We start from the raw sequence: 71,939 nt of genomic DNA, 5'->3' as shown, positions 1-71,939 counted from the left end.
TTTTGAATATTTTGGTTAATTTGGCTAGGCTGGGTTTTCGGTATTTGGAATTTTCAAATTAACTAAATTGGCTGAATTATATATATACATACTGCTTTGTTGCATGGAAACAGAAACAGAAACAGACCAATATAGATACAGATACCGCAAAACGGCTTTTTTCAAAATATAGAAAACAAAAACAAAAACGTGTAAATATAGAAATATATTTACAAATATGAAAAAATAAAAAAAATAATATATATCGAAATTTATTTATAAATTAATTATTCTTACATAAATAAATTACGATTGGAATTTATAAAATAAGTTATTTAGATATAAGCCTAATTAGTTTTTTTTTTGTGTTTGGGAAGAGAAAAGAGTTTTTGTTTTTGTTTGTGTATTGTATTGTGAATAATGTGAAGAACAAACTTTATCATTCACATTATCAGAATAAAGTTTGTGGTTAACTATTAGTTAGTATGTAATTACAAATTAACACCATTTTTTATTAATACATAATATTAAAGAGTGTGTTGTGTTTTCTTTTTGGTTCGGTTATATAATATTTGGTTACGGTTATGATCAATTTGAGAAATTCGGTTACGGTTAATCTGATTTGATTCGGGCACCTCGATGCACCCTCCTAGGTATACCTGCATCTGCATACATTGCCTTATCAGTCATATGAATGGAACTTAACCTTGGTGCTCATTTGATGATGCAGGTCAATGCAATTCAGATGAAAGAAACGGTGGAAGAGAACACAAGCACTACCGAGAGAGTTTTTCAGGATCGTCAATACCAGGTTTTCTTTCCGAAAATATATATTGCGTCTTCAGGTTTTTCGAGATACTAGAAATCAGCCTGGTAACTCTTATGTAATTTTGCTTAACACCGCAGGTCGATGCTGCTATTGTTCGAATAATGAAGACGAGGAAAGTCCTAAGCCACACACTTTTGATTACCGAACTCTTCCAACAGGCAAGTGTTTTTTCCACTTTATTTGTCTCAAATCTAAAGTGTCTGAACAGGATCTATATGATATGCAAATTACATAGATTCCTAGGTTTACAGGACAAACTACCATTTGTTTAGAAATGGTTGGATCATGTTTAATCCATTCCCCTTTAGTCAAATATCAAATAATTTAGTTCGAGTCAAATACACAAATCCAAGGATATTAAATCCCTCATGCAATTTCACTTTATTTATATTCCGACATCTACTGTAATTTTTTTTTTTGAGAAGACATCTACTGTAATTTGGGAACATGCTAATGTATTAGAAAACAATGCTTTACTAGATTGAACTAGGGGTGTAATCGAGTTGAGTCGAAACACTTCCAAGCTCGAGCTTATCTAGCCGAGCATTTTGATAAAGGATAAAAAATTAAATTAACTATTACAAGCTTATCTAGCCGAGCATTTTGATACTCTCAAATCGGTAATTAACTCGGGTAGCTCAAGCTCGAACTTGACTCAATACTAATCAAGTTAATTTCAAGTTCAAGCCCGAGTAGCTCGATTTGGTTTCTGAACTAACGTTGATGAAACATGTTTCTGATGATAAACAGCTCAAGTTTCCGATCAAGCCAGCAGATTTGAAGAAAAGAATAGAGAGCCTAATCGACCGGGAGTACTTAGAGCGGGACAAGAGTAACCCTCAGATATACAATTACCTGGCATAATCCAACAGGGGAAAAAAGGTCTTGTTGTAAATGGGAAACATGTTACCTCTTTAAGAGGCAGTTCCGAGTTCCGATTCGATCGATATGTACAGTAAAGAGTTGTAGTTTTATTTTTGCTGCAGTTCACACTGTAATTGTAAAGCACACTTGGTCTCTCTCTCTCTTACTTCTTCCTCTTTCTGCTGTAGACAGGTAGTTGCTTCAATATGTGACTATTTTATGCGAAATGTTGACAAAGAAAAGATGGAGGGAAGTGAGAAAAGTTAGGGTTTGACATGTTTACTTCAAGAGAAATGGGCAAATTCACAGAACTGATTTATGTCCTTTTCCCATGAACGGTGTGGTTAATGCTGAAATGTGTTCATTTATATCATACCTTTTTTTAGCATTGATGACTATCCTTTGCAGCATTGGCTTGGATGTGTTTTTTTTAATGGATTGCTAAACACCGCCCCTTTTTACTTAGCACCGCACAGCCACACTACATTTTTGCCCTTTTCACTTTTTGAATAGAAAACAAACTCATAAACAAAAAACATAAATCCTCTCAACTCATTCAACTCTATTCAAATTCATATTTTACGAAAATGTCGGATTCCGAACGAGATGAAAATCGCCATAATCTTCTAAATGAACCTGCAAAACATAAATACTTACGTTTAACAAATCGTAATAATATGTAATACAAAGTCGTAATAATATGCAATAAAAAATCACTGTAATTATTAAAAAAATCATTTTAATGTTTTTTTTTTTTAAAAAAAATTAATTTCCGGCCGCGACCGGGGGACGCCGGCGTCCTCTCCAGAAGAGTGGACGCCGGCGTTCTAGAGGGGACGCCAATTTTCGGCGTCCCCTCTTCTAGAGAGGACGCCGAACGTCCTCTCTAGAAGAGGGGGCGTCCTCTCTAGAAGAGGGGACGCCGAAAATTGGCGTCCCCTCCTCTAGAGGGGACGTTGGTTTTCGGCGTCCCCTCTTCTAGAGAGGACGCCGAACATCCTCTCGAGAAGAGGGGACGCCGAAAATTGGCGTCCCCTCCTCTGGAGGGGACGTTGGTTTTCATGTCCTCTCCTCCGGAGAGGACGCCGAACTCCGGCGTCCCCTCCTCTGGAGAGGACGTGAAAACCAATCGTCCCCCTTCAAAAATTTTAAATAAAAATTTAAAAAAACTATTGTTTACCTCGGAAAAGCCGGAAAAACTTGTTTCCGAACGTCGATATTCGTTTCCTGACGAATTATACTCGTTATCTGCCATTTTACTCGACTTTTTACGTAGTTGTTCGAATGAGTTGAGAGAATTTTTTTTTTGAAATTTTGCTAGAAGGGCAGAAATGTCTTTCGTCTGTGCGGTGTTAAGTAAAAGCGGGCGGCGAATAGCAACACCCTTTTTTATTGCTTTTTCTGCTCCATTTTGAATTTATACTTTTTGATAATTGAGGAATGTGAATGTATGAAAAAAAATTGAATCCACATTTTTTATAAATTACTGATCGGCTAATAATCCGCCACGGTCCCTGACTTTTTGGGTACTGTATAATAAACTCCCAGATGTTTAAAAAACGATCAGTAAACTCCTTAATTTTTGTGGCGGCGCTCGCTAAACCCTTCTGAGGACAAAAATACTCCCGGCGCCGTCTTTTTTGGTCAACTGACATTCTTAAAAAATATTAAAGGCCCCACATCAGCTGACATGTCATCAAAATACATTTAAAAATTAAAATCCAAAATAACCCCAAACTAATATTTGATAAAAAAAACTCTAACCCAACTCAAACCATTTGTTCAAACCCGGCCCCACCATTCTGCATGCTCTGCGTAACCGGCATTAATAACTTTTTATTTCATTTTATTTGAAATTAACAAGGAATATTAAAATTAAAATTGATAAAAAATATTTTTTATTAATAATATTTTAAAACTAAATATTACAGTAATTAATTGAATATTTCTTATTAATATATTTCTAATTAACTTTTTAGTTTTAATATGTTTTTAATTAATTTTTTTTAATCTTACCCAATGATAATGATTGGTTGCCCAATCGTTGGGTAAGATCCCCAGCCATCATATGACAGAGAATAAATGCTCATTTAATGAGCATTTATTCCCTGCCATATGATGGCATTGGCAGGGAATGACAAGGGCATTCCGCAATAGGGCATTAAGGCGTTCTGCAAACAATATCCTATTGCGGGACGCCTGCATTCAGCAATAGGGTATTGCGGGACGCCTGCATTCAGCAATAGGGTATTGCGGAACGCCTCCTAATTTTATGGGTCCAGGTATAAAATTGGGATTAATATTTTTAGGGGCAAAATTTGGATTTTTTAAATCCTTAGAGGCACACGTGTCAAAAAATTTAGTTTTTGTTATGCAAAATTACATCATCAATATAATGCCCAAGGGCAGCAAACAGGAATGTAAACCTCCAACACACATAAAGTAGCATTAAACCTAATGCATTGTCTCAAGTTACAACAGGTTACATAAAGATTAAAAAAAGCAAATATGAAAATCTCGCACAAATGAAATAAAATAATAACAATCAAGGAACAACATTAAAAGGATATTTAAGCAGAATAGTGAGTACACATTAAACCCAACAATTGCAAATAGACTGAACTAATCCGATTTGTGATGTTTCAATTGAAAAAGGCAAAGAAATAAAGCAGAACAACAAGTACACCCCGTTTTATATCAACAGTAAAGCGTAATTACATATTGAAAATTGCATAGTATCTACCGCAACACTAATAAGCAGCTAATGAGGTTTTTACAAGAAAAATTGGGGTTTACATAAAAAAATAGTGGTTTTGAGTGGTAATTTGAATCAAGGGTAAAACTAATCTTCGGTAAAATATGCCATAAGGCTTAGTACTTTAGCCACCTGGTCGACCAACTTCCCTGTTCCACCTACGATCTCTCCGATCTTTCTAAGCTTGTTAGCAAAGGCCTCCATATCCATTTCATTTGTCAGCGGTTTTGATGGCACAACAACTTGCAGTTCATTCAAATCCCCGGTGTTAGTGCTGGAGGTGTCGGAACCTAAACAACAATCACATTTGCACCTCCAGTTGCACGATAGTTCTCGACTAAAGTTTCAAGCTCTTTAAGTTTGCGTTGATGATCCTTAAGTTGGGCATTCACTGTGAACGTTTGAGTAACCATTGATAATGGGAGAGCAATTGAGATTGATGATTGGGAGAGCGGTTGTGATTAATGACTAGGAGAGAGAGAGCTTGTTCGGTATCTGAAGAGCTTTGACTAAAAGTGTGACAAACCAATTAAAAATTGGTATGACTTAATTAACGTGGGTCCGTTTCTTTTATATTGGATTCATTTTCAAGACCAACATTATTATTTATCGAGTAATGTCATATAACCCAACATTTTTAACCCACCTTTTTGTACCGCCTGACGTGGCAATTAAAGAGTGGATCGATTAAATTTTATTTTTTGTGATATACACTTTTGGATGAGAATAAGACGAATGAAAACTTGCCACGTAAGGTGGATTAAAAGAGTTGGATTAAAAGAGTTGGGTTAAAAAGGTGGGTTATAAAGCATTTTCCTTATTTATTTCTCTTTTTAGATTTGTAGATTGAGGAATAATTTTAGCTTAATATATAATTTGTGTGTGTGATAAAAGTTATATTTAAAAAATATATTGACTATTGTGAGCGGAGCGGGGTTCGGGGGCCGCTCGCCCAAGGCTTATGGCTGACTTCTCGATTTGGAAATAGTTTGAAAAATGGAGTCGCCATCGTGCATCGGACAAAGATTAGGGTTCGAGGACCTCCCCGAGACTCTTGTTCTTGGCTTATCTGTTACCGGCTTTATTTAATGGACATATTCGTTTTATATCTCATCTCTACAGTATATGCAGTTCACATGATATGAAAGCTGTAAATAAATAAGGATGAAAGCGTGTAAACAGGTTTGACCCGCATATGACTCGATCTAAACTCGCATTTGAGGCAAATAACAAGTACTCCTAAACATACATCTAACCTTAGAAGATTCTAGAAAATAGCATAAGTCTGGCTGGCCTGAATTGATTACATGCACAAAACCTAAAACCAAATGTATAAGAGTGATTTGATTGATTTTATTAGATGATCTTGAAAAACCTATACAACCGTTACTACATTTTTGTATTAGTCCTACGATGTCTAAGTGATGAGCTGAAATTGCATTAATGGGTCAATTGTAGGTGATTAGTCCTTTAACCGGTTATTATTTGATTTGGAATGCTTTTGGAAAGTAATAAATAGTGCTGGCATGCTCAGGGGCAGTTTGATATACATATAAGATTAGAAATACTTTTAAACCTCATTGACTTTGATTGCCTGGCACTCACGCGGGTTTTGACCATCAGTCTGGTTAGAATGGGCTCTCGGTCAGATCACGAGAGTTGTGATCCGGTCTGGTGATTCAATTCGGAGTCGATTCCGAGTTGGAATTAGCCTGAAATCCGCTCTAGAAGATGCTGGTTTGCTGGGCATCGGGCTCGCGGGTCCGATTTATACACTATATTACATATTTAGACTTCTGGGTCCGTTTTACATCGTGTTTGGCCCGTTATAATACAGAATATTAAAGTATATCGGATTAGCTACGTATGAATTCAAACTGGGCTTGACTCGGAGTCCGGATGGCCCAGAAACGCGTTGTGAAGATCAGATCGAAGTCAGGAAGATCTGGGAGCGAATCCTGGAAGCTGATGAAAGAAGAACACGGCGCCAGCTTAAGCTTTCGGCGTCGGCAGGATGATGTGGCGGTGCCGGGGAATTTTTGACAATAGTTCTGCGATTTTGTTTTGCTTCGTTCTCACTCGTTTCAAGTCCATTTGTCATGCAAATATAGTCAAAACCACATAATATCGAACAAGAAATCTAAAAATAGCAATTTCAGCGTGTTTAGAGCTCATTTAAACAAAAAAATTTCAGGGCAACAACTATTTTTAAGGCTTTTCCATGGCAAAAAAGTTAAAAACACCTAGAAACATGTATTTTAAGGACTTTAAATCGATTAGTTTTATGGATTTGAGAATAATCACAATTAATTACAGATAATTAATATGTGTATCATCGAGTTTCATGGCAATTTGACAATCAAAAAATTAAGTCTGGCATGGCAATTTTTATGGCATAAATTAACAAACAAGCTAAACATACATCCTAATTGAATCATGGCATAAGCAAATCAAAGAAACAGATATAGAGGGTCCTCAGAATTACCGGTCTAAGTCCTTGACTCGTTTACTGGTAAAATTGATGCGGAATACAGCTTCGAGTCTGTGCAGGCTTGCGTTATTGGAGAATCAAAGCGATCTTTGGTGTTTTTCTAGAGTGGATTCAAGTGCGATTGTGTGTGGTGTGTGTTGAAAAATTCGGCCTAGGGTTTCTAAGGGGGAATTCAAATTTTACTATCTGGGTTTTACCTTTCTGGTCCGACCTCTGACTCAGCCGACTAACATTAGTATTTATAGAGGAATGGAAATGACCTAGCTAGGATTTTCTAGAATCTTCTAGAATATTCTAGAATCTTTTAGGGTGAAACTGTGTGAAGTGATAGGCCTTTAGGTATTAGAATTAGCTAGAAACACTATTAAATTAATTAGGATTTGGACTTGCTAGCTAAAGTAAAAGAGTTCTAAAAGTGTATTTTGGTGCCCGAAAATGTTAAAAAGGTTCTTTGGGCCCTACAAGTTTGGTTATGGTCAATTTCAGTCCGTCAAACTTGTAAATTTGTCGATAAACTTCTAAAATATTGAATTAGTCAAATTTCTAGACTTAGATTATAATTTCTTTGATTTACATGGGCTATTTACGCCTAACTGTGTTTTAACCCTCCAAGTTCGCAATTATGCACAAACTACGCCTGCTTAAATTCCAGCAAGCAAATCGAAAGCTCATCACCCGGACAGATTTCTCTGGAAATCATAATGGGACGCTTCAGTTCCTTATCACTTTTTATTTGTCCGAAAAATAGGTATCTACAACTATTCTATTATTTTAATTTACATTAAATTGTAATATTTGCTCTACTCATAAATATATTTACAATAAAAGTTTTTTTTAGTTCAATAGGTATCAACTTACCAATTTTAAAATGGTCGATTTAAAATTTATTTAGATTATATTTATATTTAAAATTATATATGCTGCAAATTTATAATCAATTTGAAGTCCCTCTATTAAAATTGATTATATTATGAGATTTATTTATTTTGACCTAAAATAAATTTTAAGTAAACCAAAAGTTAACTATAAAGTTTCACTTTTGGTATATAATTAGTAAAGAAAGATAGATTGTTGTTTATACTTTAATTCCTTTAGATCCTTATTTGATTTTAATTCCTTTAAATGTATCTCATGTGTTTTGTAGGTGTATCTTAAGTGTATTTTAAATATATTAAAAGTGTATCTTAGGTGCGTTTCAAAAAATTATCAATTTATGTTGATTAATGAAAATAAAGGCAAAAATTTAATTCATCTCTGGAAATTGTTTTTGCTTGTTTCTCCAAATAGATTTTAAACTAATTTTCAATGCTAAAAACTCACGGGTTCAGTTTTAAGAAACCATCGCTGCAGATAATCAAATAACAAAAAAATGAAATAATTGGATATTAAGATCCAATTAGCACTCACATTTTGGAAAGCTTTAAGAGACTTTGAATACAAATAGCAGTTCAATAAAAATTAAATTTTCTAGATAATCAAATCAAGACAGCAAAAAAGACTTTCATGATCATAAAACTTGATTTATATATGTCGTAATAAATGTGAATGGAGGTTAAATATTTTAGTCGATAGTATTAAAAAGGGAAAGTGAAAAAACAAATAGAAAAAACAAGAAAAGTCAGTAAAATTAAAATAAAATAAATTTAGAGTCTATTGGATAGGATTTAAATTTTTACGCTCTATAATTAAAAATACTTTTTTATTTATTTAAAATGCTCTTTATAATAGAGATCATTATTGGAAATGCTCTAATTTAATTACCAAAATGAGATTGAAAAATGACGGTTTTATAACCTCCTATCAAGAGAAAAATAAAAATGATTAAAATAATAAATTCATAGTTTAATTTAATATATTTTTAAAAAAGTTAAAACACTTGGAAAATAAAAATAAAAATAATAAATTCATAAAATGTAATACTGTAAGAGCTATTAAAGAATTATCGTACAAATGATACAAGAGCTCAACATTATTTTGTTAAACTGTAAATTCAATTCCTCCCAAGCGCTCTTCGCTCTCCAAAAATAATAATAATAATAAAAAAAAGGCTAGCACACGAAATTCAGCGTGTTTTGCAAATTTAACACGAAATTTTAATTTTGACAAATTAATACAGGAACTATAAGTTTTTTACAGACACCGAGCAATATTCTATTAGAAAAATATGGATGCTAAAATATGGTTATTCTAGTGTGCGCATCGACATTTCTTTAACGGAAAATTGTTCTGCGCTAAAATTAATATCTAAATTCGTCAAAATTACAAGTTCATGCTAAATTTGTAAAACTAGCTATGCTATTAAGCCTAAAAGAAAAACTAGTAAGAGCTTATTGTGAGTCGATGTTCATGACATAATAATTGCAGGTGTGTTCATTTTGAGGATTGAATTGGGGCACTATTTATTGTTTTAGTTATACCAATGTGCTTAATTTATCACAAAAAAAATATGAAATTGAAGGTGATAATCTTATTATTAATCCACAATGTAAACTGAAAATCAATTATCAGTTCATCAAATTACAATATTTTCATTCATCAACATTCAAACATACAACATTGTAACTGAAACAATCTCAATCAAAAAAAAAAACAATCGGCGATAAATACCAATCAGACGGCCTTGATTGGAGCTGAAGCAGAGGAATCTTGAGCATCTGGATTAGGGTTAGGATTGAGAGGAGCACGAATATCAGACGAAACGACGTCGTCGTCGGGATCATAATCAGGGTTAAGCGATTGGTCAATGGCTTGACGGCCTTGTTCGAGACAAGGTTTGCAAGCGATTTCAATTGTAATCCATCCGAGGATAACTCCGGCGACTGCTATCAATGCTGTTGTAATCGCTCCCATCGGAGGATTTTTTTGGCCGGTTTCAGATCCGGGAATTGTTCTCCTGCCTCGCCGGAATTGGAGAGGGGATGTTTGGTTGGTTGATGCGTTTTAATTTGATTCAATTGAAAGAGAGATGACAACTCATATGGGCTTAGGCCCAATGCATATCTAGGTCCACTCCTATGTCAAATTTAAGAAAATTCTAGAACCGTTTCTAATGGTCTAAAATGGAGCACACGTATTACGCTAATACGAGTTTTTATCTTATGCAACGGTTGTGTCACGTTAATTTTATAATAAGTCAATGAGCATTTGCAATAGAAAATCTTTAATAATTATTTATTTTTTTATCATTAAATTTTAACACATGGCTAACGCCTTATTGGTTTGTTAAACGAATGACGTGGTACGACTGTTGTGTTGTGTTAAAATCCCGCTAATACATGCCCCCATCCAATTTGCAAAAACGAAAAATAAAAGATAAACGAATAAGTTACTTTGCAAAAACAACACTATCTTCAAACAGCATATCATCCTTACTAGAAGTCGGTGTCCATCGCATCTAACTCAATTATTACATTTGCACAATCTTTATCCCAGCGGAGAGTTTCTCTAATACCCATAATTTCAGCATGAGATCTCTATGCTTAAAAAACATTATTTGGGTGTAAAACATTAGTGTAAGGAAGAGTGTGCAAACGGTCGATTCAGTTAAAAAATTATTAATTTAATAGAAACCAAATTAATCAAATAATTTTATTTTTTCGATCAGACTAACTAAATTTAGAAACTATAAAATCGAACGGGCCGAATTAGTCAAGTTAATTTAATTAAATTCATAAAAATATAAAGAATAAAATTAAAACTAAATAAACATAGAAAAGATGTATTGGTTAATTTGGTCAATCGATTGTTTAAACTCCTCAATCATAATCAGACCAATTTATTTTATTAATCAATTTGAACAAACTAACCGAAATATGTTATCTAAATTTTTGCCCATCCTTAAGTATATGCACCGTGTTAAAATGAAGGGTGCATCCTTATACTTGCCTAAAATTAGGTTACAAGTCAATTTTTGTTTGTATAAAACATTAAATTTTAGGACCATTTGATAATAAATTTATAAAAAAATCTACGGCATTTAATTGTAGAACTGTTTGACTACCCAAGTTGTAAAAATTCTTATGCATATTGAAAATACATGAGCTGCTCAACATGTTTGATGATTGATACATGTGTTGAGTACTTTATTATTATTATTGTAAAAAAAAAAGAGTACTTTATTATTGGTCCATAATAATTTAAAATATCTATAAATTATATACTTTTCTTATCCTATCATTATTGAAGGGGAAAAAAATTAGCATTTGTGAGAGACATTGGTTTCAGGAACTAAGCTCAGCACATCCCATTCCAACTAAATTTAAAGGGTTTAAAGAGTCTAAAATCTACAAACCAAGGACCTCTTGGCTCCAACAATGAGTTTCAAGATCTCAAGATGTCTTGATTTTATGACATTTTTCATATAGCAAAGGCAAATTCATCCATTAACAAGAAAAATAGAAAATGATTAAAAAGTGTGAGCTATATTTGAAAAATAAAACCTACAAACATTATTTGTACCATTGTTCTGCTGTAATAATAATTTTTTTTTTTCATGATGTAGAAGTTATAAACGATGTAAACGAATTACAAAATTTATAAGTAAATTTAAATTTTGTAATTCCTCTATTTTTGAATTTCTTTTATATATTTCCGATTTAAAATAAAATTCCAACTTATTTAAATTTTTATTATAATATAAAATGACGGAATCTCGTTTTGTGCTACTAGAAATATAATGAACACTTGAAACTCACAAAAATATATGGATATTATCAGAACTGGTAATCAAACCTATGATCGAACCGGTAGGCCACCTGTTTTCAGTTCAACCGGTTGAGTAAATTACATAAAATAAAGGTTTAATCAATAAAAAACACCACACTTTTTTGACTATTTTTATTTATGGCAAAACTTTCAAAATCATTAATTTTAACCTTTTTTTTTTAGTTTTAATTGTTGTTATTTGTTCAAATTAGAGTTCAAATAAGTCCTCCATATTACTTCTTCATAGTGTTTCAATTTATAATTATTTTACCATCAATAATTCCAAATATTAAAAACATATTTGATCCCTTTTACATTCTAATTTAAACAAAAAGCCACAATCAAAACTGAAGATTAAAAAATTGGTTAAAATCAGCGATTTTAAAATTTCAAACCATAAAGAAAAAAGTAAAAAATGTGGACTATCTTTCACTGGTTAAGCTTAAAATAAATAACTCCTTTACATGGTTTATGGTCAATTTGGTTGAACCATCCGTTCAACCGGGTCAATCACCGATCCGGTTACCGATTCAACCCGGGCCAACCAGTTCAATTCATGTCAGCTGGTTTCAATTCAATTTTCATGACCAGTTAGACCAGACAGATAGCAAGTTTCCAGTTCAACCAGCCGGTCCAATCAAGTTTTTTAACCACCGATCCAGACAACAAGTTCGCCATAAATGTATTACATTTTACCCGCTTTTTGCAAAGTAATAAATAATTATTGCTACAGATTTGTTTTAATAAGAGATAGAACTACTCTAGGTTAGTTGTTAGCGGAAATTAGTAGGGATTAGTTTTTAAATTATTTTTTAATTTACCCAAACAACAGGCTGCAAAGAGTCGGGATTTCGAACCCAGACCTCATACACATAAGGACTTAGCCATCACAGCTAAGTGCCCAAGTGCGTTACAGTTCAAAGACAACAAATAAAGCTGTTATGAATTATACACATTATTGAATATTGCACATGCAGTTTGTACGGCCATTTGGATCAGATTTGATAGTTTTCCTTCATCAGCACAGCTGCTTAGAAGCTACAATATGAACACATGCTTGGCACACAAAACAAACCAGAAAAAACAATGTAATGATACACACTTTCACTTTTTTTTTACAGATCATAATGTTGCTGTATCTGATAAATTTCTAAGGAAAGTAGGATAAATGTGCAAATTTATACTTCTTCTCAGCACATATTATAAAGAAAAAACTCGGTTCGACCTCAGGCTCCCACTCATTTTGACACTATCGCAGTTCGACTTTCTCAACATAATCATGTAGTTACTGGAAAAATTCCAAATTTCAAGTCCTTTATAGTGAAAAAGACGAATTATAGCAAAAACCGATATATCGGTAATAGATCCGTAACAAAAGATGATAAACAAAGATACGTAGACTTCTATAGGCAATATTTTCAAGCAACATTTACGATATGAGGTAATTGTTTGGACAGCGCAATTACGACAATTATAAAGAAAACAGCCATATAATTAATCATTATGTTCTAAACACAGCAATTACCACACATACAATTACAATTTTATTTCTTAGCATGCAAAATGAGATACAATTATCACATAACAGTTAAGCAAACAGAATCTGGGAGCTCGAGGGTGTCAAGTCAGATAATCTATCAGGTGGATCTACTAAGTACCATTTAACACTGAAGGTCCATTTATTTTCAGAACTGCATTTCTGCTTCAGCTTAGAGATGTGACCCACCGCAACATGAAGATTCCGACCCACAATGTAGATTTTGTAATCACATGCGTTAACAGCAAATGGTTTGCAAATTTGCTCGGGTAATGGTGGCCCTTCTATTGCTTCCCAGGTATCATAGTCCGCGTCATAAACCTTAAGCTTCATCCTCTCAAGCTCTGAAACCACAAATAACCGCCCATAAACCACCACACTCGAACCAGTCCATCCTTCTCGTAGTCCAACGGCCATATTCTCCCATGTATCTGTTCTTGGATCATAAACTTGACCTCTCGGAGAAACATAGAATGGCCACAACCAGCCTTCTGTCACAAGAAGCTTCCCATCGAGAACCGCAGCATCATAAGACGCCATATTTGTTCCCATGCTTGAAACACGGCGCCAAATTCCCTTCATGGGATCCAAAACCTCTGCTGAGTCCAGCTCAAAAAGTTCCGTACTATTTCCTCCGGCCACATATACCATCCCGTCAATTACCCCACTTGCAAAAAATGACCTAGCTGCAATCATTTGATTCATCACAGTCCAGCGATTCTTTTGCATCTCATACTTCAAAACCAAGTCAAGTGGGCAATCCACGTCAGAGACCATACCACCGCAAACAAAGAGAGTCCCATCACGAGGTATTGAAGCACACCTGAATCCATGAGGACAGACCTTGTCCTTACACGGCATTGCCGGGATAGAATGCCACGAGAAGTGAGTAAGATCGAGAACCTGCCATTGGATTTTTCCGGTGCATTTATGGAAAGCGAAGACATAGAGCCAAGGGTCCTTAAAACCTAGTTCTTTTCTACGAGTGAAGAACCGCTCCTTATTACCAAGTAATAAATGCCACCGCTTGCAAACAACTCTACATGCTGAATGGCTCTCAATCGGAAGCCGTAGAAGACAGTTAAAGGCAACATCATCAGGTAGCCCCGGTATTAGGGGTTCACCATGAAGAGATAACTCATAATCTAATGAAGGACTTAACAATGAAGGTTGACTAACAGCTAATCTAAATTTAGGAGACAATGTAATCTGTGAATCTCCTAGTTTATGTACCGGTGTCTGTTGAGATGACAAACGTACTCGCTGCATCTTGGATATTCAACAAAAAAACTATACATATAAAACAAAACAAAACAGCCCTTCCAAATACACTAACAAAGCCCTTGCCGAATCCGTAATATTTCCTCAAATTGTTATACTGAAGCAAGTCAATGGATTGGAAAACTCAATCACACAGCAAGAAATCAATCTCGGATTCTCGATTACAAATCCATCTCCACAAATTCTAAGAACAATCATAATCAAGCCACATAAAACTCTCCAATCTTAACCAAATTCTGCAATCATACACATCCAAAACACCTCTCTTTAAAGTCTACAAAACCCTCAACTTTTTTCATTACCAATTTTTCCTAATCAAGATACAAACTTGAAACTCTATATATATTAACAGAACTATATATATAAAAAGAACTCAGTCACAAAGATAGCCACCTAACTGTAACAACAATAATAATTGATCACCCACCAAAAATTCCCAACACCCACAAAATCAGCAAGACATGAGAATTAAAAAGGAAATTAAACTAAACCCTTGAGCTAAATATGTAAATTAAAGATTAAATTACAGCTAAAATGTTCTTAAAATGAGTAAAAAACAAGTGTTTGAACTTACAAAGAGGAATTTTTCTTGAACAATTGTTATAAAGACTGAAACTTTGATATGAATTATCTATTTTTCTTTGAATTGAGAGGTGACCCAGAAAATTAAAATCACTCTTGAAGACAAATTTAGGGAGTTTATATAAAAAAGTTTTAATGTTGTGGCAAAAATGGGTTGATTAAGCAAGGATTCTGGAGAGTGGAGACAGCGAGTTCCACGCGCCAATGGACAGTGACGACAACGTGTCAAGGGACCAGAGTTTGGTTGTGACTTAGCTTCGTTGGAGCGTGTTTTACAGACGAGTTCAACTGCGGTTGATTGGCGTTGAGTGTTACTGTTGAAAAGTGAAGCCGAAGATCTTAAGTTCTGATAGTTATGAGCTTTTCTTTTTTGGTTTTACTGTAGAGTTTGAAGAGATAATGACAATTTTAGTGTTGGAACTTGTTGGAAAATTACATTTTGGTGCCTTGTCTTTTTTTAGTACAATTTATCGATTAGCTAATCGGCTTAATCATCCAAAAATTATCTCATATTTCTGAATTTTTTTGTTCATAGCTCAAACTTTAATATCGTCTATTTAGAAGTAATTAATTCTGAGAGTCACCAAATTTTTATTTTTTTCATTTCAGTCATTAAATTTTTATTTTTTTTGGTTCACTGAATAATCTTTTTTTATTTTTGTTTCTCCAGCTAAAAATGTATAGGTGGTAGCTGAAATTTGACACATGTCAGCTGGATTTGCTAGTTTTACTTTAAAAATTTATCAACCATGCATAATTTTATCTTGAAAATGAATTTTTATTTCAAGTTATATATATATATATATATATATATATATATATATATATATATATATATATATATATATATATATATATATATATATATGAGACAAGTTATCAGGTCAAAAGAAATAAATTCCGGCTGTCTACTAAGTAATTTTGGCTGGAAAAAAACTAAAATGAAAAAATATAGTTTTGTGACCAAAAGCAAAAAATTAAATAAAAATGCAAGTTCACTGACCTTCAAAATTAAATATCCCAATTTTAGCTTATATTATAATTGTAGTTATTTGTTCAAATTAGAATAAAAAGTTTACCTTTGTATTGTTTAAGTTTGCATTTTTATTATTAAAAATTCCAAATATGAAGAATATATTTGATTTTTTTTTCATTCTAACAAAAATAGATTATTACAATCGAAATTGAAAATTAAAAAATAAACTAAAATTGATAATTTTAAAAACTTAGACCATAAAAAAGACGAAAACATAAGATATTTTTTAATAATTAAGCTTCACTGATCCATGTATTTAGCATGTTACCTTGTTGCAACTTTGCTGATGGATACAAAGTCAGGTTAGTTGGGACTGTACTTAAAACTTAGAGTATTTGCTAATAGCCTTTAGTAGAAGATCATTTACAAATAAAAGATTAATTTTCATCTCTTTTCAATTTAAACACGATTTTAAAATTTAGCATTCACAGTTTGACTTTCTATTTTTCGCAAATTTGATATGAATTTTTTTTCCCAGCAAACGATGTCATTCTGACAGTTCTTTATAGACAAATTGATATCAAATTATGGCGCTTAATTGAAAATTCCAAGAAATAATAGATGAGATTGTTAGTTACCAAATTCTAAATATATTTTTAAATCACTAAAAAATATTGGATTTTTGTCTACAAAAAACCCAATAGTAAATTGATGTTTATTAAACGTTTTCTCTATGTTTTTAATTTTCTGCCACATCATTATTAGTGGTTGTAGGATTTAGTGTTTGTCCATGTTATCAATTTTCGGGATAACCTACTAAATTAACGAGCTTGTTATTTTTCTAGCCGGTTTAAGTACTAAATTGTAATAAAAAAAGATACGACACTTAAGTGTCCTTTTCTGAAAAGTGTACACGCCAAACTTATTATTATCCCTAGTTCAAAGCTTTGAAGTGTTAATTAAAGAGTAGTATTTCTGTTTTAAGGACTATAGTTTGATAACATAAAAGGTAATTAAGTGGATAATTAGTTGCTTACCTAAGTTCTTTAAGAAATGTTATCTAATAGAAAAAGAAAAAGTTGTATGAATGTATTTGAGTGTGAACAAAGATATATATATGCATGCGGCAAGTAGGTGGGATGAGATGAGAAATTTGTGATTGACGATTATTTTATTTTAATTTATAAGTAATATGGTTTACCTACAAGCTGTAGTTCGAATGGTATAAGCGCTAGGTAACAAACTGCTAAATCGTGGGTTCGATTTCTCTCACAAATGTTAATTTTGGAGTGTTTAGTTATTTATAGATCGTCAAGTTGAGTACAAAAAAAGATTAAAATTTACACATTTATTTTTAAGTCGAGTTTTAAGTTTATATATCAAGCATTTCTTGAATTCAAAAACTCATGAATTTAACCGGGTTTTAATTTAATTGAATAGATTTAAATCAAACTAAATTATTAAATAATTTAATAAAAACTATACTACTATATATATACATAAATTTAATAGACCCATAATATATCTATTTGTTTGACAAAAAGTATACAGATTAAATATTTAAAATTAAAACGGTACTATATTAAATCTACCATATAAATATGTGAATGAATTTTCTTGCAAGCTTTCGAGTCAAGTATCACTAAAATTGTGATTGACTCATTTACTAAACAAGCTTTAAAAATTCAAACTCGAGTTAATATTATTAAGTCAAATTTCGAGTAACTCGATAGCGAGATTGACTTGCTTATGTTCCTAATTCTACGAGTATGATCATCCATCTCTTACTTTCCTAATTCTACGAATATGATAATTTAATCATTGATATTAATAATTTAATATCTGAATTTTTTATCTTTTAAAAAGAAAAGAAATAGAATTTGACTTAAAATTTAATATCGAAATTAAGGTACTTTCTAATGAATACCAAACGATAAACATTGATATTTTAGTGTATTTAAAGTATATGAAGATAATAATCCAAGGCGCCTAAGACACTTTTCTAATTTAAGTGATATTGTGGAACCGTATTCATGTATACAGCCGTTTAAAATTTGGGGTTAGAATTCTTCTTCCTGTAAAAAATCTATCCGACTCGAGTGATAATTAGTTTAAATATGGAAGACTTAAATAATGCCGTTTCATAATTACAATCCGTTCAGTACACCTCACAACATTAAAAAAAGGTGTGTATGAAGACAATGTCAAACCAAAGATATTAACTTTTTTGTACATAATAGAGATTAGGTACGAAAACTATAATGGAAATGCTTAATCTCGAAGTCAAATCCAACAATGTATATCAATCAAACGTCATGCCATTATTTGATTGGTTAGAGACGTGAACTATAGATTTGCTACCAGCCGATCATCTCGTCAATTTTAGCACAAAGTTTTTAATTATTCTTTTCCGAACAAAGTATCACTTCACTCCCTATACTTAATACGAAATATCAAAATGATCTAAATTCGGGAAATGAGGTCAAAAAAATTCAATAGTTATGAAAACCGGTTAAATACACCTAGTGATGGATACAGATATTTCGTTCGAGGGGTTCAAATTTAAAAAAAATACAATACACTTGATCTAGACAGAAAATACATAAACTAGTTATGTTTTATTATAAAATAAATAATTAAATAAATAAATAGAAATAAATTATAATATTCCCGTTCTATCATTAACGTTATGAAATCGTTGTGTAGTAGCTCCATTGTTAATTTTTACACACACATCTTTAAAATAATCGATCAAATGATCATTTTTTTAGCACTGCAAGTATCATATATAATTAAGAACTATAAACAACCAACTGGATATAAAAAAAATAGGAAACATACTAGTTTTTTTTTGCCGGAAAGAATAACTTTTATTGATAAATGGACTTTTACAGTCTCGTATCTAGCCACGCCAATTTGGCTAGAGAATTGTTACAAAAGAAGGGTTCTCTAAGGGCTTTTTTTGCTAAATCATGAGCCAGCCAATTATAATTTCGATTAATAAAATAAAACCGACTAAAACCATTGTCCGAACGTCGCAATCTTTATCAATAGAGCCTGACGAGCTCATAACATCTATAATGGACTTAGCATCACCTTCAAAAAGTGGATTTAAAACCTGAATCCTTTTTTGCAAGCAGAATGGCTTTTCTGAAGCTAAGGCTTCAATAACCGCCGGAGTCGATACGTTAGTAAAAAGCCTTGCACACGAGAAAATCGCTTTCCCTTCAGAATCGCGAACCACACAAGCTCCAACCTCAACCTGTGCCTCTTTACGATAAGCACCATCAAAGTTGAAATTGAGCTCATTATGTTGTCGAGGGGACCAACCAGCAACACTGAGGCTGCGTGAAATGGATTGGCCAACTGTTTGCAGAGACAGTAACAAAACAATAACAAAACAATAACTCAACTGCGTGTAATGCTTCCTATTGCAAAATAATTCAATGAGAAATCTGGCGGTACCTTGGAGCAAAAAACAAACAAAAAAAGCAGTACAATTCCTCAAAATATAGACTCTTAGCTTCTTCTCAGCTTTATCTGCACTAATTATCTTGTTGAACTCTAAATCCAAACTCCTAGAGAACAAGCACATCAACGAGCTCTCTGCAATTTTCAATGCTAAACGAGCCAAAAAAATCTTCTTCCGCGCGCAGTAAAGCATTGGTGGTGGACACTTTGAGCTGTTGCAGCGTAAAAGTGTCACCTGGATGCCGCATACCCCAGCTCTTGAATGAGCCATGCCGGAACAAACATAAATTCCCATTCCTCAAAGCAAGTAAAAAGGATTCAGGAGCGGGTAACTTACTCTCAAATTCCACCAGAGATTTTGTTAAAGTACATCCAGATGTACCCCTATTGTCCAACCGAAACGCCCAAAGCTGTGCCGTCTCGTACGAATAAACATCGTAAGAGTAAATTGTATTGCCCATGAAGACAGCAGGGTAACGGACATCAAGGTGCTCACCAAGACGGAGTGGCCAGGACATAGACTGGGGGTGGAAAGCACAAAACTCATGACCATTGTGTACAATTACGTAGTTGGTGTCGGGAGAAGAAGAGATGAAGAAGCTAGAGGGGAGGTTGATTCCATTCGGAGGATCCGGTAAGGTATACCAAGTGTCGGAAGATGGATCGTAAGCTTCACCAAAGGGTTCACTTGCAGAGCAATGACCTCCGAAAACGTAAACTTTTCCATCCACGGACACTGCACCAGGGCTGCTTCGTCCGGCAGCCATGGAAGAGACTCTTCGCCACCCGTTACGAGGACAGAGAGTATCAAAGAAATGAACCTCTTTTGAATGGATGGAGATAGGATGCGCCCAAAGTATATTACTATATACAAAATTCGTCCCTCCGATATAGTATATGGATGAACCCAACAAAACGGGACTGCCGTACTTGGGAATAAATTTAGGCATCGCGCACACATGGTTTACTGAAATAGAAGATGTTCCGTTGAGCTTTGCAGTGTACCAATGGTGCTCAGAGACGCCGTCGTCTGGCACCAAGACATGAAAGAAAATTTGATTATCAGCGGAGGACGCTGCCGTTTTTTCTTCTGCCTTTCGCTCCATTTTTTGCTCAACGTTCATGGGAGGCTCCGCCATTTCTTATCGGCACAGGACTAGCTATCTGGGTGTTGTTAACAGTCGGCGTCGGCGTCGGCGTCGGCGTCCTCTTTCTCTTCTTTTCTTTCAATTTTAGGTTTAGGTTTAGGTTTAGAGCCGATCAAATAATCATTTAATTGTAGTATATTTTTCATTTGATTGCGCAATAGTTCTTTGATGAATTACATCGCATAAAAAAATCCGTTCAACTAATGTAGCAATTTATGAAAACTTAATAAATAAATAAATAAATAATAATAATAATAATATGTTTTATTGTAGTTGCCATCTTCCGCCCTTCAATTTCTATTATTCAACATCTGGCAAAACAAAAATTTCTATTATTCAACACAAATTTATAATATTAAGTCTTAGTTCTAGATTGTTAGAAAAAAAAAATTGATCGATATGTACAGTAAAGATAAAAAAATTAATTATTATATGATGTCTGATTAGTAATATATTATATATAATAAGAAAATTTAAATATTATTTGATAAAACAAACGGTTTTATTAATAATTTTTAAAAGAAATTTAATAAATTCGTCATATATATATATGGCTTAATGGCAAAAAAACCCAAACCTTTACGACTTGTTGCAATTATATCCAAACCTTTTAATTTTTGCAATAATATCCAAATTGCATTATTTTGTTGCAATAATATCCAAATTGCACTTTTTATGTGATTTTTTTTTAGTTTTTTGCCATTTTTTTGGGACTTTTACTATGTTATTATACATCAAAATATAATAATAGCCTAATATCTTAATTGAAAACAACAAATTTAACTATCAATTTGACTATTATTGCTACAAAAAAAATGTAATTTGGATATTATTGCAACAAAAAAATGCAATTTGGATATTATTGCAAAAATTAAAAGGTTCGGATATAATTACAACAAGTCGTAAAGGTTTGGGTTTTTTTTACCATTAGGCCTATATATATATATACACTACTAAAAAAACCTGCTATTTGTAACAGAAAAATCTGTCACAAATCCGTCACATTATGCTGTTTGTGCCAGATTTGTGAAGGAATTTGGTCTGTCACAATTTTTTGGGTCACAAATGGTTTGTGACGGAAAATTAAATCCGTCACAAAAGTCAATTGTCAATTGTGTAAAATCCGTCACAAAATTTGTGACAGTTGTTCCCATCAAAAATCTGTCAAAAATTTGTGACGTATTTACGTTTATGACAGATAATCCGTCATAAATTTATGACGGATTTGTGATGGATTTTCATTTGTGACAGATGATAAAATTATATTTGAACGTTTTGACAACCACGATAATCTCATACCTAATTTATTTGAAATTATTACTATAATAGTGAATATAAAACGAACATGATAAATTTAATGGCAGCGACCCATTAATTATAAAATATAATTATGCATACTAGTGAATACAAATATCAAAAACATCTAAGTATGAACATTGCAAAATACAAAGATAAACGAAAAACTATGGAAAAGTCGTCGCTGTTATGATACAATCATCAAAACCTATCTAACACTCTGTTTACACCAAAATTAAAAATATGGCTAAAAAGCCATAAAGCCCCTATTCTTTTCAAAAGATAAAAGAGGTATTATTAATGATTGGCTTAAATTAATTCTTAGAGGTTGACCAATTTTGACCAAAGAGGGTGATTTCTAAAAGTTGACTGTTTGACTAAGAAAGGTTGATTTCTAGAGGTTGACTAATGTTGACTTCAGAAGTTGATTTCTAAAGGTTGGTTTCTAAAGGTTGATTTCTAGAGGTTGACTAATGTTGACAGAAGTTGATTTCTAAAGGTTGGTTTTTAAAGGTTGATTTCTAGAGGTTGACTACTCCAGAAGCTAATTCAAAAAGTCCAAGTCCAGTTGCAGAAGATTAAGCCCAAATTTGAGATGGCCATTAAATATTAATTTAAATGGCCCATAAGCCCAAAAAGTCCATTTCAGAAGAAAAGAAGTTAAAAAGCACGTGCAGAAGTAAAGACACGATTGGCAGTTCCTGAAGGTGGGGAAGAACGTGTGCAGTTGTGGTACATGAAGCAGCAGTTTTCAAAGGATGAAACTATAAATAAGAGAAGAACAGCCAATTTGCAACCCCCGATCAAATCCAACAAAAACCAGCCCAAAGGCAAAAACACTCAGCACTTAGCATTCTCAATTTTCTTCAATCAGTAAAGAACTTTACGATTGAACTTCTGCAATTTCTACTCAAACACTTGTATTTTCATTTCATTCAATTAGTAAACACATTTACAGTTGAATTCTTTGTTTTAGCATTACTTGATTGGAGTACTTGTTATAAGGTTAACCAAACCCCAATCGCTCGTTTAAGAAGTTAAGTTACATTTTGGAATCCGCTTCCTGGCACGCCCGCATTTCACACGCTTGTTGTTACAAACGCAAAACGCCAGTAACAATTTTTGGCACGCCCAGTGGGACACTAAGAGTTATGCCTAGAACTCGAAGTGAAAAAGGAAAAGATGTTATTGTATCCCAGGATACAGTGGATGATCCTACTACTACAAATGTAGGACATGGAGACTATGTGGCTCACATGGTCAGAAGCATTGAAAAAGAAAATTTGCCTCTAGGAGAGGCGAGTGATGATGTGCCTCCTGGCTTTGGAGAGCAACAGACACCAACTCGGCGAAATTCTGAGCCAAGATTGGTAGAGGCTTTAGACATGCTGTCAAAAGCCATGTTAGACATGAAACAGACTCAGGCTAGCTTTAACCAAGCACAAGCCGAGTTGACCAAGAAACATGAGGTAATGGATAAGAAGCAGTTCGAAATGGAACGCTATTTGGCAGAATTGATAGTTGCTGTCAAAGTGTCATCTCATGGTGGTGATGTACCAGAGGCTGTTAACACGGCCAAACAAGATCCTAAGGGACACGGGGGGCAGCCATCTGGAGGAATCCAGGAGATTGGGAGCACTAGTCATGTGCCAATCTTAAACCCGCCCTCTGAAGAAAGGTACGTTCCTCCTCACAAAAGAGATGAACCTGCGTATTTTAATTCTTTTAAAACTAATAATCAAACTAGCCGGAATTCCAGGCCGTTTAATGCAGGTGCTAATTGTCCGACTTCGGACGACCTAGAGGTTAATCAAAATTTTCCTCAACCTCTGGGCACGGGGGGCAATTACATGCCCCAAGAGAGAAATCAGCCTCAGGTGCCACCCCAACCTTTGGGAAGGCAACTAGACATGGAGGCTGTAAGAGAAGCAATTCAGGAGTTGTATGGTCCAGGTCTAAGGCAGATTGACCGACCATAATTTCACAAGCCTTATCCAGATGTCATTGACAGGGAGAATCCTTACCCTAGAGGCTATAAAATTCCTAACTTCTCTTTATTCTCTGGAGAGGATGGCCACTCCACCATTGAGCATGTGGCGAAATTCACAATTCAATGTGGGGTCTTGGCCAACCTAGATAACATTGCAAATTTCAAGCTGAGATTATTTCCAAATTCTTTAACAGGTACTGCCTTTACTTGGTGTGCTACTTTGCCCAGGAACTCAGTGCTCACATGGCAGGAGATGGAGAGGCTTTTCCATACTCAATTTTACCGTGCAGAGCCAGAGGTTTGCATAGCAGAATTGTCAAGAGTTTCTCAAAGGTCGGGAGAGGATGCCGACATGTATATACACCGCTTCAAAAGAATGAGGAGCAGGTGTAAAATTGTTCTACCAGAAACTGAGTATGCAAAAATGGCTCAGAGGGGCTTGGACATTGAGCTCCGGAAAAAGTTCCAGGGGATGGAATTCAGGGACTTCTATGAGTTAGCTGCTAAAGTCTCTGAATATGAAGAACTCCTAAGAGAAGAAAGCCACAAGAAGAAGGTGGCAATGGGCACTTACTATCAGGAGGTGGGAGCATATGAAACCGCGGTAGCCGACCTCACGGCCACCGGTTCATGTACCTGCCCTATGTTGATCAAAAAAGCACCTGATGGGTGGAAGAAACAGAATTCCAATGCCCAACCTCTGTATACTTTTGAGGTTTCAAAAACAGAAGAAATTTTTGATTTTCTGTTGAAGGAGAAGTTCATTACTTTGCCTCCGGATCATAAAATGCCTTCAAAAAATGAGTTGAAAGGCAGAGAGTATTGCAAGTTCCACAACTCCTGGAACCACTCAACCAATTCATGTTGGGGGTTCAAAAATATTATACAGGATAGGATTGCCAAGGGAGTTTTAAAATTCCCAGAAAAAAAGGAGGCACTGGTAATAGATGAAGATCCTTTTCCGGCTGTGGCGTCTGTGAATGCCAGTGATCTCTCGAAACTTGACTTGAGGTTGTTATTAGATATAAAAAGAAAGCTCAGAATCAGGGAGCAAAATGACCAAAGAGTCAGGGGAGAGCAATTCGAACGGGAAAGGAGAGCAGAGGTAAAGCGGGATTACAGAGGAGAAAGAAGGCAGGTATCTAGAAACTCTAATAATTTTGTTTCTACTAACCGCCCTCTTTTGAAAAAACAAAACAGGGCCTCTTACTATCAAAGGAGGCCAGAAAGGCATGTCTTCCCGGAGAGGCGATCCTTCGTGTGGAAGAGGGAGGAACAGCCAAAAGCTCCTTTGGCACCTAGGGAGGAAAAGCCAAAAGCTCCTTTGGCACTTAAAGAAAAACAGTCAGAGGTTCCTTCTACCTTTGAAAACCGAAGAAAAGAACAAAGATTCGTGGTACCACCATTGGTCTCACCTAGTCCAAGGTGGCATACCAATTATCACAAGAAGTTTCCGCCTCCACTAACAAGAACTCAGAAGAGGAGGCGCCAGAGGTTGAGGGCTGCTGCAAGAAACGAGTGGCAGTCCAGGCACTTGGAAGATCCTAGAAAAGTTGTTGAGGAAAAAGGGTCAAAGAAGATCTTAATTGAGAAAGAGCAATCTGGAAGCCAAAAATCTTCAGAGGCAGTGGAAGTGAAAAATAAAACTTCCCACGTGCCTTCGAAGAAGGAAATTTCGGATATGGAGTTGGAAGCTTTTCTTGAAGGAGAATTTGCAGGAGATGGCATGAACTTAGATGATCTCCTAGAAGACGACATGGAGTTGGATGATCTCGTGGATGAGGAAATCCTAAAGGAGGGCATGAGACTAAACGACCTCTTGAAAGAGGATACTAATGATACTCCACCCGTTAAGGAAAGCGGCAAATTTCAGAGGAGGTCTCTAGAGAATGGCGACTCAGAATCAGACACAGAAGGTGATAAGAAGAGATCCATCAGAGTGGGTGAAATTGAGATTTCCCTCACTTGTAATGCTTTCTCCTTGATTCTTCCAAGTGATTTCAAAGGTCCTGACAACTCTGAGGAAGTAGAAGAAATTCAGAGAGAGGAGGTATCCAAACCTCCAAAAGATGAGTGTCGCAGCCAGGTCACCATACAAGAAGCTGCAAATGGTGGACCAAAGAGGGTGATTTTTGACAAACCTGCAGAGGCAATGACCAAACATATTAAGCCTTTGTACATAAAGGCTCACTTCAATGGCAGACCAACCTCCAGAGTCTTGATTGATAATGGTTCTGCCGTGAATATTATGCCATTCAACATGCTACAACCTCTAGGAAAAACTACAGAAGATCTCATCTCTACAGAGGTTAGTGTGTCTGCCTTTACTGGAGAGCTCACAAAAACTATTGGTGTTCTCCCAGTAGAGGTAACTGTAGGGAGCAAAACTTCCCTATCGGCGTTCTTTGTTGTAAATTCATCAGCCAGCTACCAAGCTCTTTTGGGACGAGATTGGATTCATGCCAATTGGTGCGTTCCTTCATCCTTACACCAGTTTCTGCTCTTTTGGAAGGGAAATGAGGTGGAGGTGGTATGGGCAGACACAAAGCCATTTACCACTGCCACCAACATGGTAGAAGCCCGTTATTATGACTCATGTGTTGGCCCCATCCAATTTACTGGGAAAAGTAAAAAAGGGCAGAAGAAAGAGAAATCCGACAAACCTCTGAATGTGCATGAAGAGGTCAAAAGAAAAGCAACTGAGATACTTGGATCAACGGCTATTATTCCATACAACAAGTCGTGTTCCTCCATCACCATTGAAGAAATTAATGATTAAGCTCACCTCTAGTGAGTTTGCAGCAGCTGCATCTGCTATCTTAAAAGAACATATGCAGTACATTATGGAAGGAATTATGGAGGAAAACAACTTGGCAGAGGTTCTAGATGCTGAAGTGGTTTATGAAGAAGAAGAAGTTTCTGAAGATCATGAGATTGGCTTGGAGGAGCTAGAACAAGCACCTCATTGGATAGATGATGAAGCCATCCATGTTAGGGAGGAGTTAGAAGAAGTGAATCTTGGAACCTCTGAGGAACCTCAGTTAACTTTTGTTAGTAAAAACCTAGAGGTTGGTTTAAAAACAAAATTAACTGTACTCTTGCAGGAATACAAAGATTGCTTTGCATGGCAATATTCTGATATGCCGGGGTTAAGCAGGACATTGGTAGAACATCGGCTTCCTATTAAGCCCGAGTTTCAGCCATACCGCCAACCTCCAAGAAGAGTGTCAAAAGAAGTTGAATTAAAGGTAAAAGAGGAAATTGAAAAATTGTGTAAAGCAGGCTTTATTAGGCCTGCTAAATATAGTAATTGGTTAGCAAATGTTGTTCCAGTGGTTAAAAAGAATGGAAAACTTAGAATATGCATAGACTTTAGGGACTTAAATGAAGCAACTCCTAAAGATATTTATGCCATGCCAATTGCTGACACTCTTATTGATGCTACAGCTAATCATTCTCTTTTGTCTTTTATGGATTGTTTTGCTGGATATAACCAGATTATGGTGGCTAAAGAAGACATCTCCAAAACGGCATTTAGATGTCCAGGATCTATTGGGACATTTGAATGGGTGGTCATGCCGTTTGGTTTACGTAATGCTGGTGCAACATATCAGAGGGCTATGAATGCCATCTTCCACGACCTCTTAGGTAAAACTATGGAGGTTTATATTGATGATGTTGTTGTAAAATCAAAACTAATGAAAGATCATTTGAAAAATCTAGAGGAAGCATTTAGGAGGATGAGAGTTCACTGTTTAAAACTCAATCCTCTGAAATGCGCCTTTGGTGTAAAAGCTGGAAATTTTTTGGGGTTTTTGGTCCATGAAAGAGGCATTGAAGTGGACCAAAACAAAACCAGAGCTATTCGAGAAGCTAAACCGCCTAGAAATAAAACAGAACTTCAGAGGTTTCTTGGGCAGGTTAATTACTTAAGGAGATTTATATCTAATCTTGCAGGAAAAACAAAAGTGTTCTCAGAACTGTTGAAATTAAAAAAGGAGGATGTCTTCAGATGGGAAACCATCCATCAAGAGGCTTTTGATGAAATTAAAGATTATCTAATGAAGCCTCCTGTATTGATGCCTCCCAAAAAGGGTATACCTCTGAGGTTGTACATTTCAGCAGCCGAAGGTTCAATTGGGTGTCTGCTAGCCCAGAGCAACCAAGATGGACATGAACAGGCTATTTATTATTTGAGCCGTTCGATGACATCTACAGAGTTAATAGAGAGTTTTGAAGAGGTTGAATTAGTACATGTTCCTAGAGAGGAAAATTGGGAGGCCGATGAATTATCACAGCTAGCATCTGGCCTACGTCTGTCGGAGGAGTTAACTCACCGACTAGTAATGGATTGGAGGAGAGACATTAAAAAGTACCTGGAGAATCCTAGCAAGAAGATGATGTATAAAGTAAGAGTGAGAGCTGTTAACTACGTGCTCATAGAAGATGTTTTATACAGAAGAGGATTCGACAACCTATTGCTAAGATGCCTTGGAACTACAGAGGCACTAGAGGTCATGAAACAAACTCATGAAGGAGTTTGTGGAGCACATCAATCTGGAGTGAAAATGAGATGGCTGATCCGAAGACATGGTTACTTCTGGCCATCTATCCTAAAAGATTGCATGACTTTTGCAAAGGGTTGTCAATCGTGCCAAAGGTATGAAAACATACAAAGACTTCCAGCTGCTGAGTTGAAGTCTGTCATCAAGCCATGGCCATTTAGAGGTTGGGCCATAGATTTGATAGGTAAAATATATCCTCCATCCTTTAAAAATCACAGTTTCATAATTGTAGCTACTGATTATTTTACCAAATGGGTAGTCGCTAAGCCATTGGTAAAAACAGAGCAAAAAGATGTTATTAAATTTATTAAGGAGGAAATTATTCATCAATTTGGAATTCCACAATCAGTAACTACTGACCAGGGCACAATGTTCACTGGTAAGGAGATGCAAGAATTTGCCACTGATTATGGAATAAAATTATTGACCTCTACACCTTATTATGCTCAGGCTAATGGCCAAGCTGAATCTTCTAATAAAATTATCATCAACATAGTTCAAAAAATGTTGGAACAAAATCCAAAGGATTGACATCGAATTTTATCAGAAGCACTCTGGGCATATCGCACCTCTAGGCGAAATGCTACTGGAGTAAGTCCATTTATGCTAACCTATGGTCATGATGCAGTGTTATCCATGGAGGTGGTGGTGAGGTCATTGAGAGTAGCTAAGCAGAATCATTTGACTCCAGAAGATTACAATGAAACCATGATGATGGAGTTAGAAAATCTAGAAGAAGGGAGACTTCAGGCTTTAAACAATATGATAATACAGAAGAAGAAAGTCTCCAGAAGCTACAACAAGAAAGTTAGACCTAAGACATTTCAAGAAGATGAGCTAGTATGGAAGTTGATCTTACCCCCTGGTACTAAAGATAGAGAATATGGGAAATGGTCTACTAATTGGGAAGGGCCATTCTTAGTCCACAAGGTGATGAAGGGGAATGCGTATTGGCTATCAAGTTTAGAGGGTGAGCCTCATAGAAAATTTATTAATGGAAAGTACTTGAAGAAATACACTCCCACCATCTGGGAGAAATACAACTTATAAATGACTTAATGGCTTTTAGCCATACATGTACTGCAGACTATGTAACTTGTTTTAGCAATATCAGTACATGAGTCGGAACATTGTGGCTTTTTAGCCGAGTGTATTATCAGATTTTTAGTAGTTTGGCTATTTTGGCTAAACCTGTACTTTTTCATTAACTTATGGATTTTGGCACAAGATGTAATGTAATGGCTTTTAGCCATTTTTGATAATTAAAATTCTAAATTTGGCTACTTTAGCTAAATTGGTGAGGCTATAATTAATCGACTATAGAAAATTAATTCCAGAAGTTGGTTCTAGAAGTCGACTCCTAAAAGTTGATTCCTAGAAGTTCTAGAAGCTGACTTCTAAAAGTGGACTCCTAAAAATTAATTCCAGAAGTTTGTTCTAGGAGTTGATTTCTAAACGTTGATTCCTAGAAGTTCAAGTTGACTGGTCAGTCTCTAGAAGTTGATGTTAAGAGTTGACTGTCAAAGGTGGAAAGTCAAACTCCTACTATGTTTATAAGGTCTCTATTCTGCTAAGACTTCTTAAACTTTGGCTAACTAAGCTAAAGGGATAAAAAGAAAATTCAACAACATTCAACAGCAAACAAAACGGCCCTGTAATGCAATGCATGGCTGTAAGTGACATATGTGATTTGTTCGTGAAACAAGTCCTGGTATGGACATCACATCACTACACAAGTATGTGGCAAAAGCCATCTTCATACCAGGAACATAAACACATAGTGAAAATGCAATGCATGGCTGTACCTGTAAGTGAATCTTGGTGTGGAACACAACAAGCAAACAAATGGCTGGAGAGCCATCTTCACACCAAGACATTTGAAGTTTAGAAAGTACCTGAATGGCGTCTCTGTAATGCAATGCATGTACAAGTGTATAGGTGCAGGTGTACGTGTCACAAAGCAAGTACTGGCCAAAAGGCCGTGTGAGAAAACATCCTCTGAAATAAATACAAGAAAATCATCCAACAACCTTTAAAGGTACTAAAGTATTACAATTATCAACTACTTAATTAGTTCGATATACTGCTAAATAGTATCAAAGTTGCTGGAAGAGTTTTGAGCAGTACGCGACAAGTGAGATAGAGGAGAATTCGAAAAGATATGTTACACTTCGGCTCATCTCATTTTGATCGCAAGCAGACTTCACTTTCACAACTTCTGAGAAAACAGCCTATAAATTCATGACATGATGTTTCTCTTGGATGGCGACGTGCAAATGTTGAAATTTGAAAAAGACAGGATCTCTATAATCAATAATGCCATTTACTTCATTCTTTTCTCTCCCATTGGCAAACCCTTCCAGAAGAGGATAAATTGGAATAGTCACAGCTGGCGTGACTAACTCAGAACCTGTAAGTATAAACTCTACTTATAAGCAATATGCACACTTATTCAAAATTGGCGAAAATAAGCAAAGTAATTGGTTTTTATGAATTTCAAAACAAGCGAATCTAAACTAATTACTTGGCCAATTTGGTTTTTAAATGGTTCAAAGGAAATTAGAGTGAACAGGGTATATGCAGAAGACAAAATTAGGCCAAAATGTTATATGGCCTTAAATTCTGTTTAACTTAGCTATTTAGGGATTTTGTGACTTCTAAAGGCTAAAAGCAACATAACTAAATTCATAGCCTGAGGAAATTGCAAGATTCCTAATACTAAAATGGTATCTAAAAACCATTAAAAACAACACCTGCATAAGAAAATCGATTCCAAACAAACAACACTATGCCAAATCCATACCAACCAATCCACAAAAAACAATCAATTATAATGAAACTCAATTTTGCTTACTTGTACCTGTCAAAAGGTTGGATGTGGATCCTATGGCAAAGGCATTAGAAGCTGGCTTTTTGAGCCGTAAAATCAGAAAAATTGGTGTCTGCAGTTACCAACTTAGGAGAGCCTGCAAAAATCAAAATGCGTATGTATTCAACCATTCAAACAGACAAAATGCATTCAAGGCACTAAAAATCAACTCTTACCCGTTGTCAGGGTTATGGTTTCTTGCAAAAATTCAGTCACTGCATTGGTAGCAAGATAAAGGGACCAATGGCTTTTTAAAAGCCGAAGCGAGGTCTGAAATTGATGCCAAAACCATTAGCAATTAAATTCAAATGTTGACATTGAATCAAAGTTTAGCAATTAAAATTCAAATGTTGACATTGAATCAAATTTTAGCATTTAATTAAATTTTTGAGGAGAAAGTCACAATCTTAGGTAGTTAACAAAGTCAAAAATCACAATACGTAACTGAAGTTTAAGAGATTGAATTAAAGAATTATACCTGCCATGGTGGTGGGATTTGATACTACCTTTGAAGCTGTCGGCGTGAACTGCTGGAGGCAGGCCGCTGCTGCTGAGGGAGTTGGAACTGTTGGTTCGGCACGGTGGAGTTGCTTGAGGACGGAGACTTGCTGGCTGCCGCTGGGTCGCTGCTGGTTTACTGGAGAAGAAGTCTCTGCTGCCGCCGATGAAGAGCTGGCTGCCGCTAGACCCGAAGGGAATGACGAAGCAGTTGAACGCAGAAGATGGCAACCACTTGCTACCGGACCTGCTGTTTCCGGAGGAAACACTGCCGTCGGTCCCAAACCTGCCGAGGAGCGGTCAGCTGGAGTAGCCGGCGACGAGCAGCAGGTTGGAGAGAGGAGCTGCCGAGCGGTGGATCAGCTGCTGTAGTGCGTGCCGTTGGTGCCACCGCTTCCCTGTTGGTGGCCGGCGGGTGAACCTCCTTTTTCCCAATTATTAATTTAATTGATTTGGGCAAAATTTGGGTTGAGAGAATATAAGGTAAATACATTAATTTAAATTTTTGGGATTTTAGATTTGTGCTAAGAGTTTGTGGTTTAGAGGAGGAAGAAGATTAAAGCACTCGGGCTTTTTAGAGGCCCTGAATTTAAAAAAAAGAAAAAAATATTAAGCCATATGAATTTTGCATATTCTTTGGAGTTCTTAGAAAAATTTGAATTTTTGAAAATCTAACGGCTAAAACACATGCCGCGAATTTTCAGAATCTCTAATTTTAGACTCTCTATGATGGAATATAATTAATTTTGGCTAAAAGAAATATATATAAATGGCTTTATTTCTAAAGCCAATTATATAGGGGGCATTGTTTACACCAAAATTAAAAATATGGCTAAAAAGCCATAAAGCCCCTATTCTTTTCAAAAGATAAAAGAGGTATTATTAATGATTGGCTTAAATTAATTCTTAGAGGTTGACCAATTTTGACCAAAGAGGGTGATTTCTAAAAGTTGACTGTTTGACTAAGAAAGGTTGATTTCTAGAGGTTGACTAATGTTGACTTCAGAAGTTGATTTCTAAAGGTTGGTTTCTAAAGGTTGATTTCTAGAGGTTGACTAATGTTGACAGAAGTTGATTTCTAAAGGTTGGTTTTTAAAGGTTGATTTCTAGAGGTTGACTACTCCAGAAGCTAATTCAAAAAGTCCAAGTCCAGTTGCAGAAGATTAAGCCCAAATTTGAGATGGCCATTAAATATTAATTTAAATGGCCCATAAGCCCAAAAAGTCCATTTCAGAAGAAAAGAAGTTAAAAAGCACGTGCAGAAGTAAAGACACGATTGGCAGTTCCTGAAGGTGGGGAAGAACGTGTGCAGTTGTGGTACATGAAGCAGCAGTTTTCAAAGGATGAAGCTATAAATAAGAGAAGAACAGCCAATTTGCAACCCCCGATCAAATCCAACAAAAACCAGCCCAAAGGCAAAAACACTCAGCACTTAGCATTCTCAATTTTCTTCAATCAGTAAAGAACTTTACGATTGAACTTCTGCAATTTCTACTCAAACACTTGTATTTTCATTTCATTCAATTAGTAAACACATTTACAGTTGAATTCTTTGTTTTAGCATTACTTGATTGGAGTACTTGTTATAAGGTTAACCAAACCCCAATCGCTCGTTTAAGAAGTTAAGTTACATTTTGGAATCCGCTTCCTGGCACGCCCGCATTTCACACGCTTGTTGTTACAAACGCAAAACGCCAGTAACACACTCTGTAAGCTCTCCTAAACTCGCAAATAATTTTGTTGCATTATGTTTACATGTCATATATGTTGCATATTGCTTATTTATCATCTTTTTGCATATTACTTACCAAGTCGTCCAACTCTTGCCGTTGTTGCTCGTGATAGTTCTGTTGACTTTATATACTACTTACATGTCATATCTGTAAGAAATAAAAGATTAACTTAGAAATAGGGTTACTGATTATATATCTGCACAATTTTTCAACTATATTTTTCCAACAATTGAGAACCATAAGACGTTCAAGATGTACATTAATACTAATTCATCAAATCGGAATGTTAGATATGCAAAATCAGTACTGATTTTAGCAGACTAGACATTATCTTCATACCAATATTACATGCTAAATTATTCAGATACGATGCCATTGGTTCATTATTCAGATTGAAACAAAACCTACGAAGAGGGAAATCCCAAAATATATTAATATTTTATAATTTAAATCTAATTTTGGATGATGTTAAACTGAAAGCAAAGTATTAACATGTCTAAGCAACCAAACATTCAAGTCAATAAATTCTAATACATATAGATGAATTTGTAGTATTTACATAAAATGAGAAAGAGAGAAAAAAAAGCATCCAAAAATTAGCAGATTTACTTACTCTAAAGTTAAGGCAAGATAATAGTTGAAACCCTTTGGTAATCCATACTACTTCTGTCATGCATAAAAGTCATGAAAATCATAAACAAATAAACAAATAAAGTGTGTCGGGCCTTACATACTAACAAAACTCGTCATGAAAATCATAATCATCTTCGTCGCGAAAATAGCGCTATAGAATACATATGAGTTCTCAATCATCTCTGTCAATGATAGTCGCCCATCTTTATTTGTTTCAGCCTGCAACATGTTTTACCCGCACAATTTTTAGTAGCAGATTCTGTAATCAGTAGCAACATACATAGTCAATGGCAAGATTACTTAATGCAATATATGGTCATCGAGTTTTTTTCCTTTAAAATCTAATATATCAAATAGAGCTTAATACATCTATATGATCATTAAATTTTTGCTCCTATATATAAACTCTTATATATCTGAATTAAACTAATATATCTACATGATTATTTTCAGCTTTGTAATCTAAAGCAGAATAATTTTCTCATTAGATTGAAAAAAGAAACCTTCAGCTACCTTTTATAGTGAGCTGATTACAACAAACTAATAACTAACTTTGCACACTTGGCAATCTCTAATTGGTCTAACTAACTAACCAATCAGCTACAATTACATGGATTAACACTAGTTAGAGAAAACACAATGAGCATGCTTGACTTGCTGCAGAAGCTAAAGAGAGAAACACACACACACGAACTGTGCTGCATCACAAGATGCTGAGCTGTTGGTGAGCTGTCAATGCTGAGCTGTTGCTGAGCTGTCTGTGTGCAGAGAAGTAATCTGTTGATACCCTCCCTCAAGCTGGAGCGTAGAGGTTTTGAAGATTCAGCTTGGAAATGGCATGGTGAAATACAGTTGGGGCTAAAGGTTTAGTTAAAAAATCTGCTAACTGATTACCAGTAGTAACAGGAAGGAGATGAATCACTTTTGAAAGAACCTTTTGCCTGACAAGGTGACAATCAATCTCGATGTGTTTTGTACGTTCATGAAACACAGGATTCTGAGCTATATGAATAGCAGATTGATTATCACAGTAAAGAAGAGCAGGAGTAGTATGAGAAATACCAAAATCTGATAAGAGATATAACAACCACTGTATTTCACAAGTAGTTGCTGCAAGAGCACGATATTCTGCCTCAGAAGAACTTCTGGAAACAGTAGTCTATTTTTTTGATTTCCAAGACACTAAAGATTGGCCAAGGAATATACAAAAACCTGTAACTGATCTTCTGGTATCTATGCAAGAAGCCCAATCAGAATCAGAGAACCCTTTTAAAGACAGATCAGAAGAAGCAGGGAAGAAAATCCCTTGACCTGGAGCCTTTTTAATGTATCTTAACAGTCTCTGAATGGCTTGCATATGAACAGAAGTAGGTTTGTCCATAAACTGAGAAAGCTGCTGGACAGTGTAACTGATGTCTGGTCTAGTAGTGCAGAGATAAATGAGTTGGCCAAGTATTCTTCTATATCTTGTAGGATCAGAAAGGACATCTGTAGAATCCTGACTGAGTTTCAAAGAAGAAACCATTGGAGTAGAGGTAGGCTTACAACCAGTAAATCCTGTGTCCTGCAATAAGTCCAAAGCATATTTCCTCTGTGAAAGATTAATTCCTTTAGGAGTTCTTGTAACTTCCAGGCCTAGGAAAAATTTCAATTCTCCCAAGTCTTTAATTTTAAAACAGTCATGAAGAAAAGATTTGACTGTGTTGATTTCATGCAGATCATTACCTGCAAGAATAACATCATCTACATAGATAAGTAGAGATGTAAAAGATCTGCTGTTCCTCTTGATAAAAAGACTGGGATCACCAACTGCTTGAACATAACCCTTTGTAGAGAGAGCAGATGTCAATTTTGCAGTCCATTCTCTACTAGCCTGCTTTAAACCATAGAGTGATTTCTGCAACTTGCAAACTTGTTGAGAAGAAGCTGCCAATCCAGGAGGTAACTTCATGTAAATCTCTTCATGCAGATCCCCATGAAGAAAGGCATTATTAATGTCAAGTTGCTGCAAATACCAGTCTTGAGAAGCAGCAACAGCAAGTAAAACTCTTATGGTAGTCATTTTGGCTACTGGAGAGAAAGTATCCAAATAATCTACCCCTGCTTGTTGTGTGTACCCCTTGGCAACCAGCCTAGCTTTGTATCTCTCTAGACTGCCATCTGACTTGTACTTTACCTTATAAACCCATTTGCAACCTATTGCCTTTTTATCAGGAGGTAAAGAAGTGAGAATCCAAGTGTTGTTATCTTGGAGTGCTTGAAGTTCAGCATGCATTGCTAACTTCCAGCATTCATGCTTAATGGCCTCATTGTAATGTTGAGGTTCAGTAATTGTATTGATGTGCATTGCAAACAACCTCTGTTGCATAGGTAAATGATCATAAGAGAGAACTGTATTGATGCTGTGAGGAGTGGTGTTTGGTGGTTTAAAAATATGAGCTGTGTTTGATGGACATTGATAATCTTGAAGAAATTTAGGGGCAAATTTTGGTCTGGTTGATTTTCTAATCTCAACTTCAGTGTCTGTAGAAATGGTTGTGGAAGGAAGAGGTGAGGTATTGTTTGAAAGATCAGAGGAGGCTGGTGAAATAGGTTCTGAGGTAATATTTGGTTGGAGATGTAATCCAGCAGGTTCAAAAACAATATCATCCTCACAAAAAAGACTTTCATATGTGTTAGGTGTGCAAATAGGAGGAGCAAAATCAAAACCAGTTGGTTGTGCCATAGCAGAAAAAGGAAAAATCATTTCATGAAAGATCACATTTCTAGTAGTGAAAACATTTTTAGTTTGCAGATTGTATAATCTGAAACCTTTGACATTTGGAGTAAATCCAATAAAAATGCATTTAGATGCTCGAGCATCAAATTTATGTCTCATGTGATCTATTGTTGATGCATATGCAAGACAACCAAAAACTTTCAAGTTATCAAATGTAGGCACTGTGTTATATAGAAGCTGATAAGGAGTGGAATTATTGATAATTGGAGAAGGAATTTTATTGATAAGATGGACAGCATGAGTTATGCAATCTGACCAGAAAAATAAAGGAAGAGAAGCTTGAAATCTTAAGGCTCTAGCCACATTGAGAATGTGTTGGTGTTTTCTTTCAACCACACTATTCTGTTGTGGTGTGTAAACACATGAGGTTTGATGAATAATCCCTTTTGATTGATAAAAGATTGGCATGTTGAATTCTAAACCATTATCACTTCTTATACATTTGACGGTTGCATTGAACTGAGTTTGGACTAAAGTAATAAAATTTTGGATACAACTCTGAACTTCTGATTTTAATTTCAGCATGTAAACCCAGGTAAATCTAGATTTATCATCCACAATTGACAAAAAATACTTGTGGCCATAATGAGAAATGACCTTGAAAGGTCCCCAAATATCCATATGTAATAGATCAAAAGTTGAATGAACCTCAGAAGTACTTATTGGAAAAGAAAGTCTCTTTTGCTTTGCAAAATGACAGATGTCACAATGATCAGTTTTTGGTTTACATATAGATGAATTCAAAGAATTTAGTACATCAATTCTGGAATTTGCTAGATGACCTAATCTGTAGTGCCATAGCTGAGATTGATGAAAAGAGGATGAAGAGTCATGATGAACTGTGTTGACATTATGATTTGAATTTTGAAGTTGTACTTGACTGAGGAAGAATAGTCCATTGGACTTTTTAGCTAAACCAACTGTCTTCAGAGTTGGAATATCCTGAATAAAGCAGTTATCAGAGTGAATTAACACAAAGTATTGTTTTGAATCTGTAAGTTGACTTGCAGATATGAGATTGAAAGAAAAGGTTGGAACAAAAAGGACTTTGTGAAGTGTGAGAGATGATGAGAATATCACAGTGCCTATATGAGTAACAGGAACTTTTTGATTGTTTGGCAAAAGCACAAAACAGTTTGAAATTTCTTTATATGTTGAAAAATATGATAAAGAACATATTATATGATCTGTGGCTCCACTATCTACAATCCATGCACTTTTATGAAAAGCAGAATTTGCAAAACATGATATTGAAATTTTACCTGTTGGTTTGCTCTCTGGAGTGAAATAAGTTGAGATTGCATTTACTGAAGGTTGTGAAAGATTGGAGTGCTGCAATAGCTGCATCACTTGTGAATACTGTTCTGAGGTCAATTGCATCATATTATCAGCAGATGTGTGTCTATCTGCTTCTGTACTCTTATTTGAATTCTGATCATTGTAGTTTGAGGCATCAATCTGATTCACATAACCAGTATTAGTAGTACCAGTTTTTCCTTTGTACTTATATCCAGGTGGATATCCATGCTTTTTATAGCATATATCAATAGTATGTCCATTGTATCCACAATGAGTGCATTTAAGATTGCTGTTTGGTCCATACTTCTTATAATTGCTTCCATTGCCATTTCCTTGATTAAATGCTTTCTTCTGTGAATTGTTCCCAGAATAGCTTTTAAACTGGGACTGCACATTCCCAGCTACCACATCATCATCTCCTTGTGTTGCTGCTTTAGTATAAAAAACAGTAGATTCAATGAGTTTTGAAGAGGAACCAGTAACTTGCCTCTCATGCTGACTGGCTAAAGAGAAAACTTTATTGATGTTAGGTAGAGGCTCCATGATCAGTATCTGTGATCTGAAGGTAGAGAAATTCTCATTTAACCCTTTCAGAAATTTGATGACAGAATCATTATCCTTGTATGCTTTCATCTTATCAAAAGCTCCACATTTACACTGTGGATCACAACAACAACTTGGAAAAGGTCTCAAATTCAGTAGTTCATCCCACATTTCCTTGAGATGAGTAAAATACTCAACCACACTGAGATTGTTCTGTCTGTAGTTATTCAATTCTTCTTGAATATCAGATACTCTATAGGCATCTCCTTGAGAAAATTTGGATTCCAAATCTTTCCAAGCATCAATCGCAGCATCTATCCATTCAATACTCTTGCTTATCACTGGTGAAATAGAATTTTGAATCCATGACATCACCAAATTGTTACTTCTTTCCCACATTGGATACAACGGATTATCTTTAGAGGGAACTGTAATTGTTCCATCAATGATCTTCATTTTGTTCTTAGCTAACAAAGCTCTTTTCATCGATCTTGACCATGAATGAAAATTCAGGCCATTAAGAACAGGAGAAACCAGAACTATAGCTGGATTTTCATTTGGATGAATGTAAAATGGAGAAGCAGGATTCTCTTCTTGCCTCCATGGATTTGTTGTAGCAGCAGCAGAATTCATCTTATCAAGAAGAACAAGATGATCTAATCTGTATGTGAATCAAAAAGAAAGAAAAAAAAACTTGTTTGTTTCTCGAGAAACAAACAGAGAATGAGAAAAATAGAACAATAACCGTTTTGATTAAAGCTTTGATACCATTTCAGCTTTGTAATCTAAAGCAGAATAATTTTCTCATTAGATTGAAAAAAGAAACCTTCAGCTACCTTTTATAGTGAGCTGATTACAACAAACTAATAACTAACTTTGCACACTTGGCAATCTCTAATTGGTCTAACTAACTAACCAATCAGCTACAATTACATGGATTAACACTAGTTAGAGAAAACACAATGAGCATGCTTGACTTGCTGCAGAAGCTAAAGAGAAAAACACACACACACGAACTGTGCTGCATCACAAGATGTTGAGCTGTTGGTGAGCTGTCAATGCTGAGCTGTTGCTGAGCTGTCTGTGTGCAGAGAAGTAATCTGCTGATAATTATTGAGTTTCTTCTACTCAAGAGTCCATATGTCATTTCAATCCAACTATATGGTGACTGTTTTAAAGGAACTTGTGCACTAATATCCTGTGATTGGAACAGAAAAACCATGTGAATTTTCTTTATGCTACTAAAACTATGATGCCTACATTTCAGTTACACATAAAGCAGACCTGGTTATAGGGTTGCAATCTGCAAAACAGAAGTATTTGAAGTTTCAATTTCAATTGATTTATCAATTGATTTGTAGTTTGAGTTTCGAGATTTGCTCCAAATTATAGGATAAAGACAAAAAAGAATCCTAAATCATTATCTAAATCAGTCAACTATGTTATTAATGGCCTTGGATCTCTTTTAATTCCATTAACACAAATATCATGCATGTTGTGTTAAGGTACAAATTCAACTACACCAAGACCTTAGTTCTAACCAACAAATAAGCAATTTGAACATTTACAAAATCCGTTGCTAAATGCTTACTTCGACGGATTACAAAATTTGCTGCTAAATTCTTGTTTTTAGCGACGGATTACAAAATCCGTCGCTAAAAGTATTATTTTTATTAAAAAAATTATAATTAAAAAAAATTATTCATTATAAAATAATTTATTACAAAAATAATTATTTATTAACAATTTATTAAAAAAATTATTATATTAGAATGCGGGAGTAAAGTGCAAAAGTAATAATTTTTTATTTTTATTTAAACTAATTATTAAAAAATAATTTATTAATTATTTATTTATAAATAATTAGTATGAAAAAATAATTATTTTATAATACAGGAGTAAATTGGTGGAGTAACTTTTTGTTACTTTCAGTTATATTTAAATATAATATACATAGATCTATAATAAGAATTTGAGTTGGTTAATATGGATTCACGCGTGAGGGAACTACAGGGTTAAAGAGAATTGGGTGGGAGCAATGTGAAGAATGGACGACCTACTGGGAAGCTGTGAAATTTGCTAAATTTACGGGTGACTGTGTGATGGTGGGTGACCGATTAAATAATATTTTATTTTACAATTTTAATTAAAAAATTAATTTTTTTTATTTTTAAAAATTAGTGACAGATTTAAATCCATCGCAATTTTTTTGAAATCCATCGCAATTTTTTTATTCGTCGCTGGAAAATTAGCGACAAGAAAAATGTCCGTCGCTAATCCATCGGTAAACTCGTTTAGCGACTGGAAAGATTCGTCGCTAAATGGCTGTTCTCGAGTAGTGCACCATCTTTTTTAAAATTAATTATAGCATCCATCAATTCTGGTTTTACACCCCACAATAATTTTCCTATCAATACATTCACAGATATATTAGTAAATGATTCTTCATAAATCAATTCGGTTGATTTTGTTAATTAAAAAAAGATCATAATAAGTGTGTCAAAAGACAAGATTAAACCACAAGAACTCGATAAATATGCTTTTGTTGTTGTCAAACTCCTATGATGGTGAACTCCTATGCTACTCAAACCATCATTTCAGGTCATGTTTGGTTCCTTATTTCCAAAACTTTACATTTATACTTATTTTCTTTTTGATAATATGTTTGTCTTATTCTTACAAAGAAGTCCTTCTACGTAACATCTAACTTTTCTGCTTAATGATTTCATAGAAAACCTTATTTTTTTCTAAATTAATTTCCTTAGCATAGGGGCAAGTGAAAATTAACTGAAACCAAATTAACCGATTTATTATGGTTAATTTGAATAAAAGTTTTTAATTAATTTGGTAATTCAATCAGTTTGGTTTGATTAGTGAAATTTTTTGGTTAGGTTTTAATTAAGAATTTTAAAATTTAATTAATCAAATATTTTCTACATTTTTGTTTGTTTTAATAATTATTTTTTATATTTTAATTACTGCAACTAGATTAATTGATTACTTTCGCCAGTTCGGGTTTAACTTTGTAAAATTACAACTAATTTGGTTTCGGCTAATTTGATTACTTCAGTTAGTCCGGTTAAAAATGTAAACTATTCTGACAATTCGATTCGATTTTAACAAAACCGATCAAATATTGACCCATGCATTAGCACATGAAATTCTCAAGATTCAAACAATTGTCATGACACTACAACAAAAAATATCTACAGGGACAGTATTTTTGCTTCGTAGGGGCGGTCGGTAACTGCGTTTTCAAAACCGCCCCTAAACCGCCGTTTCTCCGGGCGCCACTACGTCATAGGGGCGGTTTTAGCACCTGCCGGGGAAAGTATTTTTTTGTGACGAAATTATAGGGGCAGTTATAACCGCCCCTACATAGAAGAAATTAAAAAGTGTTGGGGCGGTTTAAACCGCCCCTACTTCCTAGAATTTTGAAAAAATATATTGGGGCAGCTTCACACCGCCCCAACAGAACTTACACTTTCCTACTAATATTAAGGTAAAGCATCTGGGAACTCCATTAAGCCAAAGAACCACATATTTATATGTAAAAGATCATTTTCAATTACAGGTAAACATCAAAGTACATTTAGGTTCAATGTTGATGAATATCCTTGTAATGATCTCGATTCCACAAAAAAGCAAACACAACTCAAATTTGAACAATTGGTTTAAAGCTGCTTATGAATACTTGATCTTCTTTTTAGTTGATCGTCTCTCTAGTCCATATCCAACATGATATCTGCGCATATACAGTTAAAGTTAATTATAGAAGCTGAGTTTTGACACATTCTTAAAAAACAGTGCACAATAAGTCAAAAAGAACAAACCTGCCCAAGAAGTTGCCCAAATTGCAGCACCAACAATGAGAATGTAAAATGCATACTACAAATAAAAAAAGAAACAAAATTTGTGGTAGCTTCAGAATTTGGTTAGGTTAAAGATAATAGCCATAATGTATATAAGGCGAAAGTGATGCTGCACAAAATGAAGCAAGTTTAACAGTATTACCTTTATCAAAATAGGTTTTAGGAAGCGAATAGTCACAAGTTTCAATGTCAACAGTCTCACTTTGCTGTTTACGATAGAAGAAAAACTAATTAGCGCCTCTTAATAAACAAAAGAAGCAAACATCCTAAATACAGCAGTTCGAGAAAAAAAATTGCTAAATACAATAGTTCAAGAAAAGAACATAAAAACAGGATCTTACTTGTGAACTATCATCATTTAGCGATTGCTTCAGTTGTCCCTTCAAGGTTTCCAACTGTAGATATGTTAAAAAAGGCTCATATGACAATCGGTATTCTTCATATTTTTTAAAGATGAGATGACTAAAATAGAAGGCATCAAATCACTTCTGCACAAAGAAAGATGAAGACAACACGCCGGAACTTTGTTTTAGCAAGAGAATAGTTAGGCTATTGCACTTCAAATTTAAGCACATTATGAAACTCAATTTTGTACATGAATAAAAATTGAATTGTATAATACCTTGTGGAGATGGAAGGATATTTCTCAAACTTTGATGATGATATCACTTGCTAGACCGGTTGAGCAAAGCTTACACAATAAGTTTTTATTGATATAAGACTAAAATTAACAAATAACAATCTAAAACCAGGAACAATTATGAATTCGAGCAAAATAACATAGAAACAAGAATAAATTAGAGACGAATGAACTAACCCTAGAACATCAATACCAAGTCTCAAGCTATAGTTGTAGAGGCATATAGTTGTGCATTAGATTATACTCCCTCCATCCCATTTAGTAATAATTAATCCACAATGGATGAATTAAAATAGTAATCATATTTTGTATATTCAAATTCAAATTGAACAAAACATCAACGCCATATTGGACTTAATGGTCGCAGTGAAGATAGAGAGGTTAGCTACCCATTTATTTGACATTTGAATTTGAGTTTTTTTTACTATTTTAACATTACAAGTCTCTAGACATGTATATATGGATCATATCTTCATGGACTGATGTAAGCGAGAACAAACAATGTCAATAAAATTAAATGAAAGAACTGAAATTGGAATACACATTACAAAAGCATTTGAAATTTATTAGATCACTTAGTTCAGCGACAACATACCAAAAACAACAGCCTGTAGAAATAGCAACAGCTGAACAGAAACAGGGATTGCAGGAAGCGGTAGTTGCTAGAAACTGCAGCAGACTAGAAAAATAGACCAGAAATAGCTCCGTAAGTAGCCCACCGAAGACTCCTAGAACTAAAATTAAAAGGTATCGAAGGTATCGAAGGTATCGAGCAAATAATCTACGCCACTTATAATTGGTTCCGGAATCTCTAACCTTGATAAGTGATCGGCGACGACGTTCTCCGTTCCTTTCTTGTCGCGAATCTCGATGTCAAACTCTTGCATAAGGAGCACCCATCGGATTAGTCTCGGTTTAGCATCTTGCTTTGCAAAAAGGTATCGAAGGGCCGCATGGTCCGTGTAGATGATAACCTTAGAGCAAAGTAAGTACGACCGAAATTTATCCAATGCGAACACCACCGCAAGCATTTCTTTTTCGGTGGTGGTGTAATTGAGTTGAGCACCCGCCAATGTTCGGCTTGCATAGTATATCACGTGAAGCTTTTTCTCCCTCCGTTGCCCCAATACGCACCCGAGTGCTATATCACTTGCATCACACATGAGTTCGAAAGGAAGAGTCCAATCGGGTGATGAAATAATTGGGGCCGAGATAAGGGCTTCTTTCAACCTAGCAAAAGCATCAAGGCAATCATTAGTAAATTCATAAGGAATATCTTTAACAAGTAAATTAGTTAAAGGACGAGCAATGGAAGAGAAATTTTTGATGAATCGTCGATAAAACCCGGCGTGCCCTAAGAAGGCACGAACTCCTTTTACGGTAGTTGGTGGTGGTAGTTTCTCGATGATTTCTGTTTTTGCTCTATCTACTTCAATGCCGTCCTTGGAGATTTTATGTCCCAAGACAATTCCTTCCTCTACCATGAAATGGCACTTCTCCCAATTCAAGACTAGATTGGTCTCCTCACACCGGGCCAACACTCGTTCAAGATTATTTAAGCATATCTCAAAAGAGTCCCCGAATACCGAAAAATCATCCATGAAGACCTCCATAATATCTTCAATCATATCGGCGAAGATGGAAGTCATACATCGTTGAAATGTTGCCGGTGCATTACAAAGACCAAATGGCATTCTCCGGTAAGCAAACGTTCCATAAGGACATGTGAAAGTTGTTTTCTCTTGGTCATCCGGGAAGATAAGAATTTGATTGTACCCGGAATAACCATCGAGAAAACAATAATAAGCGTGGCCCGCTACCCGCTCCAACATTTGATCGATAAATGGTAACGGAAAATGGTCCTTCCTCGTCTCCGTATTCAACTTGCGGTAGTCAATACAAACACGCCATCCCGTTACCGTCCTAGTGGAAATTTGCTCACCCTTCTCGTTCTTGATCACCGTTATCCCCCCTTTCTTTGGAACGCATTGAATGGGACTAACCCACGCACTATCGGATATGGGGTATATAATTCCGGCGTCGAGAAGTTTTACTATCTCTTTGTGCACGACCTCCTTCATATTTGGATTCAAACGCCGTTGTCTTTGAGCCGATGCTCTTGACTCGTTTTCTAGGTGGATCTTGTGCATGACCACCGAGGGACTAATTCCTCGGATGTCCGAAATTTGCCAACCGATCGCCAATATATGTTGCTTCACCACTTTGACAACTCTCGCTTCTTGTGTTTCCGACAAGTTGTTTGAGATGATGATGGGAAGAGTCATGTTGTCGCCTAAAAACGCATACCGTAAGTGAAATGGTAACGTTTTAAGCTCAACCTTTGGTGGAGAGATAGAAGAAGGTGGTGTCACGCTCTCTCTTCTAATCAAATTTTCGGCTTTCGGCTCATCTTCTTTGGAATATTCTTCCTCGGAAGTTGCTTGTGTCTCCTCGGAATGGAATATGACTTTTGAAACCGGGAAAAGTTCTTCCACAATTCCATCAACCATATCCAATTTCATGCATTCCACCTCCTCAAAAGTGTTGCGCATAATCCTTTTCATATCAAACTCCACTTTGTCATCATCGATACGCAAAGTGAGTCGTCCGGCGTGCACATCTATCAATGCCCTCCCCGTGTTCATGAAAGGACGCCCAAGAATCATAGGGCATGTTTTATCCGCCGCATAGTCAAGTACGACAAAATCCACCGGAAAGATGAATTTGTCTACTTTGACTAGAACATCTTCTACCACTCCGTATGGCTTTTTTAGGGAGTGGTCCGCCAATTGAAGCATCATTGATGTTTGCTTCAAAGTTTGATCACCAAAAATATCCCTGAAAAGAAACAAAGGCATTAGATTGATACTTGCCCCTAAATCACATAGACAATTAATTGAATTTAAATCGCCTATTTTGCATGGAATTGTAAAACTCCCTGGGTCCTTAAGCTTGGTGGGCAAGTCACTAAGGATAAGTGAGCTACAATTTTCCGTTAGGGAAATTGTGCCTTTGTCGTCCCAACTCCTTTTCTTCGTTATGATTTCTTTGAGGAACTTCGCGTATTGAGGCATCTCACGCAAAGCATCCGCAAAGCTTATATTGATTTGGAGTTTCTTGAAAATTTCCAGAAATTTATGGAATTTTTGGTTATCCGGCGTCTTCTTCAATCGTCCCGGGAAAGGGACCTTTGGCACAAATGGAGGAGGAGGTGGCGGTTTTACATATGGAAGTTCGGTTACTTCCTCCTCATTTGTTCCCGTTGTTAGATCGATCGCTTTCTCTTTACTTGCATGTGGATCATCAAGTTCTTTCCCGCTTCGGAGTTCAATGGCTTTTACTTGCTCCCTTGGATTTGACTCCGTTGTAGACGGTAAACCCCCTTGAGCTCTATTTTGAAGCGAGATGGCAAGTTGAGAAATTTGAGTCTCGAGATGGTGATTGACGGAAGCTTGGTTCTTAAAACCGGTTCTAACTTCCTCAATAAGCTTGTCAATCTTGCTCCCCTCATCCGTGTTCCGATTTTGAAAACCGGGTGGGGGTTGTGGTCGGTAGTTGTTGAAGTTGCCTTGGTTTTGTGGACCACGGTTTCCTCCTTGAAAATTTGCTCCTCCCATATTCGGGTTGGCATTGGCTTGACCCGCATTTTCCCTCCACGAAAAATTAGGATGATTCCTCCACCCCGGATTATAGGTGTTGGAATATGGGTCATTGCCTTGCCTTTGCCCATTGACATAGTTGACTTGCTCATTTGAGTTTTGATGTAGGACGGGGCAATCCATTCCCGAATGATCGTGCCCATCACAAGTCTCGCAACCCATTTGAACTACCGCAAGTTGAGCATTCCTTTGATTTGCTTGTTGTTTGTACATCTCGAGTTGTGCTAGAAGTGTCGCATTCTTCGTTTTCATTGCTTCAAATTCTTGGGTTTGCTCGAGGGTCATTATACCCTTTTGAGGTGGTTGCCTCAACCGCTCGGTTGACCAAGAACAACTATTTGTAGCGAGTTCCTCTAGCAAGTTATTGGCCTCATCATAAGTTTTCTTCATAAGTGATCCTCCCGATGCCGCATCAATTGTTGCCCGTGTAGCCTCATTGGTACCATTGTAGAAAATAGAGATAAGATGCTCCCTTCCTAGATGATGATGCGGACAATTTCTTTGAAGCTCTTTGAAACGTTCCCAAGCTTGGTATAGAGATTCACCATGTAATTGGAGAAAATCTATAATTTCCTTGGTCATCCTCGCGGTCTTACCCATAGAGAAATACTTATTGAGAAAAGCTTGTGCCAATTGCTTCCATGTTGTGATTGAGGTGCTTGGAAGTGATTGAATCCAATTCCTCGCCTTATCCCTCAAAGAGAAAGGAAAAAGACGAAGCTTGATTTGATCCTCCGTCACATTATGGATTTTGAATGTGTTGCATACCTCCGTGAATTTTGAAAGATGGGCGTTTGGATCCTCGCGTTCCAACCCATAAAATTGACAACGGCTCTCAAGTAGTTGAATCGTTCCCGGCTTGATTTCAAAATTGTTAGCGAGTATAGGAGGTGCAAAGCATCCATAGTTGGCGTTGTCGACGTTGGGTAAGAAGAATTCACCCAAGGTACGTCTTGCGGGAAGAGGGGCGACCCTCTCGTTTGGCCTATTAAGAGCTAGGCCATCATGTAGTGGTGGTGGAACAATCCCCTCGTGATTCAACGGAGGGTTACGGTCGTCCTCCATTGTTTTGGATTTCCGCGCTGTTTTTCGGATACTTCTTTCGAAGGAAGTTAAATCTGACTGAAACGGTTCTAGCGGTTTTCTGGCACGTCGTGTATTAGGCATACACTAACCAAAACTCCTGCGCAAACAAAAACAAGAAAACCAACGTAAAATCCAAGAATCACAAAGTATATAAAAATAACTAAAATTAAATAAAACTAACTCAATCTAAGAATAAGATACTTTTAATTAATTTAATTGCGATTGCTCCCCGGCAACGGCGCCAAAAACTTGTTGGCAAATAATCGCAAGTGTACGATATCGCGCAAGTAATATAACTTGGAAGACCAAGTATCGATCCCACAAGGAACAATGAACTAAACAACTAATTTCTAATATTCTTTAATTGGCTAGTAGGAAAATAAATGGATTTGTGTGAACTAATTATAATCTAAGTGAATTTAACTCAAGTAATTAGACTAAAAATCTGAAATCAAACAATTAAATTGAAGAATAAACAATAATGGTAAAAAGCTCAAGAATTGATAATTCCAAATAAACTAGTAGAAGAATGGATCAAAATTTATCTAGTGATTTTATTGTGAATCGAGCTATTCTAATGCACCGAATCCCGCTCTCTCAAGCCCCAAAGATTCAAATAAAATCACAACCTAATTAGCTAATCAATTATTAACTTGCTCTCACAATATTAAAACTGAATTAAATAACTAAATTGTAATTATGAAGCAAACTCAACGACTACCTAAATTCCAACCCGCTCTCACGGTGTTTTCCTCTAAGTTTTTAATTACCTATGTCTATCTAATTAACAATCTCTCAATTAGTTAATTAAATACAAAATCATGAACTAAGTGATCAAATTAATTCAAGCATTAATCTTAGTAATTAAAACACAATTTTACTCACTTAATAAATCCTAATCCAATTCGAAAACTAGTCTAAGTGTTCATATCAATCCCCGAACAAAGGATTTAGTTACACATGCTTAAGCTTAAATTAAACAAAGAAGAAGATGAAGAATTAAACATAATTAGAACAATAAATACCGGAGTTGTCAATTTCGGAAGAATCGTCTAGATTAAACTTGAAATCTTCACAATCGTTCTTTGCAGAAACTAATAATAAACTACTTATAAACTGCTGAGAAATAGAAGCTAAAACGCTATTTTAAGAGAATGAAAATAAAACTAAAGTAATCTAAATTATTCTACGTATTAAATTGAGTCTAGTACAAGGTCTTTATATAGTAGGAGAAGTTCCGGAGTCTTCTAATTTGTATTGCAAATCAATTTGTAATAGGAGTTGGAATTGTGAGTTGAAGAAGAATTTCAGTCCAAATCAAATCCTGAAGCACGCGTGTTTTACTCTTGTTCCGTTCGGGAAGCCTTTTGTTCCGTTCGTGACATGCCTAATTTTCCTCTTTTCCGAACGGAACAACCCCTTCACGTTCGAAAAACTTGTAACCGAGAGCTTTTGATATCAGATTCCTTCTTGAGTCCCGAACGGGACAAGGCTTTTCCGTTCGGGACTCATGCTCATTCTGCATGTCTTCCGTTCGGAACTCATCTTTTTCGAACGGAACAATCTTCAATCTCGTTCGTAACTTCAATTCCTTCGTCCGCAAGCTACGCTTTTCACTCGTACACGCAATCCACCATAATTTTGCCCCAAATAGTCGGTTTTCACCTAATTTCCACTGAAATACTAACAAACACTATTAAACGTAAAAACGCCAAATAATGTATAAAAACAATACTACACATAATAAAAACCGACTAAAATCGACCCTAAATATAGGAGTAAAATACTCCTATCAGACTCCTAGAACTAAAATTCAGGACCTACACAAGAAGTCAATTATAAATGTTATAGCTCAAACCAAAATGACCCAGTTCAGTTAAATATATGTCCTGCTTTGTGATAGAGGCAACTTCATTCCATCCCAATGTGAAACCGTAATATAAAAAGAGATGAAGCATAAATAACTTGAAAAACAACAAGAACAATAGTCTATTTTTGTTCTTTTTCAATATTAGCATTTGCACACCTGAAACTAATAGTCTAATATCAGTAAGAAAATAAAACGCAACTAAATTGCATTGGCAATATTCAACCAAGACATAACTTTGTGTAACTTGCTTAAAGTAACAGACATTGTGTGCAACACAAAAACCATTGTAGCTTCTCACATCAATTCCTTTCCAATGAAAGATTCTCCAACCATAGCACAAGGCATGTAATCAACAAGAAAGTTAATATGTATTAGTAAACATCAACAACCATGATCTAACTCATGCAACTATGGTGTTCATTGATCATTGCATGTAAATTCAATGGACAAATTTATATTTAAGTGGAGTGATTGCAATGGAATCTGAAAAAAAAAAAACAGAAGCATTACAAAATCAAAGAGTTTATTATGTACACAATGAAACAAATAAAATTAAATGATAAAACCTAAAAATGTATATAAAGCATCAAAGACAATTAATTACCTGAAAGAGCAACAATCTATGGTTGAGTAGCGATCTATTGAGAAGAAATTGAAACATAAACCATTGAACCCTAAAAATTAATCTGAAAGAAGAAGCCATGAGAAATAAAGTGAAATCAGAAACCTAAATGAGCAGATTCGCTAAAGCTGAGAAGTGAACAAATCAGATTCGCTGCTAATGAAATCGAGAGAAGTAATATATGTCAATCAGATTCGCCATTGGAGAGCAAAGAGATCCTCTAAGAATTAGGCAATCATCATGTTTGAGAGGATGAAGAGAAGAAGCTGAGAAGCGGGAGAGAAGAAAAAATTAAAAGAAGAATTTTGATTCGTTAAATTAGATTTTATTTTAAAAATTACACAACAATAGGGGCATTTATGATTTCCGCCCCCATAAAAGGATTTAGTTTCTAATTGACAAATTATAGGGGCTGCTTATATAACCGCACCTACAATACCGCCTCCGTAACTCTGTTTTGTTGTAGTGCATGAATTGTGCAAAACATCACAGTCCATACTCATAAGATTCTGCACATTATTTCATCTCCCTTTTTGTCTAATTGTCTGCGTGCCATATGGTAAAAGGAATAAGATTGGAAAAGCAAAATCAGAAAATTCTATTCGGTTTGATTTTGATTCAATGTGGTTCGGTTTTAACCAAATGCACAGTCTACAAGCAACTAAGGGGAAAAAACGTGAGAAACTTTGGCCGGGTCTAATGTTAATGCAGTTTAATAAGACTATATACTGATATACATGTCCATAAATCCAAAAAAAAGGGAAAAACAAATTTATATAGCAATAATTATAGCTTAGCCTTAGCTGCCATTTACTATTATAGCTTTAAATTTATCAGTTTGGTTCAGTATTTTATCACGCGTTGTTAAATATATTTACGATTATTTAAAGCATATATGGTGTGATCAACGATGTTGTATGTCTTTGCATAAAATTTATCCTATCCGATGTATACGATATCACGCATTCCCGCCACTTCAACTTTAGATGAATCACGAACTCATAGATATATTTGACAATACTCGAAAAATAATATATCAAACTGATATAATTTTAAAATTATTATAGCTATGGAAAATGGGCTATAGCCGCTGTGCGAATAAATTCATTTTGCTTAAATAAATAATCGACATAAATGATAAGAAAATTTAAAGTGTGTAGACGAAGTTGGACGCCTTCTTTTTAGACTTTTTTTTCATTTTCCTCTTTCACTCATATTTTTGCATGCGTGACCAATTTTACCGGTAAAAGGAAAACAACTAGATTATTTTTTTGGTTCACATATGAAATAGAATAGTTATTCGAAAAAAATTAGAAGTTGCTTTTTTGTTTTGAAATAGTACTAATTAGTTATTCCACATGAATTATAAAATACTAATTATTTAGAATTACTGTTATTTAATTATTAGGCTACTCTTTGGAGTCTAAGGTCATGTTTAGATAAATAGATAAACAACGTTAACAGACTCTCAAAGGGGTTCGTTCGGGGTGAGCATTCGTCGGTTTAGTTAGATTAACCGTTCGGCCGAATAACTAAAACCAAACCGATTGGATAAAAATATTTAACCGAAAATCAACCCGACCGGATAAGATAGAAAAACGATTTTAAAATCGAACGGACTGAACAGATAGTTTAATCTAGCCGGTTCGGTTAAAACCGACAAGATTATGAGAAAAAAATAAAAAAACTCAAAATTTTAGTTAATTATGTCGGTTCGGTTAATTTGGATAATTTAAAATTCAAATCGAACCGATAACCGAATAACCAAAATATTTTATACAAAAACCGAATTGACCGAATTAACCATTTTAACCAAACTAAACCGACCGAAATTCATCAGTTCAGTCGGTTAATTATTTATTTATTTATTTCTCACCCTTACTTTGAAAAAGAAGTGATGAAAATGAGGAGTATAAAATAAAATTAGTACTCCTTTCCTCCATAAGCTGGAGAAGAGGAAAAAAAAAACAAATGTTAAAAAGACTGATTTATTACATTTCCATTTGAAGAGCAAAGCTTCTATACAAAAAAATTAAATTTTTATAATTTTATATTATCAAGCCTAATCCAACCTATTTAAGCCCAATACATTTTGCAAATCCATAGACAGGCCCAATATCTTTATTCACAACCCAGTTACTGGACAGAAATTGAATCCATTTTCTTAATTTAGGTCACATCACTATAAATTGTACATGAAGGAAATAATATGCGTTGATATGAGAATATGTAGTCTTTTATGTGTTTTTTTTAGCAAAGGTAAAATCTAATTAACTAATAATTAGTGTTTAGTAGTTACATTTTAACTTTTTAGATCGATCTTAAACCGCTGGCCTTACTGATATTTGAAATCGAAATCTCAAAAATATAATAGAGCACATTATCCATTTGAACTAGGTCTCACTGACAGTGAACATACTCATTTAAAATTTATCAACTCAAATTCACTAAGTTATGATATTATTGTAATTCATTCCAAAAAAACCCACAAAACTATTCAAATAAATTCTTTAATTTAAAATATGCTTTAAATCTAAAAAATAAAAATCTTTCTACATTTAATATTTTTTTATCCTTTTCCTATAAAATATACACCATAAAGACATTAAATATTTCAAAATATCTCGCTATATATCTCGGAACATCTTTGAAAATTGAAATGGAATGTAACAAAGTAAATTTCTATAGATAAAAGTGGAAATTTAAATGTACAAAAATGGAAATAAAACTTTAACTGGTTTTATCTCTGTTTTTTTGTAATTTTTCCTTCATTTGAAAATACATGCACCTAGGGATATTTTTAAAACGAATCCAACCAAATTAAATTTTAAAAACTACAAAATTTTCAAGTTAAAAGTAATCGAACTAGTCAGCGTGGTTAATTTTTTAAGTTTATTTCATTTTTTTGATTTTATTATAATAATTTAATAAGATCAATCAAATAGCTGGTATTTGATGCCTCGCTTGGTTCGTTTTATAGCAATTTTCAGGAAGTTAACTTCCCGGGAAGTATAGTTCCTTTAAAGTTACTTTCCAGAAAATTTGACAAATATTGCTTGTTTTGATTTTTACTTCCCGAATTTTAGTATAATATACTGTATTTTTAATTAAAAGACATAAATGTCATTTGATAAATTTTATTGTTTAAAAAATAAGTATTTTCTTTTTTAAATCGAGCAATCAATAATTTATTTTTTGCTTATTAACTCTTATTTTACGATTCAAGTACTATTTGAGAGAGTTTTTAAATATTAAAATCTAAAAATTTATTCTTTAAATTAATTTTAAATAAAATAAAATTGTCGATAAAAATATTAAATAAAAATACTAAATAAAAATATTAAATTTTATTATTAATTATAAAATAATATAGGTATATTTTTTAAGGTAAATAAAAATATTTTTTATATGAATTAAAAAAAAAAGAGAAAGAGTCAAGGTTAAATTAGAAAAATCCAATAAAAATATTAGGTAAGTTTTACTTCTTTGAGTTTTGTTAGGGAAGTTACTTCCTTAGTTAAAGGGAAGTCAAACATCTAATTTCCCAGAAAGTAAAATGTATAAATTGAAAGTAAAAAAAATGTTGCTATTTCCTAAGAAGTACAACTTCCCTACCCTATTTACCCTCAACCAAGCAAGCCCTGAATCCGCGACCATGACGTCCAAATAGCTGAACAACTAGACTAAATCCGTGCCGACATCACCTCCTCTTATTTTACCACAAATCCGTTAAAATACATCAAAAATTAATATTTTCATAAAATTTAATAAGATCAATCAAAATTTTAAATGATATCCATACAATAATTTAACATCCATTTAAGTGTACGTAAAATTCATTTAAATCTTAAACTGAATAATGATATCACTACAATTAAGATCCATCTAGAGTCATGGTTAGATCTAACTAAATTTAAATTATTGATTTGACAAGAATATAACAATATAAAATATACGTAGCCTTAGTTAAAATTCAAGTCAAATCTATTTAAATTTTAAATTATTTACTTGACATGAATATAATAGTATTAATATTTTATTTAAATTCACCTAAACTCTACCTAAGTTTCGAATTGTTTACCAGACATTAACATAATAATATAAGATCCACCAAAATGTCTGAAAAGAAGTTATAGAATTAAAAATGCAGAAAATGTCAAAAATTATTCTTGCTAATCTGGGATAGAATTAAAAGCTTGATCAATAATCTGTGCAATATTATTTATAACTCGTTTAATTTAAGACTTAAATTATAGGGTTAATGTCAAAAAAAAAATCACGAACTTTATATGTTTTCTCATTTTAATCACGCAGTTTAAATTTTTTCATTTTTATGCACGAACTGCCACTTTTTTTCAATTTCATGTACGGTGTTGAGGTGGCACTCATTCACTGGTGTAAAATGATCTCCACCTCAGCAAATTACACCAATGGAGTTGTAACACCTCAGACCGTGCATGAATTTGAAAAAAAGTGAGAGTTCGTGCATGAAAATGAGAAAACGTGTAAATTTTGTGAATTTTTATGATATTAACTCTAAATTAGAGTTAATGTCAAATAAATCACGAATAGATGTAACTCAAATTTGGAAGTGGACAATTACCAAACCTTATATAAACAGGAAATGTAATTCAAATTTGTGATGGATATACTAAAAAAAATCATTATATTATATTATTTATTTAATGAAAAATTATTCAAAATTATTCTATTTTTATAATCTTTTATTTACAGCTCCACTTTTTAAAATCATTAAATTTAATCGATTTTCAATTTTAATTATAGCTATTTTTACAAATTGAAATGAATTTTTTTTAAATATATCATTTATATTGTTTCATGTTTGAAAGTTTTTATATTAAAAATATAAATTGAAACAATATGAAACAATATAAATAAATATTTAAACTATTTTTTATTTTAATTTGAACAAAGACTAAAAATAAAATTAAAAATTGAAAAATAAATTATAACTAAAAAAATTAAAAAGTGAACATATTTATAAAAGTTAAAAAAATAAAATAATTTTAAATGATTAAACATTTATTTGAAGTCTATACTAAATGTAGTTTGTTCTTATATTCACACAAAATGGCAATATTTGAAGTGTTTTCAAGTGATGGTAGATGCAGGACGCCACTATATATTGCCATCTTTTGACCATCTAGCTACACTTATTTTGACGTTATTATTTTTCCTTGCTATTTCGGAAACGCGTTTCAAATAAGTATCCTCTAAGGCAATATTAATTTGGTCATTAACCAATATTATAAATCAATCTCCCCCACCCCAAATAAAATTTAAGAGAAACTTATGCATTTAGGACACGTAATTCTCTTCACCTAATCAAGTAACATCGTTTTCCATTTTTCATGTTTCCTTTTCTTTTCAAGTTTGGTTACCTTTTCAAAAAAAAAAAATCAATTCATCATATTATCGTGAGACACATGGAAAGTATGCTCATAATTTAAGTGAGATTCCAGATTCAAACCTTACTCATATGTAAAACTGTCTAAAATTTACTATCAGAATTTTATTTCCCATAAAATGCTTTTATCCGGCTCGAGTAAAGATCAATCTTAAGATAAAAAGCTTAAAGGTGTAATTGTATAGTTAGAATTCATTCGAAATACCTCATATACACAAAGAACATATTTTTTTTAATAACTGAAAAAGAAAAAAGCGCTTGAGGGATCAAACCCATAATCTAACAGTTTCTTACTTAAAACTTATGCCATTTGAATTATAATTCATTTGTAAAGAGCATATTACTTCTATTTTGTCTAACATCAATAAATATAAGCAAGTGGAAATAGCATATATTAAAATTTAATGAACTAATAACTTTAAGTTGAATACAAAGATATTTCGTGATCTAAGTGGGATGTATATTGTATTTCGATTTGAAAATTTCGGATTCGGTTTTTTCTCTCATTTCTATGGAAAAAGTTTCATCTCAAGATAAAAAAAATAGAATATATATTAATCAAATAGTAAGCCTTTCATTCTATTAATTTTCATGCAAATTTGATAGGCCACTTATCCTCTAATGGGAAATCATTACAAAGTTTATCAAATCACATCAAGTGACAATTTTCATTTTTACTTATATTAATAAGGCTTATCCCCTTAAAATCCCCCCACCTTTTACCCCCATTTCGTTTGCACCCTCACGTTGTAAAACCACCAAATATACCCAAATTACGACCTTTCACTTTCAATTGTACCCTCAAGCATTAAATTGACCTCTTTTCACTTGAAAAATGTTCAAATCAATACTTTAAATTTTAGCATATATTTTAAAATAGGACTTAATATTTTATTTAAAACAAAAATAAACCTATTTTTTCAAGTGAAAAGAGATCAATTTAATGTTTGAGGGTGCAATTGAAAGTGAAAGGTCGTAATTTGGGTATATTTGGTGGTTTTGCAACGTGAGGGTGCAAACGAATTGGGGGTAAAAGGTGAGGGGTTTTTAAGGGGATAAACCTATTAATAATAACATTGCTTTAAAGATCGTTGACATGAATATAAATTTTTGAGAAGACAAGGGAAAAAGGTAACATGATTGAATTTATGTGAACAACAAAGATGACCCAATTAAATTTTTGTGTGAAACTATATATCAAGATAACAGAAAACTACCCATGCAAATTGGAGGAGTGACATGGACTTCTATTGGAAGAAATTAATGCTAATTAAAGTTCATTCAACTTATAAATAAGTGTGGATAGGATATTGTTATCAACATTTTGGATGGTGAGATGGGCATGTTATATAGTGATATATCTCAAGTGGAATTTTTAGTGGGGTTTTGACTTCTTTATTAACGAGTTGAATAGTATCGCCACAAATATGAAAAATAAAGTTTTTAATGGATAAATTGACCTATGAATATTGATATTTATTTGAATTGACCTATGAATATTTTTTTGGAATTGACCTATGCTTATATATATATTATAAACAATGCAACTTGGTTGTTCCATAAACCTCGCGTCCAATTGACTTATTTCTGTCGTGGAAAAAAATCTAAAGGAGGGCATGCATGGTATTACTACCATTCCATGCACATTTTATTTCGTATATATATCATTTTCATAATAGTAATAATAATAATAAACCAATATGAAAAACATGATAAATTTTTCGTTTGTGCCACACTCAAATGATGAACAAAAAAATTTCAGTTGTAAAATTAAATTCTAACAACTCAGTCAATATCTATGAAGAAGTAAAAACCCTAAACCTCTCTTTTCTCTCAAAGCAAACCCTAGCCGTCTAGAATTTTTTTATTGTTTCTTCTCCGGCAGCCGTCAATGGTTTGATTTTGCTATTGACGGTAGCCATCCCTTTATATATGTTAATTTAATTTCATAGATATAATAAATAGCCAATTCTTTTCCATTTTTTCTTGATGGATTAAGATTTATCAACGAAGCGCAATTCAATTACCAAGAAGCGGAGATAAATTGAAGATCATCAACAACAAAATGAAATCGTTTATGAGCTATATTAGATTTATTTATTTTTCATTGTTTTGTTTTTTTTAAATGTTTTATTTTGTCCTTTCTTTGTGAAAAGGTTTGTTGTCCTTCCTCTGCGGAAGGTTTGCTGTCTCTTTTTTATGAAGGAGTTATCAAGTGGTGGTTGAACCGGATGATGTGAGTTTGTGGGTGATGGGTGATGGATGAAGTTTGATCGAAGAATGATTGAAAACTGCACTTAATTAGCGAAACAGTTTATAATTTATTTTTATTTTCGTAAGTAAGATCTGCGAATCAGACAGCATGTTGTCTGTTCCATGTCAGGTCATCGGGTTTCGTTTTCGAATTATTCCGAATTTCTTACAATTGTAACTGTTTCATATTCGATTTAATGAGATTTGATGAATTCAAAAAAAAAAACAACTCAGTCAATAAAAGCTAGCTCATAGCTATATAATTGACAAAGACATGGAGTGCAAACTAGGGACAAGTGAGATTTGAGAAGATCGCTATTTTTAATTTAATTTTTTAATATTTTTTTTTTGATGAATAACTTTTTAATATTATATAATGTTTTGAATTTCTTTTAACATACATAATGTTTTGAAGTAAATTGTTAAATTTTGTATTGAAGTGGAAGGTTCTAACATTGAAATTGCTGGACTAATCTCTCGAGATTTAGTTTACATATTCTCAGTGACCTGTATAGATGTTTCCCATCACTAAAAATGATATACAATCTAATTTATGTATTTGTAAGCAAAATGAGTTTAACTATAACAAAATTAACAAAATTATTTCACTGTATAATTTGTCAATTTTGTAAGTCTTGATAATTATATCCAAGCATTAATTTAAAAATGAAGGATATAGTTAAAAAATTAAAATTTATTTTAGTCTCTTAATTCATTTTTATGATGATTGAGTCCATAAATTAAGAAAAAAACTATAAAATTTAAAACAATTATGTATCCAATTTTAAAAAACTTAAATGTACTTGTAAATAACTTTACAATTATATACAATTTTTTTAAAAGTTTTTTTTAAATGTGGACTAATTTATAATGAAAATAACATAAGATACTGAATTATATCTTATTTTTATTTATTAGATTACTCATATATTTATTTATTATACTTATGACTATAGCATACAATTATTTTATCATATAATAATGGGTAGATAAAATTAGAAAAGTTAGTCTCAGGTCCCATACAGAGCTATATTCGTATTTTTGTCCTCCTTGTTTGAAAATCAAACTATATGCTCATCCATTTTTATCTCCATTAACAATGTAGTTCCATTTTGGTGGTAGTCAATTAAGTTAAAGAACTGAATTAAAAATAATAATAATTAAAATTCAATTTAATTCTTAACTTATTTTTTAAAGTGTAAATAAAAATTATATTATTATGAATTTAATAATTTAATGATTTTAATTTGATTTTTTTAATATTTATTAACATTTTATTTTTTTATCCTTTTTTATTTTTTTTGGTTTTTAAAAGTAAATGAAATAAGAAAACTATACAAATTAAACTAAGAACAATTTAAATGTAAGAAAAGTAAAACAAATTAAATTAGATTTATTAAGCCATTGAATCTTATCATTATATAAATTTTATTTATATTTGTGTCAAAACTAAGTTTAAAAACTAAATTAAAATTTAATTTTTTAGTTAAATCTTTTGAGTTAATTAAATAAAACAAAAAATAAGCATAAGGATTGAAATGTTAACAAAAATAAAAAAAATAAAAAATTATATCGTTTGATTTTTAAAAAAGAAACAAAAATATAAATTATGACATATATGGGAATCTGAAAGTATTTTGCTTATTAAATTATTTTGTCATGATAGTATAACCACTTCAAAAGGACATTGGCCTTCGTGGCATGGAATAAATAATTCAATTTCATTTCTAATGGGGTAAATGATATAGTTCTTCATGTATCATCACATTAAAATGTACAATAAAAGCTCTTAAAATTGAAGAAGAAAGAACTAAATATGGAAGGTTATTTTCTGTTTTCTAGCTTTGGCCAGCTCTTCATTTTATGAAAAATTTTTAGATAGACCGAGTCTATCTCGTCATCCGTAGACTAAACCACTCGTAATGCAACACCTCACTAAAATAATGGTAATATCAAGAAATTTTTAGGTAGACTCAGCCCACCACGTTATTTGTAGACTAAACCAATTATATCATAACACCTCATTAAAATGAGGGTATTCTTGTAATATCATTATTCAAAAGTGTATGCAAATAACAAACGAAATTATAAAAATACCCTCATTTTAATGAGGTGTGATGATATTATTGACTTAGTCTACGGATGACGTGGTAGACTGAGTTTATATAAGAATTTTTCGGTAATATCATAATATTACCATTAAAATTTGATTGCATTTATTGCATAATTATTATGATATTGTCACCATTTTAACAAGGCGTTGCAGTATAAGTGACTTAATCTACAGATGATGTGATAAACTACATCTACCTCAAAATTTCTCTATTTTCATCCAAAAGAAATATACTCCATATACTATACTTTTGGTAATATGCCAAGAGCCAAAGGTAAAGATGTGTACAATTAGGTAGAAAAGGTAGCAATTTAATTAAAGAGTTGGCGTGCAAAACTCTTGATTAGAATGCGTGATTCTCTCAAAATACACACTTCTCCAATCATTTAAGCCCAATCATGATTTCATTTCCTTTGATTTATGCTAGCCATAGTGTTATTTTTTTTTTGAAACTCATTAAATTTTATTAATTAAAAAGCCATTTGATCGGCCAAAACATGATTTGAAACTTTTGGAGGACGCAATCCTTCCAAACACTGCTCCTAACAATGGTTGCTAAAGCCTCTCTAACTAAACAATGAACAAGCATAGTACTCCTATTACAATAAGAAATACTAAAACATTCCTCACTACTAACTGGACTTAAGCTGTCTTTTGCTATTAAGTTCACATCAATACACAGCATATTGTAGTTAGTGGATGCCTCTATTGCAACTTTTGGGTCTGATATTACCTCAAAAGGAATTAGATTGGCTTCCTTTGCTATGATGATGCCTTCTCGGATGACAATGTAAAATTTGAAACCAGCATTTTGAACCATTCCTGTGGAATTTTTGAGCAGCTGAACACGCCAGAAAAGACCCCAGAGATGGTTGAAACTGTCAGACAAAGTTGGAACCGTCGGAGCGGATACGGCAAATTGCCGGGCTGCTGGAATCCGATTCTCTCGAACCGCAAAAACTACTCCAAAAGGTGGAGACATAATAACCTTAAGTTAGAGTAGAGTAAATTTAACTCAACTAAGGCAAAACTACTAGATCTAAACCAAAAATGGTTGAGATAGCAAAAAAGAAGCTCAAAAAAACTATAATAAACTGAAGAAATCAAAACACAAGCTAAATAATGGATTTAGGGAGGTGATTTTTAGCCTAAGAAGGCCAAAAATCACCTCCCATGGTAAAAAAAAGGGAGGCGGCTCTTGCTTGGTTGAGGAGAGAGGGCAGAGCTCTTTGTAACTAGGGCTTTTTTTGTTGCTATGTCGTGTAATTATTTTTTTGTTTACTGTTGTTACCCCAGATTCGAATTACTATTTTTCTCATAAATTTTAAAACACTATTATTCTCTCTTATATTTTATATTTTTTTAACTAAAATCCTTCTTTATAATAAAATATAGAAATTGAAAGGAGTTTTTTTAAAAAAAAAATTGAAGAGAAAAATACCTAAAGTTATAGGATAGTAGTAAATAATCTTTAATTTTAAATTTTAATAATTACTTTAAAAATTAAAATAAAAAAATGTTCAGCAAATAAAATAACACTATCTCATTCTATTACAAATCAAAACAGAGAGAAACTTAATCTTTATTGAATCAAAAAGATTTTACAAGCTTAAGAAATGGCTTAAGCATCACACTCTCTATTTATACTACTCTAACAATAACCGCTCATAAACTATCTACCAATCACAAGCTAAGGAGCTGAGCACACACTGAAAGTGTGTTTTGATGAGCTGTCATGAGCTGGCACAAATGCTGAGCTGGAATAGAAGAGAATCCAATGCTCCAATGCTGAAGTAGCTAATGCAGCATGTGTGTCTTGCAGATGAAGTAATTGCAATGGTAGCAGAAAACATTCCAGGAGTATGATACTGTGTTACCCCCCCTCAAGCTGGAGAGTATATGTCAAGTACTCCCAGCTTGGCAATGTTAGCAGAAAACATTCCAGGAGGTAAAGCCTTGGTGAAACAATCAGCAAGTTGTGCAGCAGAAGTTATAGGAAGAAGATGAATGACACCTGCATTGATCTTGTCTCTGATTATATGACAGTCTATCTCTATATGCTTGGATCTTTCATGAAAGACTGAGTTGTGAGCAAGTTGTATTGCTGAGTTGCTGTCACAATAAAGCTGAGCAGGCAAAGCACAGTTTTGGTGAAGATCAGTCAATAGAAAAACTAACCATTGAATCTCACAGGTCAAAGCAGCTAGAGATCTGTATTCTGCTTCTGAACTGGATCTGGAGACAGTTGTCTGCTTTTTAGATCTCCAAGAGATCAAAGAATTGCCCAAAAATATGCAGGATCCAGAAATAGATCTTCTGGTATCAGGACAAGTTGCCCAATCTGCATCAGAAAATCCTTTAAGCTGCAAAGAAGAAGATCTTGGGAAGAAAAGACCTTTGCCTGGAGATCCTTTTATATACCTCAAGACTCTGTGAACAGCTACTAAATGAGCATTAGTAGGACAATCCAAGAATTGAGAAAGTTGTTGCACAGCAAAAGAAATATCTGGTCTAGTGGAACAGAGATATAGAAGTTTGCCAACTAACTTTCTATATTCTGTATTGTCAACTAATAAATCCTGATCATCCTTAAACAATCTCTTAGATGTAATCATTGGTGTGGGAACTGGTTTTGAATCCAAAAATCCAGTGTCTGTGAGCAAATCAAGGGCATACTTTCTTTGAGAAAGATTTAGGCCAGAAGAAGAATGAGCCACCTCTAAACCAAGAAAGTATTTCAAAACACCTAGATCCTTGATACTGAATTGAGCATGAAGGAAATCTTTGATGGAATGAATGTCTGCAAGAGAACTGCTTGCCAGAATGACATCATCAACATATATGAGCAGAATAATGAAAGATGAATCAGTATGCTTTATGAGAAGAGAAGGATCTGAAGAAGCAGGCTTAAACCCTTGAGAAAGAAGAGCACCAGTGAGTTTAGCATGCCATTGCCTGCTGGCCTGTTTTAAGCCATAGAGTGACTTTTGTAATTTGCAGACCAAGGAAGGATCATGAGTTTCAAAACCAGGAGGTAGCTGCATATAAACATCTTCTTCTAAGTCACCATGTAAGAATGCATTGTTTATATCCAACTGATGGAGATGCCAGTTGTGAACTGATGCAATGGACAAAAGAGTCCTTATAGTTGTCATCTTGGCAACAGGACTAAAAGTTGCTAAATAGTCCAAACCTTCCTGCTGTGTATATCCCTTTGCCACCAACCTTGCTTTACATCTTTCTATACCACCATCAGAATTATACTTGACTTTGTACACCCATTTACAGCCTATTGCTTTCTTATCAGCAGGTAGAGGAGTTAAGTGCCATGTTTTGTTCTGTGAAAGAGCTGTGAGTTCTGCAGACATAGCATTTTTCCAGCAGTTGTGTTTGATAGCTTCATTGTATGTTCTAGGTTCTGTAATGGTGTCTATATTGAAAAGATAAGCTCTATGGGGATCTGAAATGTTGGTGTAAGAGATGACAGAAGAAATGTGGTGTGGAGAAGTGGTGTTTTTAAGAAGGGAAGAAGGTAAATTGTACTGGTAATCTTTTAGAAAAGAAGGAAGGGAGGTGGTTCTGGTTGATTTTCTGAGAGGAGGAAAATCCTGCTCAAAAAATAAGGGATTAGATGATGATGGTAATGTAGGTGGAGAAGATGATGGTGATGGTGATCTCCAAGGATTTGGAGAAGGAGATTATGGAGAAGTAGATGTAACAGGAGTAGGAGAAGAATCAAGAATGGATGGCAAGATATCAAAAGGGAGAGAAGAATCTGATTCATGATGAACAGACTCTGTAGAATAAGGGAAGAAAGTTTCATAGAATATGACATTTCTAGAAACAAAAATTCTTTTGGTGGACAAACAGTAAAGGATATAACCCTTTGTATTTGGTGGAAAACCAAGAAAGATGCATTTAGTAGCTCTGCTATCAAACTTTGTCCTATAAGGACCATATGTACTGGCAAAATTTAAACATCCAAATACCTTTATATGTGTAATATCCCGTAAAATTTTAAATTTATTTTTGTAATTTCCGACGTGGTTCCGGATGTGTTTTGAGGGGTATTTGAAGTTTCGTAAATTTTTGTGGTTCGATTCATTTTTGGTTCGGTTTAAAATAATTAAAAATAAAAAAAAAAATGAATTTACTCATTCCCGTTCGGGAATTGGAATTCCCGAACGGGAATCCTTTTTTTCTGGCCTGTTCCCGTTCGGGAACAGGCCCATTCTCGAACGGGAACAGGCCAGAAAAGGCCATTCCCGTTCGTGAATGGCAACAGGTCTTGGACCCTTCCATCCGGCCCTGTTCGATCTCATTTTCGGCTCACTTCCCTTCGTTATTTAAAGTCGATTTCTTCACAGAAAACCTTCATCACGCTGCAAACAAACCCTAGCCGTTTTCCGCTTGTCATTTCGCTGAGTATCGAAGCCGTTATCATCTGCCAAAGATCGCTGTCCGGTAAGTTTCTGAATTCTTGAATTTCCAGATTTCGTCTTTGAACGTCATTGCGTAATTTGGTTCGTTCTCTTTCGTTTCTAGATCGAAATTGATACCGTTTGATTCCAGACGATCTAGACTCACGTATCTACGTTTCCCTACCTCAATTCCGCTGAACGGTACGCCGTTGATCTCGTTTCATTCGCCGTACGATTTCCGTTTTCTGTTTTGAAAATGCTCTGTTCTTATTATTTGTTGCTGCCGTATTCCTTATCTTCTTGGACTATGATTGTGGTTTAATGATATGAGTCTACTGATTATTGGGACATTGAGTGTTGAATCTCAGTTGTGCTTTGCCCTCGGTTTTTTTGTATGGCTTTGTATTAGTTTTATTAAAATTATGCCATGTTAGTTTTCAAGGATTCGTAATTGCTGCCATGTTGTTTTCTTAGTTTCTGCCATGTTTGTTTGAACTCTGGATTGTTGTTCTTGATCCTTGTAGGATTGTTAATGAATGGGGATTATGAAAGCTTGGTTATTGAAAAGTTGGTGTTCATGGTTTTGGGTTCTGCAAATTCAAACATGGTGAGTTATGATTTTGTTGATGATGGGCGGGTCTGTTTCTATTTTGAATTTGAGAATGATGGTTAAATAGCTAACTTGATCATCATTTTAGTTTAACTTAATCAAATGAATTCCCTTAGTTTTAATTTTAACTTTGATTGATGGTAACTTTCTAATTCGTTATAAATCGTAATTGATATTTTGTAAAGCGATAATTATTTATAAATTAAGTTAATATAATTACTCGGGTAATTATATTTGCCTTCAAATGTCGTTTTGTCAAAAAATGGCTAAATTACAATTTAGCCCCTAAACTTATTTTATAACTTAATCAAGTGGATTTTTGGCTAATAACTTTATTGTTGGTTTTAATTATAAAACAAAAGTAATTAATTTGATTTTGGAAATCAAATTGGCTAAAGTGCAATTTAGCCCCTAATTGGCAAAAGTACCATTTAGTCCCTGCTTGGTTAAAATAAAATTGGTCCCTGAATTTTTATTTGATTTATTTAACTAAGTTTTGGGGTTGTAACTTGGGTTACTTAGAATTGAAGTTATTGAGTTCCGCTTTTAAATTGGATTATTATTTTTGTTAAATTGTTTTATAAATATAAACTTGGGTTATATCTGATAATTGTTTTGAGTCGGGTTAGACTTGGGTCACTCGACAAGTGAGGTTAGCTTGGTAGTTTATGATAACTCGGCTAACCCACTATTTGAAAATTATTTATTATTTAAAGTTTTTAAATAATATTTATATATTGGATTTTAAGCGGGAACTCAATAGACTTATATTATTTGGGCTTTATTACCTTTTGTTTATATTTGTGTTATTTTGGATTGTTTATTTACTACGTGTTAATTGTGCTAGTCTTATGTGGTGTCTAGTACTCTCTAGAGTTAGGGTCTGATTTTAATAATTATTTTATTTGTCTAGACTCGTCTACTGTTCGTGCTTCTGAGGCGAACCAGAGTTAGTTGCTTGCCGGTATTTCACGTGGATTAGCAAGCTGTGAGTTTATATTTACTATTTACCGCTTTATTAAGTAAATTGTTATTTTAATATTAAATATATATACTGTACGTATATTTCGAACTGTTTTTATATTATGGCTCTTAGTTGGAACGTGCTACCTAATGGGCATCATTAGGACTGCGTGCGCACCGGTATTGATCTGGGTAAGGTATTTATGGAAATGTGGTAACTCGGTGTGAGCATAGCTCTCGGGACCAGGTAGAGTAACTCGGTGTAGCTCAGCTCTCGGGACTCTGGTATAAGTGTGGTCAGTGGTAACTCGGTGTAGCTCAGCTCTCGGGACCAGACCTATTGGATTATGATTATTATTTAGAATTGTGGATTAGGGTTCCAACTATTATCCGTAATATCGTTATTAAATGTTTTAAACGTTTTTAAAGGTTTTCCACTTAATAAATGTAGATAGTGGTATGAACTCATCTCAGTATATCTGACCCCGTTGTTTTCCCAATTTTCCCCAGGGATATTATCTGAGAGAGTCTGGTGATCTCCGCATTTACTTTCCCTCGGAGGTTCCTTTTATTTTAATAAAATTGTAAAACTGTTTTATTCTTAGACCGCAGTAGTAACTAGACGTCCTTGTTATTATTATTTATTTTGTCGGATTGGTTCGACTGGTTATATTGCTTTGGCATGTTTTATTATTTATATCGGTTTATGATAAATCTATTTTAGAATCAGAATTGAATAAGCATGTTATATTAATTGTTGATTATTATAACTGCTAGTTTAGGCTGAAGTCTCGGTTGCCCCCGAGCATTGGTTTTCTGCAGGTTTATGTGTTTATGCTTTATATGGGAGGCTAGCTACGGGTTTCGGTACTACATTACCCATACCCTAGCGCCGGTCGCGATTCATGAAAATGGGTCGTGACAAAACTTGGTATCAGAGCTTTGGTTTCAAACCAAGGCCATTGCTTGCTATGTGTTTACTCTGTTAAGTTTGGTTGTGTCTTAGGAACTACTGCGGATATAGGATTCTGTCATGTCTTTAAAAACGTCATCTTTTGATTTTAAAACATTCTGCCTACGCCAATAGGATTGCGTCGAGTCAGTCATTATTTGTTGATTTGATGTTTTTAATTGTTAATGCTATTTCACTTGGGTGAACATTTTATTGCTGTTGATTTCTTGGGAAATCCTATGTGTTGCTTGTTTTGTTCATACTTGGGTATGAAATATCTGTTATTTAAATTGTTGTTGTTCAATCTTAGGATATGGACAATGTTATTCGTACTCGTGCTCGTGCCGCGGCAGAGCAAGAAGCTGTGGCTGATGATGCGATTTCCATGGAAGTCGATCAGAACGCACCACCAGTTCAGGCAAATGCTGGACGTGGTCGAGGTGGAGGTGCTGGCAGAGGTAGAGGTGCTGGTAGAGGCAGAGGAGCTGGTGCTGGTAGAGGTGGAGCTAGAGGGCGCGGTGCAGCAGGTGTTCAGGCACCGAATGTGCAGCAGGCACCAGGGGTGCAGCAAGCACCAAATATGCAAGCGTTCGACTTCACTACTTTCTTGGCCGGCGTTGTCGAGATGCAGAACAATCAGGCTCTACTGCAGAATCAGTGTAATATACTGGGTCAGTTAGCGCAGCAACAGCAACCTCAGGTTGGTGCTGTAGCTGGTATTGGTGGAATTGCTGGTGTCGGTCATGTTCCAACAGACAGAGAGTTGGTGATGACCTACTTGAAGTTGAATCCGACTTCTTTTGATGGTACTGGGGATGCTCTTGACTTTTTGGAGGAATTTGAGTACAACAGTCAGAGGATTCAAGCGTCTGATCGTCAATCAGTGATGCTTGTGGAAATGTCTCTGAAAGGTCCAGCTAAGGATTGGTATCGCGATAATATCAGGCCAGTTATGGATACTTTGCCTTGGGCTGATTTTGTGACCAGGTTCAGAGGTTACTATCTACCCTTCTCTGTTACTGAGAGTTTCAGAGAAAAGCTGCTCACTTTGAAGAAGGGGGATAGATCGGTGACAGACTACACTACTGAGTTTGTACGTTTGGGGCGGTTTGCTACAGATCTTCAGGGTGATCAGGAGCGAGTGAACGACCGTTATGTTAGGGGTTTAGGCTCGGAGTTTCTTCCTTTGCTGATAGGGACGAACATGGAGTTTGCTCGGTTAGTGGATAGTGCGCGGCGGATGGAAAATTCGATGGTTCAGTTTGGGACGATCTCTGACCCTTTCCAGAATCAGAAGGGAAAGAGTGACGTTCCTAGTGGGGGGCAGCAGGCCCCAGTGCAGCATGGTAGTGGGAACTACTACAGTGGCTCTTCTCAGGCCAACAGGGGGAGTCGACGGACTCACAACAAAGGGAGGCATAGTGCCAGGAGTGCTCCGTACAGTTCCAGTAGCAGTGGGAGCAACCGTGGTTCAGGACGCGGGTACAGTGGTGGATCGAACATTCCGTTCTGCCAGAATTGCAGACGCAGGCACTATGGACAGTGTCAGTTAGCTCCTGGAGGTTGTTTTACTTGTGGCCAGCCGGGTCATTTTTCTAGGGAGTGTCCGACATCTGGGCAGCAGATGTCTAACTCCAGTGTGGCGCAGTCATCTTATCAGCAGCAGAGACCTGCGTTTACACAGTCTGTAGGGTACTCTCAACCTGCAGCATCTTTTGGTGGCCAGCGGGGCCGTGGTTCTGGTGGCAGAGGTTTCGGTGGCCGTGGTAACGGAGGTAGAGGTTCCAACGGTTATGGTACTGGACAGAGTTCGCAGCAGCAGCCGCAGGGTCAGGCCAGAGTGTTCGCACTTACTCCTCAGGATGCGCGTGCATCAAATGCTGTGGTGCAAGGTACCATTCCGATTTCTTTTACTGATGCTTTGGTATTATTTGATGCGGGTGCGACCCATTCGTTTGTTTCTACTTGTTTTGCTGGGAAATTGGGTAGAGCACCATCTGTTTTGAGTGAACCTCTAGCTGTGTCTACACCTATGTCTGAAGGTGTAGTAGTGGACGTCGTCTATCCTTCTTGTCCCGTGGTTATTCAGGGTAGAGAATTATGTGCTGATTTGATTGTACTTGACGTTCTTTCTTTTGATGTTATCTTGGGGATGGACTGGTTGTCACGCCATTATGCTTCTATTGACTGTCGAGAGAAGTCAGTCGAGTTCAGGATTCCAGGTGGTCTACCTTTTTCCTTTCAGGGAGAAAAGGCGGAGACACCCAAGAATCTGATTTCCGCCATCAAGGCGAAGCGGATGTTAGGCAAGGGTTGCCAGGGTTTTCTTGCTGTGGTTCGTGATTTGGAGGCTGGTGGTAGTGATATGCATAGTGTACCGATAGTGAATGAGTTCACTGATGTGTTTCCAGAGGAATTGCCTGGATTACCACCTGATCGTGATATTGAGTTTTGCATTGATGTGGTTTCTGGTACAGCTCCGATTTCGATACCGCCGTATCGGATGGCTCCTGCAGAGCTGAAGGAGTTGAAGGACCAGTTACAAGAGTTGTTGGATAGCGGGTTCATCAGACCGAGTACTTCTCCGTGGGGTGCTCCAGTCCTGTTTGTGAAGAAGAAAGACGGTTCCTTTCGACTCTGTATCGACTACAGACAGTTGAACAAGGTTACTGTCAAGAACAGATATCCTCTTCCTCGCATCGATGATTTGTTTGACCAGTTGCAGGGTGCGAAGTGTTTTTCCAAGATTGATTTGAGGTCTGGGTATCATCAGCTTCGGATCCGTGATGCAGATGTGCCTAAGACTGCTTTTCGGACTCGTTATGGACATTTTGAGTTTCTGGTTATGTCCTTTGGTCTGACGAACGCACCAGCAGCATTTATGGATATGATGAACAGAGTGTTCAAGCCGTTTTTGGATCAATTTGTTATCGTCTTCATTGATGACATTTTGATCTATTCTCGGAGTGAGGAGGAGCATGCTTACCATTTGAGGACTATACTACAGACGTTGCGTGAGCATCAGTTGTACGCTAAGTTCTCAAAATGTGAGTTCTGGTTGGATCAGGTTACCTTTCTAGGACACGTGGTGTCGAAAGATGGGATCAAGGTTGATCCGAAGAAGATTGAGGCGGTCATGGATTGGCAAAGGCCAAGGTCAGTTACCGAGATCAGAAGTTTTCTGGGTTTAGCTGGTTACTATCGTCGGTTTGTGCAAGATTTCTCCAGAATATCTGCACCTTTGACTAAACTGACACAGAAGGGTGTCAAGTTTGAGTGGACTGACAAGTGCGAGGCGAGCTTTGAGAAGCTCAAAGAGATTTTGACTACAGCTCCGGTGTTGGCATTGCCTTCTGGCATTGATGGTTTCACAGTGTATTGTGATGCGTCTCGGATTGGTTTGGGTTGCGTTCTGATGCAACATGGACAGGTGATTGCCTATGCTTCCAGACAGTTGAAGAAGCATGAGGTGAATTACCCTACTCATGATTTAGAGTTGGCAGCTGTGGTTTTTGCGCTGAAAATCTGGAGGCATTATTTGTATGGTGCTACTTGTGAGATTTTCACTGATCATAAGAGTCTGAAATATATCTTTGATCAGAGAGAGTTGAACTTGAGACAGAGGAGGTGGTTAGAGTTGCTGAAAGACTACGATTGTACTATTCAGTACCATCCTGGTAAGGCTAATGTGGTAGCCGATGCGTTGAGTCGCAAGTCTTCGGGCAGCTTGGCTCATATTTCTGAGATTGGGCGTAGACCCATGGTTAGAGAGTGGCACAGTTTGATAGCTTCGGGCTATGGTTTTCAGATTTCTCAGACTGGTTTTTTGTTAGCACAGTTGCAAGTGCAACCCGTTTTGATTGATCGGATCAAAGCTTTACAAGCTGAGGATCCACAATTGAAACGGATTATTGAGGAAGTTCAGCAGAATGGAAATTCTGAGTTTACTTTTGTGGATGGTGTTCTGAGACATGGTTCGAGATTGTGTGTTCCGGATTCAGATGGTTTGAGGGACCAGATTCTGGAAGAAGCGCACAAGTCTGCTTATAGTGTTCATCCGGGTTCTACTAAGATGTACCATGATCTTAAGGGTACCTACTGGTGGAGCGGGATGAAGAAGGATGTCGCTGAGTATGTTTCTAAGTGTCTGACGTGCCAGCAGGTGAAGCTGGAGCATCAGAGACCTTTTGGCTATCTGCAGCCACTACCTATTCCAGAGTGGAAGTGGGAGCGGATTGCTATGGATTTTGTGGTTGGGTTACCACGTACTCGACAGGGATACGATTCCATCTGGGTAATAGTTGACCGTATGACTAAGTCAGCTCATTTCCTTCCGATTAAGGTTTCGTATACTGCTTCGAGGTTGGCTCAGTTGTACATCGACAGGATTGTCAGTTTGCATGGTGTACCGGTTTCTATTGTTTCAGACAGAGGTTCTGTGTTTACTTCGAGGTTTTGGAAGGCGTTACAGGAATCCTTGGGTTCTCGGTTGGATTTCAGTACAGCTTTTCATCCTCAGACTGACGGTCAGTCTGAGAGGACTATTCAGACGTTGGAGGATATGCTCAGGATGTGTGTTCTCGATTTTCAGGGTAGCTGGGATACTCATTTGCCGTTGATTGAGTTTT

At 35.0% G+C, this 71,939-nt stretch overlaps 6 protein-coding genes, 3 long non-coding RNA genes and 1 other non-coding gene across 16 annotated transcripts in view; 6 read left to right on the top strand and 4 right to left on the bottom strand.

Moving 5' to 3' along the window:
- Window positions 1-2,045, top strand: part of LOC126681046 (cullin-4) — an 8,662-nt gene extending 6,617 nt beyond the window's left edge. For both annotated transcript variants that reach the window (XM_050376415.2, XM_050376416.2), the window contains 3 exons: window positions 710-790; window positions 886-966; window positions 1,559-2,045. In XM_050376415.2, the coding sequence (XP_050232372.1) occupies window positions 710-790; window positions 886-966; window positions 1,559-1,672 (276 nt within the window). In that variant the 3' untranslated portion in view covers window positions 1,673-2,045. The remainder of the gene's footprint in view (window positions 1-709; window positions 791-885; window positions 967-1,558) is intronic.
- A 7,320-nt stretch (window positions 2,046-9,365) lies between these two features.
- LOC126682293 (outer envelope membrane protein 7) lies at window positions 9,366-9,871 on the bottom strand. The gene has a single exon (XM_050377909.2). The coding sequence runs from the start codon at window positions 9,766-9,768 to the stop codon at window positions 9,529-9,531; it is 240 nt and encodes a 79-aa protein (XP_050233866.1). The 5' UTR covers window positions 9,769-9,871; the 3' UTR covers window positions 9,366-9,528.
- A 3,222-nt stretch (window positions 9,872-13,093) lies between these two features.
- Window positions 13,094-15,349, bottom strand: LOC126682928 (F-box/kelch-repeat protein At1g30090). The gene has a single exon (XM_050378707.2). The coding sequence runs from the start codon at window positions 14,426-14,428 to the stop codon at window positions 13,211-13,213; it is 1,218 nt and encodes a 405-aa protein (XP_050234664.1). The 5' UTR covers window positions 14,429-15,349; the 3' UTR covers window positions 13,094-13,210.
- A 6,792-nt stretch (window positions 15,350-22,141) lies between these two features.
- On the top strand, window positions 22,142-22,876 carry LOC130015601 (uncharacterized). Its single transcript, XR_008790821.1, has 2 exons — window positions 22,142-22,350; window positions 22,427-22,876. It is a non-coding gene; the product is annotated as an uncharacterized LOC130015601 (long non-coding RNA).
- A 3,858-nt stretch (window positions 22,877-26,734) lies between these two features.
- Window positions 26,735-28,999, top strand: LOC126682053 (uncharacterized). Its single transcript, XM_050377610.1, has one exon. It carries the CDS (start codon window positions 26,735-26,737, stop codon window positions 28,997-28,999), a length of 2,265 nt encoding a protein of 754 aa, XP_050233567.1.
- Window positions 29,000-29,071: 72 nt separating this feature from the next.
- LOC126682052 (uncharacterized) lies at window positions 29,072-29,518 on the top strand. The gene has a single exon (XM_050377608.1). The coding sequence runs from the start codon at window positions 29,072-29,074 to the stop codon at window positions 29,516-29,518; it is 447 nt and encodes a 148-aa protein (XP_050233565.1).
- An 833-nt stretch (window positions 29,519-30,351) lies between these two features.
- Window positions 30,352-32,328, bottom strand: LOC130015569 (uncharacterized). The gene is made up of 4 exons (XM_056105936.1): window positions 32,184-32,328; window positions 31,816-32,139; window positions 31,329-31,434; window positions 30,352-30,878 (listed from the first exon to the last, which is right to left on the bottom strand). The coding sequence occupies exons 1-3, from the start codon at window positions 32,326-32,328 to the stop codon at window positions 31,367-31,369; spliced, it is 537 nt and encodes a 178-aa protein (XP_055961911.1). The 3' UTR covers window positions 30,352-30,878; window positions 31,329-31,366.
- Window positions 32,329-32,634: 306 nt separating this feature from the next.
- On the top strand, window positions 32,635-33,383 carry LOC130015609 (uncharacterized). Its single transcript, XR_008790852.1, has 2 exons — window positions 32,635-32,857; window positions 32,934-33,383. It is a non-coding gene; the product is annotated as an uncharacterized LOC130015609 (long non-coding RNA).
- Window positions 33,384-42,345: 8,962 nt separating this feature from the next.
- On the bottom strand, window positions 42,346-44,069 carry LOC126680285 (uncharacterized). 6 transcript variants are annotated; one of them, XR_008790747.1, is made up of 6 exons: window positions 43,930-44,069; window positions 43,317-43,385; window positions 43,036-43,182; window positions 42,837-42,900; window positions 42,656-42,710; window positions 42,346-42,567 (listed from the first exon to the last, which is right to left on the bottom strand). It is a non-coding gene; the product is annotated as an uncharacterized LOC126680285 (long non-coding RNA). The 6 variants fall into 6 exon arrangements; XR_008790750.1 differs by having other exon boundaries at window positions 43,036-43,089; XR_008790749.1 differs by having other exon boundaries at window positions 43,317-43,366.
- Window positions 44,070-47,471: 3,402 nt separating this feature from the next.
- LOC126685196 (small nucleolar RNA R71) lies at window positions 47,472-47,578 on the top strand. Its single transcript, XR_007643308.1, has one exon. It is a non-coding gene; the product is annotated as a small nucleolar RNA R71 (small nucleolar RNA).
- The last annotated feature ends 24,361 nt before the right edge of the window (window positions 47,579-71,939 follow it).

This window comes from Mercurialis annua, linkage group LG5, assembly GCF_937616625.2.
Source record: "Mercurialis annua linkage group LG5, ddMerAnnu1.2, whole genome shotgun sequence".
NCBI classification, from domain to species: Eukaryota; Viridiplantae; Streptophyta; class Magnoliopsida; order Malpighiales; family Euphorbiaceae; genus Mercurialis; species Mercurialis annua.
The sequence above is the reverse complement of the archived record's forward strand: the minus strand, read 5'-3'. Positions and strand labels throughout refer to the sequence as shown.

Excerpts from the sequence above, each read along its gene's own strand:
- LOC130015569 (XM_056105936.1), bottom strand. The coding sequence starts at position 32,328 with ATGTATTTACCTTATATTCTCTCAACCCAAATTTTGCCCAAATCAATT. Across the intron at positions 32,140-32,183 it reads AGCAGCTGATCCACCGCTCG|CTGACCGCTCCTCGGCAGGT; the intron begins GCAGCTCCTCTC and ends CGGCTACTCCAG. Across the intron at positions 31,435-31,815 it reads AAATCCCACCACCATGGCAG|GCTCTCCTAAGTTGGTAACT; the intron begins GTATAATTCTTT and ends TGATTTTTGCAG.
- LOC126682053 (XM_050377610.1), top strand. The coding sequence starts at position 26,735 with ATGCAGTACATTATGGAAGGAATTATGGAGGAAAACAACTTGGCAGAG.
- LOC126682052 (XM_050377608.1), top strand. The coding sequence starts at position 29,072 with ATGCTAACCTATGGTCATGATGCAGTGTTATCCATGGAGGTGGTGGTG.
- LOC126682293 (XM_050377909.2), bottom strand. The coding sequence starts at position 9,768 with ATGGGAGCGATTACAACAGCATTGATAGCAGTCGCCGGAGTTATCCTC.
- LOC126682928 (XM_050378707.2), bottom strand. The coding sequence starts at position 14,428 with ATGCAGCGAGTACGTTTGTCATCTCAACAGACACCGGTACATAAACTA.